Raw genomic sequence first — 60,948 nt, 5'->3', positions numbered from 1 at the left:
AGAAAATTCGTAGAAAAATGGAAAAAATTAAATAAGAATTAAAGCAGTACAAATTCCGTAAGAAAATTTCCTTCCAATTTCTTTCAAAAACTGTACCGAAACAATTTCATAAAAGAATGATAGGGAAATTTCCTACAAATATCCTATGAAATTTAATTCCTACCAAATTCCTACTACTTTCCTATATAAAAAAAATAACCTACTAAATTCCTACAAAGTAAATAAACCTAAACCTACTTTCTCCCCTTAAAACATTTCACGCCTCTTTATTATTTCACCCTCTGTCACCCAAACCTAGATCTAATAATCTTCGTCTCTTTATTTTTTTTTTCTTTGACTGAGTTCTTCTCCTTTCGTCTTTCTTCTTTCTTACTAGATTTTTAGGGCTTTGAAGCAAGAACAAGTGAAGCCCAAATCGAAAAAAATGGAGGTTGGTGTAGGAGAGACAAGGATATCTGAAGAAAACCGCTCTCGTGAGCTTAAGGACAGTCTTCATCCTCTAATCTTTAATATCGATTCATTTATTCAATTTCGATCTGATCTTAACTGAAACTTTGATCTCCTTGAATCAAAGATTTGGTTTCGTTGGTTGAAACTCCCTTCCCAGCGGCGGCGTAGCTTGGGTAGCGGTGAAGAAACTGAAGAATCTACGGCAAGGAAGTTAAGGAATCTTAAGAGAGGCGATACATTCTCCAGTCTCCCGTGAAGAGTGGTTTATTTCAGTTTAGGCCGGTTTGTAGACCTAACCGGACCAGTTGGGTTGATTTGGTTAGGTTTTATGTTTAAAAGAATAATAATTTGAAATAAATTGATTTTAGATTTATTTGTTTTGTAAATAAATTGATTTTATATGTATAATTCAGATTAATTATTAATGATTATTTTATTTTAATTTAATTTCGGAATTAATATTATTATTGAAAAAAAAAAGTTTGTATATTATTTATTATTTTGGTAGGAAATTAATAGGAATTTGACAAGAATATTTTAGTAGAAAAATGAAAGAAAATATATGGTAGGAAAATTGTAATATAAATTTGGTAGAAAAATAGTAAAAATGTTTTTTTTATAAACATTTTGATAGGAAAATAGTTAAAAAGTGTTTTTTCATTTTTCTACGAAATTCTTACAAAAACGTTTTTATAAAAAATTGATAAAAAATTTCCTACGAAATTTTTACCAAAATTGATTTACTTCGAGCTATTATCTCCAACATTTTTTTGTAGGAAAAAGGGAAGAAACACCTGTTTCCTTATATTTTCTTTCAAAATCTACGATAGAAAATTAAATGTTTTCTTGTAGTGAAATCTCAATCTACACGACTATATGATCTATACGAATACGACGGTGCCCAATAAAAGCGCAATGTTTACGTATATTATTAATAGGCGTGCCATCGATCTATCTATCTCCTTCTCTTAACGCATTTACGATTGAGAAAAATACTAATAATTCATCGTATGCGTACGTAGATCTAAAATTAAGATATACAAGCATCGGCATTTGACCCCCCCTCCCCCCCCTCAAAAAAAAAAAAGAAATATAGATATACATGCGCCATATAAAATGTAGCCATATTAAAGACAATCCATTAAATGAATTTAGTTGTTTGGTGATTGCAAAAGCTTATAAATATTCTCTTTCAACGTTTTGTTTGTTCTGTTCCTTGTTACTATTCGCTCTCCCACCAACACCAACAACAAAACCAAAAGAAATAAACAAAACAGTAGAATATATCTCTCTCTCTATAAAATTGTTGTAGCTACTTAAGAGAGAGAGAGAAAATAAAAGAATTATGGAACTGGAGGGCTCGAGTAGTGGCCGGAGGCAGCTGCCGTCAAAGGCGGAGATGAGCCGTGGAGCATATTTGGCGTGGGAAGACTTGACAGTGGTGATACCCAACTTCAGTGATGGTCCGACCCGAAGGTTGCTCCAAAGGCTAAACGGATACGCAGAACCGGGCCGGATCATGGCTATAATGGGTCCTTCCGGATCCGGAAAGTCCACTCTTCTTGACTCTCTCGCAGGTTCGTTCTTTCTTACGATTCAACTGCTGCATGCACAAGCATACGGCATACCACATATGACATATCTATCTTCTGTAAAAAAAAATTTGGTGTTAAGTACTGTTAACTACTAGTATTATATTTTAATGAAAAATACCCTAAAATAGCACTAAAACAAGTTTTATTGACAATTATAACACAAATTCCATAAATATTCAAAATAGCACTATTTAACATATTAAAATATTTAAAATTAATTTTTATATTTTTTTTAGGTTTAGGTTCTCAATTTCACATTTATAATATAGTTTTGAGATGTAAGGTTTAGTATTTTGAATTTAGAATTTAATTTTGAAATATAGTGCTATTTTTAGAATTTTATAGATGTTGTGCTAAATTTGGAACAAAAACTTATTTTAGTGTTATTTTTAAAAATTTCCCTATTTTAATTGATAATATTGTTTTTATTCTAAATATTAGTCGTAATCTGTGATATGTACTTTCGACGTCCGAAAACACCAAGATTCTACAATTTTGTGAATTCATATATTTCTATTAATTCATTATAGTATGTTTACCGAATTTATCACATCATAATAGATGATTGTAACCTGCTAATTAAAGTTATAACTTATAATAAGCCCTTAAATAAATAAAGAAATAAGCCTTTCTGTTTTTTTTTGTTTTTTGTTTTTTTTTCAGTCTTTCTAGTTGTTATGATCACCATATAATAAGCTCGAAAGCTGTTTATTGAATGTCGATAAACTTGTAACTGCGGTTGCATGCAAGGAACGGCGAAAAAGTACTGCATAAAGTTTAACTCATAAATGCAAAATTGATTACTGAAGCTGCCCTACCTTTCAGATACTTATCTCCATTTCCACATCCCAATACAAAAAGAAAGCATATTTATACTACTGTTCTGTTATTGTCTTCTCATATATAGAAATTAATTATCATCGATTAATTAATATAAATTAAAATTTCCCGAATTATCTATCCACAGGGAGACTTGCAAGAAACGTGGTCATGACCGGTAATCTTCTATTGAACGGCAAGAAAACTAGATTAGACTACGGTCTCGTTGTAAGTTTCCTCGTTAATCTTTCATCCCACAATTTCATAACATGCAGCTAATTTGTTAGTTCACTAGGAAGTGGGAAATGTCCCTGTGGCTTGTGATCGCGAAACGTTATCAATTTTTCATTTATGGCAACAATTAGACAGCTCCTAGCCACCTACCTAAGTACATATATAGTGGTGCAAAGGTCAAAGATGTATTACATTATTTATTTTCTTATAAATTTATGATAACATAGGCCCATTAAAAATGTATATATTTATTGCCCATAAATGTATAACTATAAAAACATTACCTTCAAATTAATATAAACCAAATTTCCTATGATATTTATAACAATGTTAGATTTATTTTCACTTGATTTAAATGCAACAACGAGGTGTATTATTGCTCTTGAAGTGTATGGATTTTGTGATTATGTATACAGGCATATGTGACACAAGAGGACACATTGTTGGGGACACTAACAGTTAGGGAGACAATAACATACTCGGCTCACTTGAGACTTCCAAGTGATATGTCTAAAGAGGAAGTGAGTGACATTGTGGAAGGCACAATCATGGAGCTTGGTCTTCAAGACTGTTCAGACAGAGCCATTGGAAATTGGCACGCGAGAGGAGTTAGTGGCGGTGAGAGGAAACGTGTCAGCATCGCTTTAGAGATCCTCACTCGTCCCCAGATCCTTTTTCTCGACGAACCGACGAGTGGTTTGGACAGCGCTTCCGCGTTTTTCGTGATCCAGACGCTTAGGAATATCGCACGCGATGGCAGAACCGTAATTTCCTCGGTGCATCAGCCTAGCAGCGAGGTTTTTGCGTTGTTTGATGATCTTTTCTTGCTCTCGAGTGGTGAGTCTGTCTACTTTGGTGAAGCCAAGTCTGCTGTTGAGGTAAACCGTAACCCTATACTCTTTTGCTTCCTTGCACTACAAGAATTATAAAGTTTCTTTTGTTTATTTTTTTTCTTGATTAAAACTCTGTTTTGCTTTTGCTTGTGCTTGGTTGAATGAAGTTCTTTGCAGAATCGGGTTTCCCGTGCCCGAAAAAGAGGAATCCTTCTGATCATTTTCTGCGATGTATAAACTCTGACTTTGATACAGTCACAGCTACACTCAAAGGATCTCAAAGAATCCAGGTGTGGGAGTAACCCTTATCAATGTCTTGTAAACAAAATCTTGATGCTTGTCAAGAACATAGCAAGTCGTTTGAATAAAGAATCAATCATTTGATCGAGATTTTTTCTAAGGTCGATGCTTATTATATTACAGGAAGCACCAGCTACATCAGATCCTCTAATGAATCTAGCAACATCTGTGATCAAAGCAAGGCTTGTTGAGAATTACAAGCGTTCAAAGTATGCAAAATCCGCAAAATCTAGGATTCGTGAACTATCTAACATCGTAAGTTTTCAATTCCATTTTTCAAGTTTAACTCACGGGCTGTCTTGGATTCCATAACGTGTTTTCTTACGCAGGAAGGGATCGAGATGGAAGTAAGGAGAGGAAGTGAAGCGACCTGGTGGAAACAGCTAAGGACATTAACAGCAAGATCATTCATAAACATGTGTCGTGATATCGGTTATTATTGGACAAGAATAATAAGCTACATAGTTGTTTCTATAAGCGTTGGAACCATCTTCTACGATGTTGGCTATAGCTACACATCAATCTTAGCCAGGGTTTCTTGTGGTGGATTCATCACTGGTTTCATGACCTTCATGTCCATTGGTGGCTTCCCTTCTTTCCTCGAAGAAATGAAGGTAACTAACTAATAAAAACCCTATTTAAATCTCACAAATCTTGATTCTGCTCGATCGATGAAAATGGGATCTTGCGTTGTGACTTGTTTCAGATTTTCTCTAAGGAGAGGTTGAGTGGATACTACGGCGTTTCAGTTTACATCCTCTCGAACTACATCTCTTCTTTCCCGTTCTTGGTTGCGATTTCGGTTATCACAGGAACTATTACATACAACTTGGTGAAGTTTCGTCCAGGGTTCTCGCATTATGCATTCTTCTGTCTCAACATCTTCTTCTCAGTTTCTGTAATAGAGAGTCTCATGATGGTTGTGGCTTCTCTTGTTCCAAACTTCTTGATGGGTCTTATCACTGGAGCTGGCCTCATTGTAAGAGCAGAGCAACCTCTGTTTTCGCTTCTATATATTCAAAATGCTTAGAAAGATTTTGAATCTGACTTCTCTTTTTATGTTTGGAATAGGGAATCATCATGATGACTTCTGGATTCTTCCGTCTTCTTCCTGATCTTCCCAAAGTCTTTTGGCGTTATCCAGTTTCTTACATAAGCTACGGTGCTTGGGCTATCCAGGTCAGTCAAGATAGTACGTAACCCTAATGAGCTTTTCATGATCCAAGAACAGGAAAACGTTTTTGGGGTATAGAAAATATTGAACTTTTGAATGTGTTTTAACGTAAGAAGAACGTTTGGGATTGTTTCAGGGAGGGTACAAGAACGATTTCCTAGGGCTAGAGTTCGAGCCTCTGTTCCCTGGTGATCCAAAAATGACGGGAGAAGAAGTGATAGAGAAGGTATTTGGAGTAAAGGTGACATATTCGAAATGGTGGGACTTAGCTGCGGTCGTAGCGATCCTTGTGTGTTACAGGCTTCTCTTCTTCGTGGTCCTAAAGCTGAAGGAGAGAGCAGGACCAGCTTTGAAGGCGATTCAGGCGAAAAGAACCATGAGGAATCTCGATAGGAGACCTTCTTTCAAGAGAATGCCTTCTTTGTCTCTTTCACTGTCGTCAATGTCTTCAAGGAGACACCAACCTCTCCGTTCACTTTCCTCTCAAGAAGGCCTCAACTCTCCTATCCACTACTAAAAGACATATATAATGTATAAGTTTTAATGTATTCTACATCCTTTGTATGATTAATCAGCTATGTCGATCGTTGGATAAAAAGATCAAACTAATAACCAAGTTTGGTTTACTAAACCTTACCGAAATGTTCCACTATTGAAACTTAAGGGTTTATCCGTTTATGTAACATAAGAAAGGTAGGGGTGCACAAGTAAAAGAAAAAAAAAAACAAATTTCTAGATTACGGTAATAGCAATTCAATATATATTTTTATATATGGTACCAATATCATGATAAGAAATTAAGAACTATAAACGAAAACCTTATTTCACCAACACGTTCTAATAACGGTCAGCCAACTTTTCGAATATCAAATAAGGCCACTCAAATTTTGAAGTAGTATTGTATATGGACTAAAAAAAGATTAGGTAAATTTAAAAGAAAATTATATAACACAATTAAGAAAACAACATTCCAAGATATATAGTTTACTAATAATTTGTGAAATCTTTAAGAAGTAAACTGATGCGTTTTTATTATATCACAGTCAACGTAAACATACCTACCTCTCTCGAAGACTTTGAATAGTTCTCTCTATTAAAATATTCCATCTAAAATAATTGGTTGGATCATTCTCATAGAATGCATTAAGAATTAAGAATTGAGAGCACTATTAAACATGTCTAAAAGTACTACTCAGAATTAGTTTCGAGATTAAGATTTTATATCCCTCCAAATATTTACATTGTATCTACAAAGATATGACTAATTAGGATGGACCCTCAAAAGAGAGCATAAGAACGTGCCAAAGATAAAAACAACCACTCTGCCATGTAACATAAAATCTTAATCGTTCTGGGGTCAAAGTAAACTACATATCATTTGTGGAGCATAATACATGTTTAATAATCAAATGTTAATCCGTGACTAAACTTATGAGAATATTTCACATATGCATGCCATTATCCAGTTAATTTGTTGATTTTGTTAATGTGAAAACTAATGTAGAGATTACCTATATACCAAATACCGTGTGTAAGTAAAAAAAATTGACTCAAAACTCCTAAGAAGAAGTCGTATGACCTTTTAATATTTGAAACAATACAAAAATAACAAAAAATTTCGTCAAGAGGTAGTTGAACAAAAGAAAAGAAAAAAAGTTTGTCAAAAGGTAATTTTGCTGACTTCTGTCTTAACACTTTATTTTCCGAAAATTAGGAATAGACAAAAATTTCTGAGTGTGACCAAATTAAAGTCGATAGTAAGTAGTCATTGAAGAACATTCGTCATTGAATAGGTATATAGTCTCCTGCAAAAAGTACGCAAGAAAAGGTATTCACATGCAATAAAAATAAAAATATGTATTATATATAGTAGTAAGTAAATTCGCTAAAGTGTAATTAAGTAAACTTTTCTCATTGATATTGGAAAAATGTTGCAATATCCATGCTGCTTTTGACAATTTCAAAATTTAATAGTAAGACTTTCACATTTAGTCGTTGAGAAAAAGAATATAAAGTCAATTAGGTTGAATATTTCCATGAAACAGAAAAAAATTGTCGTCATATTCCAAAAACGGAATTTGCTAATCACCGTCCATTCGTTTAGCAAAATTAGATCTGAAGCGTTCATCGGAGGTATGGTTTACAACTAAACCACGTGTTGTGATCTTGAGGCAATAGAAACGTGCACTTAGCTTTGCTACTAGTGGAACCAAATTACGAAATTAGAAACCCCACGACCGCACACCATGCGAGATTGAAGACCTAAACCTTAGTGTTCAAAAGTCCTCAAAAGCAGCCACGCGTTGTTTGGGGCTCCACTTATCATTCTATCTGTAATTGCTGAAGTAACTAATGATGTAACAACTGTAAGTTAAGTAGTACTTCTAGTAATCAACTAATCATCAAACAAGATGTGATTAGATATCTACACTCTTATTCTCTTTTTTTTTTTTCTATAAAAAGTGCCATGTATCGATGTCGAATATTCTTGAAAATTAAGTCAACTTATAAACTACAAACAAAAATAATAATAGATAGACTATAGACTTTTAGATTATAGACAGACTATATAGTTTAGATCATTGAAACAAAAACTATAGCCGTGTTAATTCTTTCTTGACAATGAGTTAACCAATTTATATCATATCGTTTGTATAAAACTTGGTTAGTAAAGGACCTTTAAATTTTAATTAATAGAAAAAGATCTTTGAAAACTATAGATTTGTGCGATGTCATTGGTGTAATGGTTGGTTTAAGAACAAGTTCAACGGTGATTTTTAACCGATTGTTAAGGAATGCTTATGATTAAAAATAAATCAAAACACATTAATAATGCTAAAATCGATTCTAAGTTAAGCATTTTTAGAATTGTTTAGGATCGTATATGTGTTGCTCTGTTATTGGTTGAGAAATTAACAAAAAAAAAAAGTTCGCACAAAGATTTTTTCTTTTTTCGTTTCTTTCGACCTCCTTCTCTGTGATTTTCCTCCGAAGTCTCAATCCGTCGAATTGAGAGAAGAGATGTGTCGGAAATCGGTTTCTAATCCGCCGTTATCACCATCCAAACGACGTCGGTGACAACTTCGGCCTGATTCCTCAACCGCAAACACCAATCGGGAAGTTAAAGAAATCGATGAGTTTGGTTCAAGGACACTCCAATCTTGTCCCCATGGTACGCATATCTCTGATTTGAAGTGTAGATCTTTACTATCTTATGAATTGAGAGTAGAAATTAGAAATTTAGGGTTTACTAATTTGGGAATTTACTAGTAAAAGGGTTCAAGATGTGAGTTTGTTTGATTAATATTGGGTCTTTGTCGATTGGGTCTTTCGATTGGGTGTTTGATTTTAGCAAGTTCAGGATGTGAGTTTCATCTCTTCCTCTACTTCTTCTTCGATTACTTTGTTTGAAATTGATTAAGACCCGGACAATGAAGTCGTTGTCTTTGCCAAAAGAACTGTTAAAGACTTGAAACTTCCCTCGGCATTTATCACTCTTATTGCCCAATCTATTCAGGTTTTTTCTAAACTAGATCAACACTTTACACCGGTTACTTAAGTTTCTCTCTTCTGCTATGTTTTTGTTGTTAAGCTCTTTCACTTGTCATAGAGATGGATGATAGATTGAGAATTTTGGGTTACCACTTAGTCTTATGTTAGTTCCAGATTCGACTTATTGTTTCTAAATCTTTAGGTTTAACTCAAGAAGAGGCCTGATTATAGCATTGTACCATGAGTTGTATTATCTTTAGGATTACATTGTGTGATGTTTTTGCTTCAGTTATGCTGTATTCTGTTTTTATTCAATCAAATCCTTTAACGCTCTATTAAGGTAAGCTGCTAATTTTCTTGTTGCAAGCAGTTTCCTTCGCAGCAATGCAAAAAAACGTGTGATGTAAGCATCCAAATCAAGTTGCTTATTCCTTGTAGGAGCTCAAGACCACTGCCTCTCGAAGACACAATTCTTCTCGAATTTTCATTACCAGGTTTTGCCTTTAACCGCATCTAAATATGCGTCGCAAGGTATATACAAAGTCTAACTGAACTCTGTACCCTTTCTTTTGCAAGCTCGGACAAAATGACTAATGAAGGACAATACTCCGAGTTTTGGAATCGTAATGAAGATGGAAGCAATTCCGATGAGGAAATTTCAGATTCAGATGGTAACTCACTTGCTTGATATATAAGCGCATGCATATCCAATCTTTTCGGTTAAACTTCTTGTAGCTTGTAAATGTCTAACTCACATGTTGATTCATCTACATCCAGATGCCAATGAGGCTGTCAAGAGCCTAGTAGGACCTAAACTATCAAAAAAATTGGGACTAGACGAGAAACTAGTTTTACTAGAGCAAGCTGAGCAAGTTGTAATCGTTTGTTTAGAAATCTCTCTGCTTACATTGGTTATTTTCCTGCTTTGTCAGTCTTGGAGCATACCATTTTACAGTGGTCAACAAACCAAACTGTACTTGACATATTACAATTTTCAAAATAATTTTTTAAAAAAATTTAAAAACCCAAAAATTAGGATCTACAATTGGAACATACCATTTTACAAGTTTTTTTAAAAATTTTTAAGTTTATTATTTCTAATTATTATAATTAAAAGCATATTTAAAATCTTTTTTTAACACTCTATCGTTGAACTTGCTCTTAAAAACTAAGATATTTAATAACTTACATTTAATTAATAGGTGTCGTTCAAACCTTGCGAACTTCTAATAGTATATTTTTGCAGATCATGTTAGCGTGTTGCCTTGTTGATCTATGTTTCCCCTCTAGATCAAGAAACTTAATACTATAAATTTTAAAACATTATCTACATTCGGCCAGTACTATTTTATTTGATCATGTGTAATGATTGATTTTTTTTTTTCAACAAACTACGAAATCAGCTCAAACGTGTAATGATTGGTTCATCACATTGAATTTTTCGAAAATTAAATACAACTATTTATATCCAAAACAAATATCTAGTTCTAATTGGTATTTTCATATTGCTACGGTACAAAGTACAAACTGTATCACACTTATTATAAATAATAATAAAGTGATGTAAAAATTAAACAAAAAAAAAAATACTTTCAACCATTTTGTATCACTGTTTTTTACACCGTTAAAAACATCATACTACTTTATGTCACTAATTTTGTGTTCCATTAATTAGATATTTATAGTTTAGTTGTGCTTTAAATAAATTAAAAAACATATGAATGCTTTAAAGTTTAAATCATTCGAGTGTCCGTTTTGGACATCAATAAGTATTTAAATCATAAATAAACATAAAAATACGATATATAGTATACACAATAATATATAAAACTACAAAGAAGGTTAAGTTACACGTCTATATCATATAATTTAGATACATAAAAACTACTCTACATCTCATTAGTTCAGAAAATGTCAAATTCAGAATTGGCTATTTCAAATAATTTTAAATGTTATAGAAACTTTTGGGAAACTTTTGAACTTTTTCTAATATATTTAATATTTTAGATAGTTTTTAGATAATTTAAAGATAGAAACTACGAAAATTCTGTATTCAATAAGTTTTTTTTTTGGGTAGAACACAAGGAGACAAGGTCTCCCTGTTATTTATTTAAACTGAATTAAACAAATTACAAACAGTGAAACAGACAGTTTTTGTGGCCGAAACCCCGCGAACATCATCTTCAAGAAGCGACTCCACAACAATCGGAGCGTTCTCTAACAAATGAAAACCTAAAGGCAAAGTAAAAGCATAGTTGGCTAATCCATCTGCAAGACAATTAGCTTTCCTATAAATATGAGAAATACGGACTATCCAGTCCCACTAAATATAGCCATGGCACAAGCGTACGAGGAAAGAAAAGGGATGAGTATCACAGATCCCTGACTTAAAAAAACCCACAACCAACTCCGAATCAACTTCAAGATCCAGCCTCGACACTCTCTTACCCCATGCAATGGGTAAGCCGTAGTAAACACCCCACAGTTCCGCTAACGGTGCTGAACAAGCCCCAATATTGAACGCAAACCCTCCACTCCAACGACCCAAAGAGTCTCGCAACACGCCTCCAGTCGCAGCTAAACCACGATGCCCGCGTGAGGCTCCATCCATATTCAGCTTAAGCCAGCCATCACCCGGTGCTTGCCACTAGATCAACCTCTCCACACGCTCCCTCAAGCCAAACTTCTCGTGGACCTTTTTATAGGCACAACTTACCTCAATAGCACAGTCCTTGAGGTACTTCACGCGATCTCGGCACTTACCTACCTCACCAAACACATAGCAACATCGCCACTTCCAACCCCACCAAACTCCCAAGCCGAAGATCGTAGACCAGACGTACTCCGTACAAATGACGGTTGATTGTAAGTTCCTGTACAGCCACTTTAGCAGTGTATACGTGAAGAACCGTCGTCTCTGACGAACCGGAACCAGTCTCCTCCATATTCCTGCAATCGACGGACAGTCTCGCAACACATGAATGATGGTCTCTTCTCCCCCTTTGCACAACTGACAAATACTCGTCTCCCCAAGATGTCTTCTAAACCGCTCTGCATTTGTCATAATCGCCTGATTCCCGACCAGCCAGAGGAAAACTCGCACTCTCTCCGGAACTGCAGCTCGCCAAATCAGAGCAAAAAAACCTGTCATATTCTTGACGAGACACTTCGTCTTTCGTCAACAACGTATATGCAGATTTAACCGTAAAAGAACCATCAGCCGTCCCACCCCATGACAGCCGATCCCTCGTTCCATTAACAGTATCAACGACTACCCCCAATACTTCAAGTTGAGTAATCTGCGGGAGATATGGCATTATCCTACTAAAATCCTAACCGATCCCTTCCCGCCAAAACTCCTTCACGCGGAGTTCTTTGTAGTTGCTTGGCAGGTCTGCAATCACCCGACTCATCAAGGGCTCTGTTGAGAGCCAACTGTCACTCCAGAAGCGTGTAACAGAACCATCTCCCAACACCCACCGACACCCTTGCAAAACAACTTCCTTTAAACCAACAATGGTACTCCGCCAAACCGCAGAACACAGTCTCTTCTTCTCTATCCAACAAGGATCCTGAATATGACCAACTCTATACTTGCTACGGAGGACCCCTGCCCATAAACTCGTACGGTCATTGATGACCCGCCAACCGAGTTTGGCAAGAAGTGCTCTATTCATCATCTTCGAAGAACGAATCCCAAGTCCCCCTCCACTCCGCGGCTTGCACACCCTGCCCCAAGCCACTAAATGGTCCTTCTTCTTCACTGCAGTACTTCCCCACAAGAACGACCGTGACACTCTGTCCAAACAATTTAACACTGACACCGGTAAACAGACCGTACTCATTACATGAACTGGCATGGAAGACAACACCGATCTCGTCAAGGTCACTCTGCCTGCAAAACTCATGCATTGAATTTTCCACCCTGATAACCGTGAGGACACATTCTCTAAGACCTCCCAAAACGTTTCTTTATTAATTCTTTTATGGAGAACCGACATTCCCAAATATTTGCTCAAATTTGTCGTCGCTTATATGCCACTCTCCGCACTAATCAGTGCCCCCAACTCGCGAGAGACATTGGTAGTAAAGAAAATCTTCAACTTTTCTAAACTCACTTTCTGCCTTGAGACAACACAAAACTTCTCCAAAACTCTCCGTATAACCCGAATTTGAGACACTGACGCCTCTGCCAACAAGATCAAATCATCCGCAAAGAAGACATGAGACAGCTTAGGAGCACCCTGAGATAGAGATATTGGCTTCCATTCCTTCCTCACAACAGAGTAGTCAATCATCTGACATAAATGCTCAAGACATAAAACGAACAGGTACGACGATAAGGGGTCTCCCTGACGCAACCCACGACTTGGTGTAAACGTCTCTGTTTTTTCGCCATTCCATAAGATAGTCATTGATGGATCCTTGACACACTGCATAATCTATCCTATCCAACATTCATCAAACCTCCCAGCTCGTAACATATCCTCTAGGAAATCCCAGCGGATTCTGTCATAAGCTTTTTCCAAGTCTAACTTCAAGAGCATCCACCCTTTCCTACCCTTCTTCCTCTTCATTGAGTGTATTGCTTCTTGTACCACCACAATGTTGTCAATGCTCAACCTACCCGGTATAAAACTGGTTTGAGCCAGACCAATCAATTTCCTAATCACTCGCTTCAGCCGTAAAACAAACATCTTTGTAATTATCTTAAATAAGACGTTACATAGACTGATAGGTCGAAATTGAGTAATGCGCTCCGGCCTGTTAACTTTTGGTATAAGCACCACAAGCGCATCATTTGTCTCCAAAGGCAACTCCCCAGACTGGAAAAACTCCAGAACAAAATGCACTACCGATGCTCCAACCAGTTCCCAACAATTCTGATAGAAAATTGGTTGGTACCCGTCCGGTCTGGTGCCTTAAATCCCCTCATACTCCTAACCGCTACCTCTACTTCTTCCTTAGTAAACGGTCTATTCAAGTCCAGTCTCTCAGCACTAGTAAGGGACGCAAGCCTCTCTACTGTAAGCTTGTCAACCGCACCCGGAACATCCTCCAATGAATATAAACGTTTGTAATACTGTACCGCAAGCTGTTCAAGTTCCTTTGCATCCGAGACCCACTGATCCGCAACATTTCGTAACATCTCAACACGATTATGTCTTCGTCGGATGATAGTAGAGGTGTGAAAATATTTGGTGTTACGATCCCCACAAACAATCCACTTCTCCCTCGACTTCTGGAACCAAAGAGTCTCCTCTTGTTCCAACACTTCATCAAACTGTTTCATTAACACACTCTCCCGTTCGAGTAAATCATCCACATGACTCAACTCCAAAGCGTTTTGTACTAATGTAATCTCCCCCATCCGTGCCTGCTTCCTCTGATTGGTATCTCCAAACACATCCCTATTCCACTTCTTTAACTTAGCCTAGAGAGCAGTTAAGGCTTCCGGAGTACTCAACCGTGAGTCCCAAGAAGCCGTGAGCAACTCGTTAAAGCTCGGATGCTTTAACCAGGCGGCCTCAAAGCGGAATGGTTGTCTTCGTGGGTCCCTTTCTAACTCCGGACACAACTGAATGTATAACGGAGCGTGGTCCGATGCCAACATAGGTAAATGCGTAACCCGCGCTTCTTGCCATTTCAGCCTCGCATGAGAACAACACAACACCCTATCCAACCACGTTGCCACATAGTTAGCTGTCACAATACCCCTTCTCCAGGTAAACTGGTTCCCACGAAAACCCATATCAATCAAAGATAAACTATGAATCTACTCACCAAACGCTAAAGAGTCTGACGACAACCTCCCATTACCACCAGAACGCTCATCAACACGCACAATAGTGTTGAAATCCCCACCAATAATCAACGGACCTTGCAAACCTTGGATAACCTCTTTTAATTTATCCCACAATCCACAACGTCTACTCACAGACGGAGCAGCGTAAACAACTATCACATTCAATACCCCAGTTCCATTCTTTAATCTTGCCACAATGAACTGCTCTGCAGAATCTAAAATCTCCATCTCCCCTATATCCGATCTCCAAAGCAACCAAATACCCCCACTTTGACCCACTGCATCCACTCGGAATGAGCCATCAAACCCTAGTCCCAGACATATTCGTCCAGCCCGATTACCACTTGCGTGTGTCTCAAACAATGCAAGCACATCCGTCTTATTCTTTTTCAACAAATACCTAATGGCTCTGTGAAAATTTGGTTTATTCACCCCCCGACAGTTCCAAAGAAGACAATTCATGGTAAAACGATGATAAAAATACCAAACTACCGGGGACAACCATTATGCCCTTTCCAACCCATTTGCGAGACTGACGTGGGCCACCTTAGACCGAACCTTCAACGTCGCTGCCATATTCTCCTAGGTCCGCCTATCCGCTTTTAACCCCTCGACAGACCCAGTAGGGACCTCCGACATACCTCCCAAAACACCAACAGTTCGTCCCATACTCGCCAGCTCCACCCGCAACCTTTTCCCATTCACATACACGACCTCTTCACCCGTAATTGGACCAAAAATCAAACCTCCCATGGGCATGGGCCTATTTGACTTCCCTTTCGGCCCATTCGCCTCAACAGATCTTCCACCACCGAGCCTTCTTGTTTTTGGCCCATTACGAGGCCCACCTTTCCCTTTTTCCAAAATTGTCAAGGAACCCCCAGCCATGCCTTGATGCACACTCAACCCTTTTCGTGCCCCTTTCTCCGCCTCTTTCCGAATAACTCCATTTTCCTTCTCCGCTCCATCAAATATGGTATCTTCCCTATTTTCTTGGGCTACCGAATCCTCGACTAATCCTCCAAATCTGTTCGCTATCTCCAATCCCTGATTTCCCGGGATCTCTCGTAGAACTCTCTCCGTCCTACCACCAATAGCACCCGCCGCGAACCTCCTATTGTTCACCGACGTAGGCTGTTTCCCCGGCCGGCGGACCAACATGAACCCATCATCCTGACTCATGAAGATTTCGGTGGCATTGCCAGTAGTAACTCGTGTTTGCTCAATAGGTGGAACCTTCATCCTGTCCTCTCTAACCCCAATCCGCAACAGGCATGTATGAACTAAATGACCGTACATCCCACAGGAAGAACAGATCTTCGTTAGCCCCTCATAAGCAACAAAGTATCGGTCGCCATTAACCAACAACGTGCCCTTCAAAGGTCGAGACAAGTTCACCTCCACACACACCCTGGCAAAGCGAGCCCTTTCAAAGCTTAGGGTTGTCAAATCTACCCTCAACGGCTTACCCAAACCACTTGCAATCCCCATTAAAATAGACCGGTGATAATACATCATAGGGAGGTTTGCCAATCGCACCCAAACTGGCGTCGTCACTATGTCATCCTTAAGTGGGTCGAAACTCGGCGACCAGTCTTGCACCAACAAGTAATTACCAAAAACCCTCCATGGACCCCCAGTCAGCGCTGCCATATATTCCTCTTCTAGCTCAAAATGAAACATATAAAACTGACGAGGGAGATCCATAACATACATCGCTCCCTTCGGTTTCTACATCTCCCGAACTTCCAACTGAGAACGGTAATAGGGATTTGTCTCCCCAAAACTTTCACAACCATACAGTTCTTCCACAAGCTCTTCATCACATCCAACACCTCCTCCCCAATCATGATCGCCGACTCCCCATCTTTACCATGTAGGAAATCCAACTTTAGATGCGACATAACAAACGCATCATCCAATACATTCTCCGGTCGCGGTTGTCCTCCACCCGTACTACCTTTCACCCTCTCCACCCAGGATCTCGAACCATCCAGCGGATCTCCTGGCGGTATCCCCTTCTCACCAACATCCACCATAGTAGCATCACCCGAACCCAAACTCACCCTCTCCGTAGCCCTATCACTCTCCATCACTTGTAGTAGTAGTATCTTATTGAAGTACTACTTAAGATGTTGGTTACGAAACTCAATAGGTTTTTATATCCACAACAAATATGTTCTTTTTATAAGTAAACATTTGAACAAATACACGTAAATGATAATTTATTTAAATTTGTCTATTTATTAAAATATATCTAAATTTAATCAATACTCAACATAGACTTCCATAATGAAAAAGCAAAAAGGGAATCTGATGTTTTTCCAACATAAACAAAAAAGTGATCAGTAGTATTGATTCAATACAATGAATATCTTCCATATATATTCTTATATAGTACAGTATGTAATAATATTATTATGTAATATATTAATGTGACTTACATAAAAAGAAAAGAAGACTTGATCTGGGAGTCAAAGATGCGATCCGGTGCGCTGCCTCGTTAACTTCAAAGCAATTTCACTGTTTTCTTTCACCAAAAAGCTTGGACGCGTACGGCTCCGATTTCCTCCTCTTCTTATTTATATATAAATTATAAATCTGCCGTCTTGGAGATGGGAGAATGAGATTATTACATAACACCACCACCAAAGCTTCTTCTTCTTCTTCTTCTTCTTCTTCGTGTGACCCACTTTGATCTCTCTCCCTCTCTCTCTCTATCGTCTTCGATAATCACAGGATTCAATGTCGTCGACCTACAAGCTCAATAACACTGTATGTACTTCAATCTCTCCCTCTCTCTCCTTTTCTGCTTTCTGATTCTGTTTTACTCATTTCATTACGAATTAGCTTCTTTTATGCGTCTTTCTTAAATCTCTCTGCTTCTTCTTCTTCAATTTGGTCAAATTTGTTGAGCTGGTGAAAAAAAAAGGTTTCTTTTTTTTGGATTTATGATCGTGCGCGGTGGTTGATTCGAAATTGAGAATGTGAGATACTCTTTGTTGAGTTGGTAGTGTGATGAAACTGTTCTAGACAGGATTCGATATTTCTTGTTCCTGTTTTATATTCTATAAAGCTTGTGTTTTTGAATCTAAAGGTTTTGACTTTATTTATTTTTTTGGCAGGATTCTTTTGGAAATGGAGATGCCAAGAGTTTGTGCCCGAACCCAGTGAATGGATTCAGTGATTCGATTTCTCTATCAGAGAAGGCTGTTCAGGAGCTACTTATTCAACAGTCTCCTATGCAGGCAACTGACGACCATCTCATTGAGTTTTCTGAGGCTTTGAGAAGTAAGTCTAAGCTTTGGATAATACTATGAAACATAAGCTGTATTTTTGCTTTTTTTTTCTTTTTCTTGTTGGGACTTAACTTTGAGGTTCTTGCATATTTGTTTTGTAGCTGTTGCAAAGGCACTAAGGGGAGCTGCTGAAGGAAAGGCGTTGGCTCAAGCCGAGGCTGCTGAATGGAAGCGTAGATACGAGCTAGAGAGGTCGAAGAATGTAGAGTTGCAGCATAAAGGTTCTCTACTAACTTAAAAAGGGTTGTTTTGATATGTCACCTCCATTCGGGTGACTTCACCAATTAGTTCTTATAGTTTTGATTTGAATGGTGCCATTGGTTTGATGTATTTTGAATAACTAGAATTGCTGGCTTGTTTTACAGAACTTTCAAATGGAGTGCTTGCCAATGAATCTAAAAGTCCAAGGATGGAGCACGTAGTAAAGTCTCCGCGGCTTCATGCGCAGGAAAACAGTTCTAATGGCATGGAGCGTATTTGTTCTCATGAAGTGCTCCAAGATGGTGGATTTAACAGCTATAATAACAAACTGAAGAGGAAGGTAATATTTTGTTAATTGTTGCGAGCCTTGCTTTTACCTTTGGCTATGCAAGTCAGTAAGCATAAGCAGGCAAAGCTTACTTATTATATCAATCCTAATGCATTCTTGAATCAGTGTCTACTGGATGCTCTCATTTACATATGCTCCTAAACATGTATCTGAAGTTCATGTACTTCGTAATGAATCTTGCATTAGCCGTTGTTGGACTTGCACATTCTAGTATCAAATGTAGATGAATATTGGTCCGTCAGAGTTGTTATGTATCTTCATTTTCTGTCTCCCAATTACTTTGACATTCAAAAACTGGCAACGATATTGCATGAAATGATTAGACTACAACAATAAGGAAGGAAGAAAACTCTATTCTATATTGAAATAATCTTTATAATTGGTTGCAGGCATCATTTAAACTTTCATGGGGATGTAAGGGGATGGCTAATGATCAACACAAAAAAGAAATTGTTTCGTTTGAGAGAGGGAATATCAGTACAGCAGAGCGCAGTAGTAAACAGGTAGGAACATTGTTTCACCTTACTAAGGTGACCTTAGTATTCCTTTTGCTTCCAATCTCTGAATTTACAACTAAACCCAACAGCTTATAATGTCAGATTTCACTGACATGGGAGTCTGATCCACAGACTGTGCTTATAATTACTAAACCCAATTCAACTTCTGTGCGAGTTCTCTCTGTGGATATGGTCAGGTCAGTATTGATAATTTTGCAGTTTCTTATATTTAACTCTCACTGCTAGAATGAATTTTCAATTCTCTTTGTATCGGTTACACTCTAAGATTATGCATGCTACCCATAGGATTAGTTTCTGTAACTCTCTCTCTCTGAATGTCTGCGTTGCTGCTTCACACTTTTTAGTTATTTTCTCCAGACTAGCCTATGTCTGCAGAAATAGTGTTTATGTGTACATTTGAAAGGTAGAGTCTTGGTTCGGATGAATTAACTAGATATTGATTTATCTCCACTTCAGATGGTTGAGAGCGCAAAAAGGACTAAATATTTATGTGGAACCACGAGTAAAAACAGAACTCTTATCAGAATCAAGTTCCTTCAACTTCGTACAAACTTGGGAAGATGGTAAGATACGATACATTGTTTTCACTTTTCAGATTGTTCTCCGCCATTGATGCCTATTAGAAAAATCTATGGAGCACAGACCAGCTTATACAACATTGAATGTTTAGGCCTTGTAATCACTTACATTTCCAATTGATGATTTGTTATACAGACAAGGAAATTTCACTTCTGCACACAAAGGTTGACCTTCTTATAACTCTTGGTGGGGATGGCACAGTACTATGGGTAAGTCAGTCTTGGTTCTATCCTACGCAAGGTTATAACACTTTTATTATACCACAAATACACAATTTAACGTGGATTGTTTTACATTGTTTCAGGCAGCATCAATGTTTAAAGGGCCAGTGCCTCCAATTGTTCCATTTTCCATGGGATCTCTTGGATTCATGACTCCTTTCCGTATCCTTCAACGTTTCATTATCTGTTTAGTTAAGCTGCATTAAACATTATTTGTTACAGAAACTTTTTCTTAACTCCAAACCAGACAGCGAACAATACCGAGAATGCCTTGAAGCGATTCTGAAAGGTCCAATCAGTATAACACTACGACACAGGTTGCAGTGTCACATCATCAGAGATAAAGCACGACATGAATATGAAACAGAGGAGACTATGCTTGTTCTCAATGAAGTCACCATCGACCGTGGAATATCTTCTTACCTCACAAACCTTGAATGTTACTGCGACAACTCATTTGTTACATGTGTGCAAGGCGATGGACTAATATTGTCTACAACATCTGGTAGCACTGCGTATTCACTTGCAGCTGGAGGTTCAATGGTCCATCCACAGGTAATAAATATTCCATAATGATCTTCATATCCGTAACAACAAGCTCTTTAATTCACCCGGTTGAGATTTTAGTAACAATGTAAAAAATGTTAAAAGCCCCAGATTCATGGGCCATTTCAAGAACTTGATAGATTGTACTATAGCTTTGGTCTAAGGTATCAAAAACAGATAGTGGATTATATTCTAACTTAATGTTTTGCAGGTTCCTGGAATCTTATTCACGCCTATCTGCCCGCATTCTCTATCATTCCGCCCACTGATATTACCGGAACACGTGACAGTGAGAGTGCAAGTGCCATTCAACAGCAGAAGCTCCGCTTGGGTCTCGTTTGATGGGAAAGACCGGAAACAGCTAGAAGCAGGGGATGCACTTGTGTGTAGCATGGCACCATGGCCCGTCTCAACTGCTTGCCAAGTTGAATCCACCAACGACTTCTTACGCAGCATCCACGATGGTCTTCACTGGAACCTAAGAAAGACTCAATCTGCTGACGGACCTCAGGACACTTAGAAACACACACCTCCAGCTCTTCTCTCTTTCATTCTTAACCATATATTGTCTCAACTCTCAACGTCTATCTATATATAGTATCTGTTTATCTGTATGCATATAGATAAAGGTGAAAAGGAAAGTGATGGGTTGTGTGAGAGAATGTGGTCTGTATCCATTGTTGTGTAAAGGAAATGTGTAATAATGTAGCTGCTAATGACCCATAATTCTGTTGATGTGATGATCTTTCAAAGTTGACGAATAAAAGATATATCTTCATAATTATGTGTCCAGTGGCCTCGTTTCCAAAATGCTCAAAGGCTGTCTCTTTATAACTGCTTAACGTGTAACTTTAACTACTTGCAACATAACTTCCTATTGTGCATATCCCAAACTTGATTCAATATAGAGATGTGACGTGGTAGAAGCGCACATCATTGCCTGCAACCAAATCATTCAAACAAATATCTTTCCATGTCCTAGCTTGTTTTTCTTTTGCAACATAAAGATTAGTAAACCTACTTCAGTAATAAGATGCATCATCATCATCATCCGCATCATTTACACTGTCATCAATTTCTTGATCAATGCCTGCTCTGGATTTTGCTCTTACTGTTCTGCCTGACCCTTTCGATGGTTTTGTCTTCTCTGCCTGCAGCTCCATGGCTTTCTCTGATGGTTTCCTTTTTCTCTTTCCTCGTGTATCACCCAATTCTTCTGCAAACAGAGAGCCATGCATTAGTAAAGTCAGCATCTATTATCTGTGGTATAACACATCATACATCCACAATACAAATCTACAAATCAGACCTCTATTCAGCAGAATTCATACTTTTTGCACTTATAATCTCACGTGTACAAGGATACATAAACTGTGTTTTTTCATATGATGCTGTTGAATACTTTCTTACCTCCTTGTGGACTTAATACATGGTCTGCCCCATGTCCATTCTGAACAGCCTCTTCAGAAGCAGGAGATGCAGATATCTGACCTTCAACTAACTTAATGCTTTCAACCAAATTGTCTTGCTGGTCATTTGTATCTGGGATCGGTTCAGCTGGAAGGTAGCGAAGTTCCTCCACTGACGTATCTGAATCGCTGAAAGCATCCTTTTCCACTGTCTCTATGTCAACTTCTTCATCTTCATTAACATCTAATACTTTCACCTACACGCAAACAACCATTCAGAGTTTCAGAAAAAAACATGTGACAAAAAGATAGTGATTAAAGTTACGTATTCCATTTCTCTCACCTTTTCTGTTTCAGGTATCAAATCAAATTCATCTTCGCGTTCCACATACTCTTCATTCTCCTCAAGCTCCTTGAAATCAGGAGCAAACGCACTCCAGTTCTCAGTGTAATCTTTTGCCCAAATATATACTAGACCAGCCAAGGAAACAGAGACGATTATGGGATGAACAGGATGCCAAGCTAGATCGATCAACGCTTCTTTTGGACCTTCTAATATTTTCACAAGATGCCCCGCTCGATCCCATATGTAGATCTTATGTTCCCCTTTGCACGCAGAACCCCCAACTACCCACTCACCATCACCACTGAAACAAGGTGCTTTCCAATGCATTTTTGTAACCGAGTCTTGAAATTCCCTGAAGAGTGTTAAGCATTTTGATCCAACAGTCTTCAGTTTCTCAACACCATCAATCCCATCAATGTTCTTTCCCAAATCCTCAAGGGATTTAAGCACGTTTTTTGCTGGGAGAAGATTTTCATAAATCCTAATAGTACGATCGTGAGAATTCGTGAGAAGATACTGCCCATTCCTGCTAAACACTATGTTCTTCACTGGTGCCGCACCAGACACAGGAACCAAAGCAAGAACACGAACACTCTTGTAATCAATGACAAGTATCTCTCCTTTGGAATTCCCAATATAAACAAGATCCCCACACTTGTTAAAGCACGCTGCAGCTGGAGAGAAAGGAGGATTCGATTCAGGACATTTACTGCGTTGCGGAGGAGCTAACACATCAGGCATCTCAGGGACAGCAACCGGAAGCAAAGTGGTGCAATCAATATCAAAGTCAACAATCATAGGAGCAGATGAGAGAGGGCAGGCAAGACAGAGAGAAGGAGAAGTCAAGCCAGGGTTTAAGCGAGCCTGCAACGGAGTCTGCTGAAGAATGGTACGAGCAATCTTCTCACCAGTTGAGACATCCCAAAGAGTTAATGACTTGTCTGCAGCTGAAACAAGCAAGCGGTGACCATACTTTGACCAGGAGACACTTGTGATAGCAGCAGAGCAGTCAATATCACGAATCTCCTTTGCAATGCCTCTAGTTTCGAAATCAAAGATTACACATCCCCCATCCGCACATCCGGCTAACAAATAAAACAAATGCAAGATATACCCATCAATGTGTGTACCCCCAAATTGATAGATAACGAACGAAACAAGAGGATATGAATTGGGAAGTAAATTTGGATTACCAGCGAGAAGAGAGCCGCGGTGATTAAAGGCAACACATTTAATGACGCCATGTTCCAAATATTCTTCAATCACCTCCGGGAAATCTCCTTGCAATGGATCTTACACACAGAGAGAGAGAGACCCAGAGAAAAAAAAAAGTAATTTAGATACTAGAGATGAAGAAGATTGGAAAAAAAGGAAGAATAGAGCTCACCTATGATCGGAGCGTTCATGTTGGGTCTCAGAGGAGGTGTGCAAATCGAGTTGAGTGGGTGAACACAGGCCCCTCGAAATTAGGGTTTCGTATACCTCGACGCGAGAGAGAAAAGAAAAGAAACTAAACGATTGAGAATCGAACTAACCTAAATAAAGTTGGTAAGAGATGTGAGAATTACAACGGAACTGGGAGGGAGATATTAGGTTTGTCTATTAATCTCTTTAATTCGATTCCTCCAAAGACAAATGTACTTTGAGATCGTCGTGACCTTCTAATGTGTTTAGAAACTAATTCCTTCAAAGAAGGAATGGGGAAGTAGATTGCAGTGTTAAGAGGTTAATCGAAGAAGAAGAAGAAGAAGAGCGAAGAACAAATAAACCGGCGTTAGGCCAAGGGTGTGGGGGTTTAATTAGTTTAACCAGCCAGTGTTTTAATTTCAAATAATTATCTCATTAAATTTAATCTCTATTTAATTACTTTAAAATCTCTTTCTTACCAATTACACGACAAAAAAAATATATATATATCTTACCAGTTAACACCCTCTTAGCGTAATTTGCACAAATATGTTTCTTACTTGCTTATATGTACTACTAGGTTAGATAAAAGGTTCATCTGTGTTTGCAACATAAATTTGGGTATAACATCAAATGTGCTTAGTAATATGCTCAATTACATGTTTACAACGTCATATACTCGTCTTAAGTCTTGTAATCTGGTCAATAAACTCAGATTCTAACTCTTTGAATATAACTAAATATATTTTTAAGAATCAATGCATAAGTAGGGAGATCCAAGATTGGTTTTGCCATTTCTCTAGTTCCCCTAAACAATCTCTTCTCTTTTTCTTTCTTTTATGTTGGGCAAGTTTGATTTGAAGATCTAAAACTAGATGGACGAACACATTGCAAAAGCGTTTATGAAAGATTTAAATGTAGTCTTCGATTTTGACCCAAAAAAAAAAAAAAAAAAATGTAGTCTTCGATTATATCAAGGATGGACCTACATGTGGACCTGCAAACCAAAAGTATCTCTAGTATACACTTTTTAAGTTTTTTTTAATGCGAGAACCAAACCTCTCTCATGGTTCTTCTTAAACAAAAGATAGAACATGACACGTGGCAACAACCCATTTGCACGAAAATCATATTTGGATAAGGAAATGGATATTATTTCTCCACCAATTCCACAAACTCAAATTACCCAACCTCTTAAACACATTCCCCATCACCACCTCACAAACCATTTCACCGAGAGCCAACCGAGAAAGAGAGAAAGAGAGATCAATCGCAGACTATCAAGCAATGGCATCCATGACCATGACCGCTACCTTCCTCCCTGCCGTCGCCAAGCTTCCCTCAGCCACCAGCGGACGAAAGCTCTCGGTAGTCAGAGCCTCCACAAGCGACAACACACCCAGCTTAGAAGTCAAGTCCCAGAAGGAACAGAGCAGCACCACAATGAGGAGGGACCTCATGTTCACAGCTGCAGCTGCTGCGGTTTGCTCTTTGGCTAAGGTAGCCATGGCGGAAGAGGAAGAGCCCAAGCGAGGGACAGAGGCGGCCAAGAAGAAATACGCCGAAGTTTGTGTCACAATGCCTACCGCCAAGATCTGCCATTACTGATTCAACAAATCCACCTTCATGTCTATCTCTCTCTCTCCCCCTTTCAATTTCGGTAAATTTTCTCAATTAAGATTTGGTCTGTAATCGTATATTGATCGATCTACTAAAAGTCCTTTGATCTTTCTACTAGAATCGTTACTTTCACCATTACCAAGACTTGACAAAAGCAATGCATTGTGAATACAATATAGTTTCACAACAAACTAGATTAAAAACCAAACCGTCCTAGGTTAAAAAAAAGACTTAGACCAATTCATACTACAGCAGCAGCAGAATGTTATTTAGCTTTTTTATTCTTAGACAAAGAAACTTGAAAACAGAATCGATACGTCTAATGCCTAATACCTTCTTTAATCACCTGCAAAGGCATAACATATCCTCTTCTCTCATCCACCCAACCTTCTCCAAATACTTTCCCACCTTCATTCTTAATAATGCATTTAACTCCATCCATCATTACTGAACCGCCTTCGTCAGCAGTCATCTGACTAACACTCAACACGTTTTTGTTGATCCCGGGAACAAAAAGCACATTCCTGATCCTCTTCTTCCCTCCCTTGGTCATAAACATGACATCTCCTTTCCCTTGTGTCATGATCACACTCCCGTCCACCAGTCCAACCCTAGCTCTGTACGATCGGTCCAAAGTCGTGAAAAACTTCTGATATGGAGTCATGTGATTCGTGGTAGCGGGGTGTACCAACCACATATTCACATCATATGTCAAACCAGCAACAGGTACCGCTAACATCAGATGCTCGGGCTTTTGGATCCTCTTTTGATTAATCTGAGCTTGTTGTTGTGTTGCCGCACTGCAAACTTGCCCTCTAAGATGAGGGGCTCCACTCACATTCACTACCTTAGGTTTGTAATAACAGTCTTCTTCGTTATGATTGTCCCTCTCGCACACGTCACATTCACTACCTTAGGTTTGTAAGAGATGATTGCATTATCTTGAGCGCTGTGTTGTCTTTGTTAACACGGTTTCTCCATAGTGCGAGATCTACGGACTTAATGGTAGCCGCTAAGGCTGGGATCTTCGTTGGATTTGGGGAGACTCCGGTTTGAACGACTTCCCAAACTTCATCCTCAACGAGTCTGGTTTTGGTGATTGGAGCCCATTGTTCGTAGTCAAAGTCGTCAGAGACACCGTCTTGAATATTCAACGCCGCCATAGCCGCAAGCAACAACTGTAGTCTAACCTTTTTCTCTCTTGGAGCAACCAAAGCGATTAAACTAATCCCTTAACCCTAACACTTTCTATTTTATTATATAGTGGTTTTTTATTCTTAACCGTAAACCCTAGAGTTCAATTTGCCAAATCACCAAAGTGACTAATTGAGTGTTGTGGCTCCGGTTTTGGTTTCATTCTTCGTATCGGTTTACATTCGCTTTGACATAAGAAAAATCATTGGAGGTGAACTTCACTCATTCACTCCCTCTTTATTAGTCAATCAAAATTTACCAAATAATATTATATATAAAAATAAATCAAAATTAGAATCAGAAAAAATAAATTAAAGAAACCAAATCTAAATACTTTTTTAAAATAAAATATATATCTGTTTGAGTTTTTTAAAAAATGATTAGGGTTTAGATTTGAGTTTACAAATAAATTTAGAATTTAAATTTTAAAATTAAAATAATTTATATGTCGATTTGAGTTTACAAAATAGCAGTTAGAGTTTAAATTTTGTAATTAAAAAAAATTATATGTCGGTTAGGATTTACAAAAGAGTGGTTAGAGTTTAGATTTATAATTTAAAGAAACTATAATTTTGTTCGGATTTATAAAAAATGGTTAGGATTTAGATTTTATAATTAAAAAATAAAAATAATGCTAAGGTTTATATGTATGAATTTAAAATTCATATTCAGTTTTTTTTTTATTAAACTACAATTTGTTAATTTATTTTAATTGCTTTATTTAGATAATATTAATTTTTTTTGACAACAAAAAGATTAGGTCATAAGAGCCAATAGGAAAGAAAATTGTTTACAAATAAAACATGATGCGGAGATGTACGCGCTTGGCGTGCTAAAGAATCTGCATCTACATTAGCATTTCTTGAAACTAAAGATAAAGAGAAAGAAGAAAACTCCTCCCTGTCCATCTCGATATCGTCGAGGTAAATCTTGAACGCCGGCCAGTCATGCGGAGAAGACACCATCTTCACCAAGTCTGAGCAATCTATGTAAAAGCCACGTCTCGATAGTCATGACCAATCATGCACCGCAAAGTCCAAACAAAAGCCTCTACTTCAGCATGCAATGGGGAAAGACTACGTTGGAAATTGGCTGCGCCCCTCGTCGTCGAAGCATCCTGAAAGGACGAACACACCCATCCAGCACCCGCAAAAGCATCATCCGCTTTCCACGATCCATCAACAAAACATCGATACCCTGAGAAAACAGTAGGCAAGTGTCCTACACGCCCCGGATCCGGAACAGTTGGAACGTTGAGGATTGAGGATAAATCCTCATCTACATCCTCAGCCTGAGCCTGCAGCCAAGGTGACGCCTCACTCACAGCTAACCTAACTACATCCTCTGGCTTGTCCATAACATTCTAAAAAAACGAGCATTTTTTGCCTACAAAATATACCACATTATCCAAGGAAAAGCCGTAGCTTGAGAACCCGGATTAGATGACCCCAAAAAAGGATCCATATTGGCATACAAAGAGTCCGTAGGAAAGGAAACTGGTCCAACCGGCACCTGAGCTAAAGCCCAAGCCTGTCTGGTTAGTGGACACAGGAAGATAGCATGATTTACTGTTTCTTCATCAGCCCCACATCTAGCACAAACTGAGTCCCATGTAATGCCACGTCTCTTCAGATTTGCCGAAACTGAAATACACCGGTTAATACCTGCCACATAAAGTGCTTAATTTTTGGTGGAAAAGAAACCTTCCAAACTCCCGCTAGGAGAGGATTAATATCCGGCCCATACCGAGTAACCTGAGAAAACCGCTGCTTCTCCAAGTGTTCCGTATCATACCCTGATTTAACTGTATACTTCCCGGATTTCGTAAAATGCCAGCCTAGTGAGTCCTCTATCTGAGAAACGCCCAAGGGTAAAGCCCCAATCAAAGCTGCATCTTCCGTAATAAAATGCTCTAGGAGCATATCCATGTGCCAAGAATTAGTTTGGCGATCAATGAGATGTGAAATTTTTAACGAAGGGTCCTGTAAAGGTCCCTTACTCAAAGCTGGTCTTGGAGATTGAGCTGGTATCCATGGGTCAGTCCATATAGAAATGGACTCGCATGTGCCAAATCGTTTAATAAGCCCTTTATAAACAAAAGATCTAGCAGAAACTATACTCCGCCACCCATAAGATGGAGAGTATGAACGTATCAGATCCATAGGATTTGAATTCATGTAATACCTGCCTTTAAAAACCCGTGCAAAAAGGGAATCGGGTGCCTCAATCAGCCGCCACAATTGTTTAGCCAACAAAGCGGTGTTAAAATCATCAACATTCCTAAAGCCCAAACCACCCAACTGCTTACTGCCACATAACTTCTCCCAGGCTAACCAATGCATACCCCCAAACTGCCCCGAACACCACCAAAAATTTGCCAAAGCACTAGTAAGTTTAGAAGTGACTTTTTTTGGCAACCGAAAACACAACATGACAAAAGTTGGCACCGCAGTGGCCACCGATTTTATCATCACCTCTTTTCCCCCTCTAGACAGTTGTTTGGCCGTCCAACCATTCGTTCGACTCTAAAGTCTATCCCGAACAAAAGAAAAAACCTTAATTTTGGACCCCCCAAGCTCTCAGGAATCCCGAGATAAGAGCCCATCCCGCCCAGATTTGATATGCCAAGTAACCCCTGCACCTCGCCTTTGATCCCTTCCTCGACCTTGTGTCCAAATTGAATTTAAGACTTATCAAAGTTAATTTGTTGACCTGAAACTGCCTCATATTTTTTTAATACGTCCAAAACAACCCTACATTGATCCTTATCGGCCTTGCAGAAAAAAAGATTATCATCCGCAAACAGCAAATGCGTGATGGGTGGACACTTATTTGCAACCTTAATCCCTGTTATCTGTTTATCTCGCTCAGCCTTCCGAATATTTGCAATAAGCACCTCGGTACAGAGGATAAACAAATAATGAGATAATGGGTTTCCCTGACGCAACCCTCGTTCCGTAACAATCAATCCATTAGGCTGACCATTAATCAGAACCTTATACTCAACCGAAGTTACACAGAACAAAACCCAAGAGATTCATTTGTTCGAAAAACCCATCTTTCGAAGCAAAGCATCAATAAAACCCCATTCGACCATATCATACACTTTGCTCATGTTCGTCTTAATTGTCATATACTTACCTTTACACGACGGATTAGTCCGAAGACCATGAAACATCTCCTGAGCAATCAAAATATTATCTGAGATCAGCTGACCTGGCACGAAGGCTCATTGAGTTTACGAGACAAGGCTTGGTAATACCAATTTGAGCTGTTGACATAAGATCTTAGAGATGATCTTGTACCCCACATTACACAGACTAATCGGACGTAGCTCTGCCATCCGGGTTGGCTTGGCCACATTGGGAATAAGACAGATATACGTGCGATTCAGACTCTTGTCAAAAACGCCCTCCTCAAAAAACCGATTAACCATAGATACCAGATCATCCTTGACAATCCTCCAGGCCTTCTGGAAAAACAAAACGGTCATACCATCCGGTCCCGGCGCCTTATCTGGATGCATCATAAACAAAACCTTTCTTACCTCCGCCTCCGTTGCCGGGTCGGTTAACCGCTCGTTTACCTCCTCCGTTATTACCGTATCGACCTCACTTAAAGATTCCTCAAAAAGAATTGGGTTGATCGAAGTAAACAAATCTTCAAAATACGATACAACAATATTACAAATATCTGCATCCTTCGTTGACCAATTATTATTCCTATCCAACAGACCAATAATTCGATTTCGAGCCCGGCGCTGCTTAGTTTGCGCATGAAAATACTTTGTGTTTCTATCCCCCACTCGCATCCATCGATTCTGACTTTTCTGATACCAATAAATCTCCTCATCTCTATAAGCCTCGCGCAAACGAGAGGTTAAATCCGATATCACTTTCGGTTCTACCGCATCATCTGCCTGAGCCACCTCCAACTGTCGTTTAAGCTCCTCAATTGTTTCCCGCCCATAAGGAACCTGTGCTTTCTGCCACTGAGAGATTGCCCGTCTGCAACTCCCAATCTTGGCCACTAAACGAGAAGATTCCTGATCTCGGGGACCATCCCAACCCATCGAAATAGCATCCATCAAACCCGCCTTACCAATCCACCTTCTATCAAACATAAAACACCGACGCCCTCTCGGTTGCTTAGCACCAATACTAACCACCAAAGGTCTGTGATCATAAGCGATCATTGGCAAATATTCTGTAACCGTATCTGGAAACAGATAATGCCAATTCTCAGTACCTAAAGTCCTATCCAACCTACACCGAATTGGTTTTTTATCCCGCCAACCTTTCCAAGACAGGCAATCACCGAGATACGGAAATTCCAGGAAACCGCAATCCTGAATCATTCCGTTGAAAGCACGAAACGAAGCAGCATGTCTAAGTTTACCCCCACGTTTTTCATGATTTTCTGTTAATTCATTAAAATCTCCAATAACAAGCCAAAGTGTTGATTTTGTTGATCTTATCCTCAATAATCGTTCCCATACCATATCACGTTTGTTGGGTACAGGATCACCATATACAAATGTTATGTTAAAAATCCTTCCATTATGAACAGCCTCAATATCAATTAATCTATTGGTGGCCAATAAAATTGAAATATTAAAATCATCTTTATTATAAAATAACGCAAACACAAAAGTTTTCATTATTTTTTCCAAAAAATCACATAAGTTTTATTTTCCAAAAATACCACAAACACAAAAAATTGTTTTTAAGAATGTAGAATTTATTTTGTTAGGTTTCGGTTGACAATTTCAAATTTAGGGTGGATAATTTTAAATCTACACTTTAATATTAATCTTAGAAATACCACGCTTTAAGTTAATGAGCTTATTTTTTATTCAAACCAAAAAAAGATGTAAACATTTCTGTAAAAAAATGAAATAAACATGTGTGGGCCTGGATTGGTGTTGTATGGACCGGATCCGGATATCTGACCTAAAAAATTAGATATCCGGATCCGTATCCGGCCAGATATATAGTTTCACAATCCAAATCCGGATTCGCCCAGACCGGATATCCGATTTTTGGATCTGATACCGGATTCGGATATGGATATCCAGCGGATCCGGATTTTAGTTCTAGGGCTACTAAATAGTACACAAAATAGCTTTATTTGTCATATTACAATAATTTAAATTATTTTTTAGAATTTTTTTTAGGTTTGAGCTCTTTATTTTACATTTAAAATATAGTTTTGAAGGGGCATATTTTAGTATTTAGAGCATCTCCAATAATACTCTATTTTTACCTCTATACTCTATTATAGAGTAATTTTTGCTCAAATGGTACTCTATTTTCACCTCTATAATAGAGATTGCTATTTTTTTATCTATTTATAGATGAACTATATTTTTTCCTCTATAAATAGAGGTGAACTATTTTATTTGCCAAGTAGTCCTCTTAATCTTTAACTTCTTTTATGTATGATCAAAATAAATAAAATAAGTATTTTTAAGAACTAATAATATAAATATTTATTCTAAAATATTGAGACTACCATTTGCAAAAGATAATTTTATGAAAGTGTTACAAAATTTAAAGTAAAATGGATTAGTTTGCAATTTTAAAAAATAAAAGGTATTAATTGTAAAATAAAAATAGAATCTAATAGGAATATTCTTTTATAGAGAAAAAATAAAGAAAACCATTGGAGCAAAACTCATCTCTATTATAGAAATCTTCTATTATAGAGGAAAAAATAGAGAAAACCATTGGAGATGGTCTTAGAGTGTATGATTTAAATTTGAAAATTTAATTAGATAGTATACCAAACCTAGATATTACACTAAACCCAAATGGTACATCCAACCGAGATTGTACACCAAAATAAAAGTATTTTACACATTACAATATTTTAAATTAATTTTTTGATATTCTTTTTTATGTTTGGGTTCTCTATTTTACATTTACGGTATAGTTTTGAAAGGTTAGGGTAGTTTTACATTTACATTTACAGTATAGTTTTGAAAGGTTAGTGTGTAGGATTTAATTTAGGGTATAGTTTTGAAGGGTTAGGGTACACCAAACTTGAATGGTAAACCAAACCCAAATAGTATACTAAACTCAGATGGTACACCAAACCTAGATAATATACTATACCCAGATGGTGAACAAGATTCAGATGGTACACCAGAATCATATGGTACAATAGACCCAGATGGTACACCAGAGTCATATAGTATATTAGACCCAGATGGTACACTAGATCCAGATGGTACACCAAACGTAGATGATATACTAGACTATGATGGTACAACAAACCCATATGGTACATTAGACTCATATTGTACACCAAGCCTAGATTGTACACTAAAACCAGATGGTACACTAACCCCATAGTGTAAACCAATACAATGGTATACCAAAATATGATTGTACACTAAACCTAGATTATACGTTTAACCCAAATGGTACACTAAACCTAAATGATACACCAAATCTAAATGGTACACCAAAATGACATTGTTTGACACATTACAATATTTTGAAATAATATTTTTTAGGTTTGGGTTCACTATTTTACACTTAATGTATAATTTTGATGGGCGTGTTTTAGTATTTGCGTTTATGGTTTAATTTTATAAATTAAACCCTGTTTTTAGAATTTTAGAGTGCTAAATTTAAAAATAAAAATTATTTGGTATGATTTGAGAGAATTTTCTTAATTTAAGTGGACCATGTAACAATAGTTTTTTTTATCTAATACCTCAAAAGAAAGTCCCCACACTTATATTTTTGTTATATTTTTTTCTCTCATTTCTTCTAAAACTGGATCCACAAATAAAACTTTCTCTTTATGACACACTAGGTGTTAGCTCACGCTACGCGTGAGTTTTTACATAATCGCTATTCTATTTCGAAAAAATAATATAAATTAACATGTTATTATTATTTTGTTTTTCAGTGTACATCAAAATTTAAAGACTACGTAGTATGAATTAAATAAAGTAAAGAAATCAATTTTTTTTTTGATGATAAAATATTTAGTGCAATTAAGTCATATTGTATCTTACATGTCATATGCCATTTATTTTTGTAGTTGTAGTCATATTTCAAAATCATTGTGATAGATATTCTTATAAAATTTATTTTGTGGTGTTAGTTATGCATATTTTTTATTTATATATGGTGATAGCTTAAAGAGATTTAAAATGTTTCAATTAAGAAAAAAATCAAAATAATAAACAGTATGCCTACAGTGTCTCATACATATATAAGTAAGTGAGTCTAACCATAGATTATTAGACTAATACATTTCCCATAAAAAAAAAAAAAAAACAGCAACTATTTTATTAGGTTATTATCTTAAAGTCTTTAATTGTGTCTGGACTTTGATTTATATGAAATGATAATGTTTCATATAGAAAAAATAATTAAACTATATATCATATATTACATGTATATCCTATTCAAATAAACTGAAATTTTTATTAAGTTAAGATATCATTGGTTAAATCAAGAAAAAATAATGATGTTGTGGAATTTATAAAATTATGTTAGATTTGAATTATGAGGCCATGAGGGTTATAGTGAGATATATGTCTTTTTTTAATAGATAATACAGAAATTGATGTATCAAACGTAACTATTTGAGATTTACAAAAGTGCATTTAAGTGCATACTAATACATTTTTAACATGTTTTATTATATTAAATTAAAATTATTGACAACACTACTATGATATTGGTATGGGAGTTATAAACAAACTTTTATACTTTCTAACTCCTAAAATTAAAATCCATTTAATTTAATAGTGAGTGTTGGTGGGTCCATAATTTGATTCAAAAGTATAATATGTTACACATTGATTGTTTACAAGGAATAAGAACATCTAATTCTCAAATAAACTTAACTTTTTTTGTTAAAACGAACATATGTGAATTTAAATTTAACTATAAAAATTTAAATAATAAATACGAATAGATTAGAAAGGCAAGAAATATAAAAGAAATATTTTCTTTTTATATAAATAAAATAAAAATTGAAAACAATTTTAAATATATATAATACATTCTAAATTAAAATATAGGATGAAACTCTTACAACACATATGAGATATAACAACATTTGATATTTGTGGGAGAGGAGAGAATGATTACTTATAAAATGATAATCTAAATTAGATAACGGAGATGAATCTTTAAAAATAAGAACAATGTGAAATATATATCATGTAGTCTATAAAATTAATATTTAGCATTAAAAATTTACAGTGATATTTCATTTGCTTTTTTGTAACCCATACAACAAAAATAAAAAAATCAAAAACAAAAAAAAAAGCGAAAAATGATTTGAGGTATTGTAGAAGAGAATGAGAGAAGTGGAAAAGAATGAGAGAATGTGAAAATGAGAAAGTAAAAGAATGTCAATATGAGAGAATGCTTGTTTGTATGATAAGAATTGATGGAAGTTACACCTAGAATTATGGAGTTACAATAATAATTTATTGTGTTTGGATAAAATTGAGTGGTGGAATATGATTAATGTATAATTTATTATATTTTCAGTTATAATTTTATTTTAATGTGTGAGTTAAATGTATTGTGTTAATTGGGTCTTAAATATTGTTTAAAGCAATTAAACAATTAGAAAGCCAAAAAAAACAAAAAATGAGAAAGTATTAAATGAAAATCAACCAATAAAGAGAGACCAAAACCTTACTTTTATGTATACGATGGTCATGGGTATATTGGGCTTTTATTTGTTTAGATATTAACAAATGGACATATGTATATTGGACTCTCTCTCTTTGCTTCTTCGGCCAATGAAGTTTGGGATTTGCTCAAAGGTAACAATGAACAAGCTAAGCTACGTAGGCTAGAGAAGCAATTCCAAGAACTAGCTATGGATGAATCAGAACCGATGAAGCTTTACGTAAATAGAGTTTTTGAAATCGTCGAACGATTCCGTACATCAGGAAAACCGAAATCGGATCATATGATAATGAGGAACCTCGCTGCCAAGTTCATATGATGTTGTTCTTCCTGTTCTGGATAACCACATGGATCTTCCTAATGTGTCTCTTCCAAATCTTCTTGTGGTTTTTGAAATGTTAGTGCCAGAGGAAACTATGCTTCCAATGTTGGAGGCTTTTCTCAAAGATGTTACATCAATGTCTAACAAGGGCTGTTGTGGCCTATGAAATATTGAATAGATATTAACAAAAAATAAACAAAACATATGTAAAATATGAAAACATAAATAAAATATTTTTATGTATGTGATTTTATAACACATAAAATAGACTCTCTGATATCATACCATCTAATTTTTATGAGCTTTCTACTGTATAAATCTTTTGCAGTCATTTTTTGGTATTGATTTTAGAATTTTTGGAGTTTTTGTTTGGTATTGACTTTGATTTTTTCTTAATTGGCATCACATGTTTTAAATCTTATAAAAACTTATATTTCATGCAAATGAAAATTTAGAAATGAGTTGGTCTCATACTTCCATGATTTGGATAACCTCAGGTGCCTGAAGCCACCTGGTTCTAGACTGCACAATGGAAGCACGAACCAAATCTTTGGTTGGTGGACAAGTAAGAAGCTAAATCATATACTCAAACTAATCAGAAGCTAAATCATTTTATCATAAACTAATCAGAAGCTAAACAATGGAAGCACCAAATAAATAGTTTATTTTTAAATAATTGTTTAATTATACTAATATTTTTATTGTATCAAGTAATATTAATTTTAAATAATATAATTAGCTTTTATGAGAAAGCTTTTATTTTAGAAAGCTAATATAATTCTATGAGAAACTCAAATTGAGTTGAAGTTTTATTTTTAATTCTATGAGAAACAATCTCCTGTATTAGGAGAACACATACCCCTCCTCCTACCTGTACCGTGACTGATGCCGTTCGTGATCTTCAAAATGTACGTAGATTCTTTTACCCTTTTCTCTTCATTCTTTTCAATTTTCTTGATTTGCTTATTTTAAACAATGTATGTAGTTGATTACGAGGTTGGAAATGGAGATCGCAGATGCAAATGAGCAAGTGAATGCTAGGGCTGTTCCTGTGGTCGTAGGTCGACTCCAAAGGGCGATTGAGCTAAAGAGAGCTAAGATAGTTGTCTACAAAAACGAGGTAGCTAATTACTTTCTTTGTCTAATTTTTTTTGGAGGCTGAGATAATGGTAAATTATTTCATTTTTTAGAAAAAAAATTACGGCAATGAAATTTTTCCTAAAATAACTTTTAATGCAAATTAGGCAGATGAACGATGGAACTTCATCAAATGTATTTGTAGACAACATGAACGTGGCTAGGGATGTAAGAAATGTAGGAAGGAACTAAAACTTATTATGAAAGGGTGTAAATGATTGAAGCTCTGTAATTCTTTGTCTTAGTCTGCTGTAGTATGAATTAGTCTAGTGTTCTTTTAACCTTTCATGTTTAAGAGAAAGTCTTTTAAAGTTTCTTTGTCTTATTCTGCTGTTGGATGATAATTGGATCAACTAAGTAAGACGATGAGCTTAATTAGCTTCTATGATTCTAGCTTCCTTTTTTTTTATGTCCGTATATTTTTGTTTCCATAATGTAGAGATTTATTGCCTAAGCTTAGTAATCAAAGTCACAAAATAGAAATATTCCATATACACAAAAATTTCCAATTTCTTTACCATACAAATAGAATGTGACTTTTAGGTGTGATTAGGGGTGTCAAACGGGCATGCCCGCGCCCAAACGGACCGCCCGTGATGGGCCCGTATTTTCAGTGAACCGCCGCGGACAAGTCCGCTGCGGGCGGCGGGCGACGTATCAGTGCCCATGCCCGCTCCGCCTATCTTTGTGGACTAATGGGCATGCCCGCGGGCGTCTTCTAACTATGGCACAACTCTGAGTCTCTGACTCGTTAGAGAAGATGACGACGCGAGTACTTACGGTTTGGCCTTTGCTGCTTGTGAACAAATTTATGTCTAACACACAGTCACACACACATCATCGAGTCATTGACTAATGTCGGTTATTAACCGGTTATGACATCGTCCACGGTTTTGTGATCGATGGTTCTTGTATTATTTATAGCATGATTTCTTATGACAAAACAAGTACGTGATTGTTTAATAAGAAACCGAAATGTGCACTTAGCTTTTAATTGTGATAATGGAGCTAACAATGCCATAACCAATACAGAAACGCAAACGCATAATGAATATGTTTAAACTGAAATTTAAATTAGATAAATAGTAAACTGAAACAATAAACCAAAGTATTAAACTGAAACATTAAACCAAAGTATTAAACTGAAATGGAAAGCTGAAAACAAAAATCTCAAGGTCAAGATGTCTCTTCAACCAAATCAAGCTTGACAATTGATTGGAAAGAAGGTAGTGTCTCATCTTCATCAAATTCTTCATCCTTCTCTACATATGGTAAAGTAATAGAAGAAGGTCAAGGTAATTATATATCACTTAAAAGTTACACAATCAATACCAAAATGTGAAAATTGTTTGCTTACCATTTTCATAGGCTTCAAAACCTTTTAACCAATTGCGGCAGCATATTAGTGCTTGAACATTCTTTGGGAGAAGACGGCTTCTGTACTTGTTCAAAACTCGAGCTCCAATACTAAAAGAAGATTCAGATGCTACTGTTGTGATTGGTATACTAAGGAGGTCGCAAGCCATTGACGCCAGTTCTCCATACCGCTGAGAGTTATCTTTCCAATATTTTAAAATATCCAAACTCTCATACTCTATCATGTCTATCGGCGGATCATCTAGATACATTTCCAAAGAAGACTTTCCACTAGTAACAACAGTTTGTTTGCGAAAGTTAATAAAATCCTGTAAATATATAAAACTAATCTTAGTATTCAAACAAAAAAAATTAACAAGACATGAACATTTTTAAAAAAATCTGCACATTTCTCAAACAACTTAAGACATAATTAAAACAAACCAAACTGCACCTAAACCACAAAAAAAGTGTACGTAAATAAAGTTTCAAACCGAAGAGAGTGAGATCATAACTAAAGTACGTAACCAAAGTTTCAAAAAGTGTACGTAACTAAAGTTTCATAGCCTACGTAAAAGATTTCATAGCCTAAGAGAGTGAGAATTTGAATACTTACATCATAGTTGCCAAAACTCCCTTTTTTTCCTTCATTCTCATCAGTTTGATGATTAGTTTCACGTGTCTCTGTAGAAGATGATGTGAAAATGGACTTATTCTCATAAGATTCAAAAAGAGTAGCAAGCTTACCACGCAAATGTTTAATCTTTATCTCAGCAGAACCCTTGTCGTTCTTTCCAAAACAATAATTGACCAGTGTTAGCTTCAACCTTGGATCAAACACTGTTGTCATTGCAAAGACATCACTAACCTCTTCCCAATACTTATCAAACCTTTCTCTCATTGGAACAATCATACTTCTGATGACTTCATCTTGATTCTGTGAATTCGATATCAACCAATTGTTAATCTTCCAAACTTGCATGAAATACAAGTTTGAAGTTGGATATGTTGAACCTGAGATCAGATTAGTGATTTCATCAAAAGGCTCCAAAAACTCACAAATCTGCTTCAATCGGTGCCATTCAGCTTCTGTAGGGTGAAACTTGTAGTTTCTCCCATCAATGACTTTGAGATTACCAAAGGCAGCTCGATACTTGAGAGCCCTATCAAGCATCTTGTATGTTGAGTTCCATCTAGTTTTCACATCCATAATCAAGCCCGCTTTCAACTGTAGACCAACTGCTTCAACACACTTTGCAAACAATACCTCACGTTTTCCAGAAGCTTGTACATATCTAATACTCTCTCTGATCTTTTCCAATGTATCACCTATATCTTTCAGGTCAATCTGAACAATGATGTTGAGAATATGTGCTGCGCATCGCACATGAAAATACTCTCCTCCACACAACAAATCATTCCGCAACATAAGCTGAGATTTCAGAATATCTTGTGATGTGTCATTGTTAGTAGCATTGTCTAACGTGATGGAAAACACTTTTTTCTCAATTCCCCAATCCTTCCACTTCTCTAGAATTTCCATTGCTATGTTCATACCTGAATGTGGAGGCGGAAAAGCATAGAAAGCAAGAATCTTGCTGTTTAATTTCCAGTTCCTGTCAACATAATGTGCTGTTAGACACATGTAGCCCTCATGAGTGATTGCAGTCCACAAATCAGAAGTGAAGCTAATCCTCCCTGGAAGGTGAGCTAATTCTCTCTTTAAATTCTCTGTCTCGTTCTCATAGAACTTGTAAACATCTGCTGCAGCTGTGTTCCGACTAATAAACTTCACATCTGCGTTCAAATACTTCCAAACTGATCTAACTCTCTCATATTCAACATAGGCAAATGGCAGATCATGCTGAATGATACACTTAGCTACCATTTCGCGAAAAACCATATGATCTATCTTCCTAGCTTGTAACTTTGCTTCAGAGTTGAGCATCACCTTACTAATATCAACTTTACTAAGCCGAACCTTACAAGTTTCCATATGACGATTGTAAGAATGTGTACCGTTCTTGTGTGAATTGTAGGCATAGTCCCTCTTGCAATAATTGCATTCGGCTCTGTCTTGAAGTTTTCCATTAATAGTCTTCTTAACCACTGTAAAATGCTCCCAGCAATCTGCATACTGCTTTCTCTTTGTCGGTTCTGTTGTTGTAGCTTTCCCTTTTCCTTTATCTCCTACGACATTGTCATGTAGATCATCATCATCATCATCGATATCAATTGCTGCCCTTTTACCAGATTTTTCTCCATCAAACTTATTCTGCTTTCTCTTCTTCGGTACTGATGATGTTGTCTTTCCTTTGTCCTTTTCAACATCATCTACATCAATATGAATTGCTGCTCTCTTACGACTTGTAGATGGCTCTGCTCCATCAAACATATTCTGTTCTTCTTCAGCGTTTGCAGTATCAATTACTCTTTGAGACTCTAAGTCTATTGATCTCAGATCATACGAATCACTTGAATCCTTTACAAAAAAAAAAAAACCAACTGAGATATCATATCACAAGAGTTTATAGGATTGGGGTTTTGACAATAGACAAAAAGGAACAATATAGCTTACCATCACGATAGACTTTGAGGACTGGAGTCGTGTGTCACAGCTCACAGGGTTTGGTGTGTCTCGATGAAGTCTCGATGAAGTCTCGATGAAGTCTCGATGAAGTCTCGATGAAGTCGTGTGTTTTGGCATAAACTATTTAGGGTTTTCAGCTTTTATACAAACTCTCGACGACTAAATCTTCTAATATCTAGTTAGTATTTACTAATTACTAAATATTTTTTTTTAATTATCTTTCAAAGCACCGATAGAAAAAACAATATAAGCCAGCTAACCAAAGCTCAATCAAAAGATATGTGAGCAAACCATCATCGGTAGCAAGGAATTAGTAGTCAATAAAACAGACCTGGAAAGGCTTTTCTTCCTCAGTCTCTTGTGAAATCTCCATCTTCTATTTGCTACAATGGTGCTGGTCTTAGATTGTCTACAATAAGTGACTGCAGACTGCAGACTGATCATATATAGTCTGCAGAAACAGAAAGTGTTAGATCCAAAGATTTCAGTTGCTATATATTTATGAAGAGTAGTAGTCTCAAAAAGCCAAAAACTGAAACTTTACTTTTTTGCTTTGTCAATGGTCTTTGATACCAGATCGAAGTCCATAGAGAAGAAAGCAAGTTGCAATGTATAGAATACCAAGTCCATCTTTTGCCCCACAGCGACAGTTTTCCCCCGTGAGTTTTAGTTGCTCCAAAGCTTTCTCCTATAGTATTAGTGTATTACACAACCAACAAACTTTTAATTGCCAAGGAAGTTTCTCTTTAAGTGCGTAACTAACTATTAACTTTGACATGCTCACATACCTTATCACTGATCCTGATGAAATACAGAGCCTTAGCAAGATGAGCTTCACCGTGAAGCCTTCACGTACTTCACTTTCACCCAAATTTTCTTATGCATCTGCAATCCTAAAACAAAAAAAAGAAGGAAAAGAATATGTAAGAGAAACTCAACAAGAGTCAGTAGTGAAATTGTTTGACTGATGATGACATGCTGGATCACAAGTGCTTGTTAGATTCTATCTATGCGGGCCAATGATAGTGCACAACATTAGATAATGGTTATCTCCATGTGAATTACTAAGACATCATGCTACAGTAAACAAACCCTCTACCACATCTTAAACTCGGTCACTCGAAATCTTTACATAAGCAGCCACACAGTACACACAGAGAGATTCCCATAAGGCAAAAAAGGATTTATGCAAAACACAATTCTGAAACGACACCCAGTTAATCCAAATGCTACACTTCTTTATCTATTACTCTAAAGTCTAAACCAAAAGTCCAATAATACGACCTTCAAGGAACTGCCGAGATTATATCCACATGCAAGTTGTAATATTTTGAATCGGCAGTGGAAATTCCACTGTGAATTTTAAATCAGAAACTAGTGGTATATTATGAATCAATAAAACTTACTTCTCATCGAGCTTTTTAAGCTCCTCTTCGTTATCGGGACTGTCAAGAACAGAAGAAGGAGAACATGATTACCCAATGTTCCATCGGTAGAGATGTCAAGAAGAAGATGAAATCATCTAAGATCTGACCATAAATAATCAGTTGTAAATCTTTACCGATAGAACATCCTTCATCTTCTTCTTCTCTGCTTCGTCTTCGTCTCCACTCTCCACAGATCGATGGACCATCGGGTAATCCGCAGAACCGCAATCCGCGACGGGCATGCCCGCTTGAATCCGCCGACCAAACGGGTCATGTCCACTATGCCCACAAAATTTTGGGCTTCAATGAATAAGCCCATGCCCGCTCCGCTTTGCCTCTTATTGGGCTATGCCCGCGGGCATCTGGCCCGTTTGACACCCCTAGGTGTGATTGTTTATATATGGCAGCAAATTAGTCATTTTTTGGTTCTTTGAAATATTGAATAAATATTAACAAAAAATAAGCAAAACATATATAAAATATGAACAAAACATAAATAAAATATTTTTACGTATGTGATTTTATAACACATAAAATAGACTCTCTGATATCATACCATCTAATTTTTATGAGCTTTCTACTGTATAAATCTTTTGCAGTCATTTTTAGTATGGATTTTGAAAATTTTGGAGTTTTTGTTTCGTATTGAGGTTGATTTTTTTCTTAATTGGCATCACATGTTTTAAATCTTATAAAAAATTATATTTCATGAAAATGAAAATTTTGAAATGAGTTGGTCACATACTTACATGATTTGGATAACTTCATGGGCCTGAAGCCACGTGGTCCTAGACTGCACAATGGAAGCACGAACCAAATCTTTGGTTGGTGGACAAGTAAGAAGCTAAATCATATTTTCAAACTAATCACAAGCTAAATCATTTTATCATAAACTAATAAGAAGCTAAACAATGGAAGCACCAAATAAATAGTTTATTTTAAAATAATTTGTTTAATTATACTAATATTTTATTGTATCAAGTAATATTAATTTTAAATAATATAAATATATAATTTAATATTATGCATAATGGAACTTGTTAGAAAGCTAATTTTATTTTATAAATTGTAAAAAAAAATTAAAATTAAAAAATAACAAAAAATAAATAAATTATTTATTTAAGCTTTTAAGTTTCTGTGGATTTAGTTTATTTGAATAAAATATAACAACTAAGATAATGACATGTGTCTATATGAGAGGATATCATGGATTTTACAAGTTTTCTCATATGAGAATCCTCGAGAATTTTTCAGAATCGATTCTCCCATTTTTTCATTAAAGTAATATTATTATTTTCTGTTTCATTTGTTTTAATTATGAAAAATTCTATGAGAAACTCAAACTGAGTTGGAGTTTTTGTAATGGTTTTTGCTTATAATAAACAATTCTTAACCGTAAACCGTGGAGTTCAAATGCAAACTCACCAAATTGAGTTGTGGTCGGTTTTGGTTTATCTTGGTTCGGTTTAACGGAATTGGAGAAATGTGTATATAAAACCTAAGTGAATCGGGTCACACTTCATACACTTGCTAAGTTGGTTGATCAAACGAAGCTTTCGAATCAGTTAGTTATTATTGTTGTTACGGAAATCAAATTTGGTTGTGCCTTGTTCAATTTTAAGTGGGTTGGTTCAGCTAAGTGATTAAGAAGTATTAATCCCTACACCACATTGCAAGCTTCTATCCCGCCGAAATTATCTATGATGACTATTCTGAATGATAATTAATAAAGCAGTCGTTGAGTTGATCCATCACATCTTAGAACTTGGTTTACTTGGAAAATTTAACACAGCGCTGAACATATAAATGGTGTATCTGGAACAACATACATTGGATCCAAATTATTTGAGTATTTGCAGTTTTGCATCTTGCAATGATGAAAAAAGTAATATTTTAATAGACTAACAAATCCATTTCATTGATATGCATGAATAAATTTATGTCACAATGCTTACTAATGTATTGTCTATCTCCTTTCCAGTTCAGTAAATTTTCTCAAGTTAGATCCTGTAATCATATATTTGATCAATTTACTAAAACCCCTTAAGCTATTCTACTAGAATTCGTCTCCTTTTCACCATTAACAAAAGCACTGCATTGTGTGAATAAAAACATAGTTTTTGACTACTAGATTAGTAACAAACCAAGCCGTAGTTAAAAGTCCAGACTAAATTCATACTACAACAGCAAAATATGAATCAGCTTTTCTTCGATGAACAAACTGAAAATGGAACAAACGCACAAAAAACACATAGAATACTAGATTTGTCTACACTAAACGGAGTTAAGTCTACTACAGAATCCATTCATAGTGGCAAAGCAGCTCAATTTTTTTTATTGTTTGTCAACGGCAAAGCAGCTCCTTAACCTTAAGAAGTAAGATTACCTTCAATCACCTGATAACGCTGAAAAAATCCTCCATCTCCCTTGAAGGTTTCCCCAAACACTTTCCCAGTCCTCCGACCCTTAAGAGCGGTTTTGTCTCCATCTATTATCATAATGTAGCCTAACTGTCCCAGCTGACAAACACTCAACACGTTTTTGTCGAGATCCGGAACGAAAAGCACATTCTTGATCGTCTTACTCTTCCTCTTCCCTTGTTTGGTCATGACCTTGACGTCTCCTCTACCTTGTGCCATGATAATTGATCCGTCGCCCAATACTACCCGACCCCTGTGTGTTCTGTCAAGAGTGGTGAAAAACTTCAAATTCGGAGTCATGTGATTCGTGGTACCGTTGGATAACAGCCACATATCCTCATCAAATGTCACAGTACCAACAGTGAGTGACAACATTTTATACAGAGGTACTTCATTATTCCTGCTGCTTTGATTTTGACATCTTCTCTTTTCTGATTCACATCTGTTAAAAAAATCAGCAAGACTCTTAACAGTCACCTTCTTCAGATTGACGTTTTCTTCTAACAGCGTAGCTATATCTTCATGCGACTCTGTTAGCGAGCCTAACACCTTGGTGATAACCTGGTAATCAGATTTCACAATTTTCAAACGGCGCAACTCTTCGGCGATTTTCACTACCCTATCTAAATAGGAAACGATCGGTTCTGATTCATCCATAGTAACTTGTTCGAATTGCTTCTCTAACCTACGTAGCTTAGCTTGTTCATTGTAAGCTTCTTCGAGCAAATCCCAAACTTCCTTGGCCGAAGAAGCCGAGAGAGTCTTCCTGAAAGCCGAATCCGTGAGAGTAGACTGCAAAATCTGGAGCGCTTTCATGTCTTTCAACGCGAGATCTCTCCATTCCAAAAGTTCTTCGGGTTGGATCGTCGCTGCTAACTCTGGGTTCTTCGATGGATCAGGCGGGACTCCTCCGTTCTCGACGACATCCCAGAGTCCTTTCTCCGTCAGTGTGGTTTTCGTGATTCGTGCCCAAATTCCGTAGTTCAGGTCATCGGAAACATCGTCTTGTTGTTTATTCGTCGCCGCCATAGCCGTAACTATCAAAATCTCGGGAATGGGAAAAATGTCATTTGATTTTCGAAATTGGGGGAAGATGATGATTTGGGAAATTAGGGATTTGATTTTCTAAATTGCGGGGTTTGTTTTAGTTTTTGCCAAATGACGTCGTTTTTCACTAACAGAGGATGTTTAACGACACATAAACGTCTGTTACCAGCTCTGTTAAACGATTGACCGTCATATGATCTTTTGACTCAGTTAACAAAAACATGATTGCAAAAACTGAAGCGCTTATTTTATGTCTTTCACCGCGAGATCTCTCCAATTTTGAAAGTTCTTCGACTTGAATCATCGCTGCTACCTCTGGAACCTTCGATGGATCAGGCGGGACTCCATTTTCGACGACATCCCAAAGTCCTTTCTCCGTTAGTTTGTGTAGTCTTCGCGATTGGAGCCCAGATTTCGTAGTTCAGGTCATCGGAGACAACGTCGTCGTGTATCTTCGCCGCCGCCATAGCCTTAACTGTCGTCAGCTGGGGTTACTTTAAAACTTTTTTCCTCTGTATAAACTATTGGAGAAAAGGGGGAATTGCGAATAAACAAACTATTCTCACAGCAGTGTGAGCTGCCAGTGACAGTTTCTATTTATAATTTGTATAGTCCACATTAAACCAAATTTTATAAGCCCTAATTACATTTTGAAGTCACCAAATGGTTCTACTCTTGGTTCGGTTTAACGCAATTGGAAATATATAACTGATTGCATTTCATTCTGTATTCGGTCAGTTCATGATGCTTGTTAATTTCATAAGATTAAATAAACTTTTGAATTTGGTTGATACATATAGTTTTCGAATCGGTTCTGGTTCGATGAGATTTTTGTAATGGAATATATCTCCTTCAATTAATTAAGTGGGTTGATCCGGTTTAAGTGATTTAACCCTATACGACTAGACCAAATTCAAACTTCACTCCAACGATAGATTTGGACCTGTGTAATTTAGAATGCAATGGGTTACGAATTATGATTGTTCTTGTTCCACACGCCACAAGCCACACGCCACACGCCACACGACTTCTCAGACATTGATTAAAGCCTATATATATATAAAGCCTTCAACATTGAATTTAAACGCCTCTCGATTTGAGTAACTGTGCTTTTTTTTCTTTTGTGCACCAAATCTATTTGAGTAAATGTACTCTGTTAAAAAAAATGAAAAATGTGATTCAAATAATATAAAAAAGTGATAACAAGTTCATTTCATTGTCCAACAATAGTGAATATGACCAAGTTTGTGTCACAATGTATATGGCCAAAATCTATCTTTCCATGCCGGTCTCCTTTCTCTTTTGTATTTTGATCAATTTTCTAACAAGTAACACCCCTTCTATTATTCAACTAGACAACTTGACAATAGCACTGCATACTCATGACAAAATATATAGTTTTTGAACACTAGATTAAAACCAAGCCGTCTTAGGTTATACGACCACAGACTAATTCATACTGCATGCAGTAGCAGAGTATGTATAAGCTCGTCAATTGAAAACGGAATAAAACCAAACTAAAAAGACCGCATAGAAGACTGATATGTCCACCTTACGGGTGAATTCTACCACCAGGTGTAGTCATAATGAAAACCAGCTAACTAAGAGGTGAGACTACCTTCAATCACCTGCAAACGCAAAGCCAATGCTTTCTCATCACACGTGTTTGTACCGGGGGATTACACAGTTTAAACAAATAAGATTTAGTGGAAAAGAGCGAGTAAGTTCTTTATTAATCGGGGAAAACGTGAGATCGTCACTTAAACAAGTCGAATTAGACCTTGTTAGTTCACAGACGAACTAGTAAGCTTAAAATGACGAGCTGAAAACAAGACGAATTATACGAAAGATAATAGCAGTTTTCGATGCGAAGTATTGCTCTGTGGGTATTGTCCGCGGGTCAGGATGTTGATCCCAATAAATGCTTTCTCCTTTTATAGGAGACTGTTGACCTAGGGATATCTAGGGTTTCCGTCGTGAATTCCCGAGATTGCCCCTTTGCGGGAATTAGTGGACTTGCTCCTTTCTTGTCGGGCCGAGATCACAGTTAATAAATCTCATTGGGCCGAGTGGCATATTGGGCGTAGCCCATATCCAACAACACGTCCACATACTTTCCCCAAATTCTTCCCCAATCCGATCACGGATAATGCATTCGCCTCCTCCTCCCTCTGTGAATGCATAGGCTCTAGATATCATCTGACCAAGACTTAACACATTTCTGTTGAGCCCAGGTACGAAAATCACATTCTTGATAGTCTTTTTCTTCCCTCCCTTCATCTTGATCTTTACATCTCCTCTTCCTTCTACCAAACTAACTGTTCCATCGGCCAATCCAACCTTAGCTTTGTGTGTCCTATCTATAGTGGTGAAATACTTCTCATATGGAGTCATGTGATTCATGTGAGGAGTCATCAAGATCAATGTCATGTGATTGAATGTATGTGGTAGCTTTAGTGGGATGCTAAAGATGTCCTGATGCAATTTTCGACAGAGCTAAGGAATCAGCTATAGAAAGACCTGAGCAGTCACCAAGATTGATGTCTGAACAAACAGTTTCAGCTGAGCTTCAAGAAAAACAAAAGCGACAAGACGAGCCATATGAAGTGTTCATGTACATTGTAACTATCTGGAAGAACGGTTTCACTGTGGATGATAGTCCGTTAAAGAGTTTGGATGACCCTGAAAATGCAGCCTTTCTTGAGGTAACTAATTCAATACATTTATGCCATTTCAGTCTTTCTATGTACTTCTTGATTGACTTGGATAACATAATGTTCGATGATGCCAGAGGATAACAAGGTTGGAGTCCCCACGTCTACTCGATCCAGTTCGTGTTCAAGTCGAACTCATCAGGCAAGCAGAAGAAGAAGAATTCAATGTAAATTAATCTCCTCCCCACTCTCTCTCTCTCTCTCTCTCTCTCTCTCTCTAATGTTTTGATTGAAATGAGGTAGCGGAGTGAAAGCTCTTGTTCTTGTATCTTATATCAAACAGGAACAAGATACAGCTCTTGCAGGATCACAAGCTTTAGCCGGCTCATTATCACCATCCGAGGCGTCTGGGTCTCCTCCTACACCACTACCTGACTTTGACCAAACCATTGAGAAAGCTCGCATCGCCAACTCTATCCTCATCCAAAATCTCTTACTTTTTTTTCCAAAGTAACAAAGGAAATGACTTTTATTACATTTGGTAACTAAAAGAGGGGTATTGTGTTTCAAAAGATTTTAGAAATTTCTTATTATTCTCTCTTAGAGAAAGTGAAGAGGTTTATTCGATTTCGATCACCTGAACTGTTTCTATTTATATAGTTTCACATTAAGCCTAACTGTTTGTAATTACCATACGATAGATCCCGCAGAGTATCTAGCTATTGTTTTCGATATGTATGAAATCTTTACACTATATATTCCCATACCAAGGTTAAAAAACATGTAATTATTCAAACAAAAACTAAAATGATAGAAGAAACATGGAATTATTCAAACAAAAACTAAAATGATAGAAGAAACATGGAATTATTCAAACAAAAACTAGAACGATAGAAGAAACATGGAATTATTCAAACAAAAACTAGAATGATAGAACAAAGATAGAATGTTGATATAATTGACGACGGCTCAAACGACGACTCGGCGGTAGTGGACCAACAACAACCATTCAAACCTGTAAAAAATCAAATATATAAAAGTAAGGTTTTGGTCTCTCCTTATTGGTTGATTTTCATTTAATACTTTCTAAATTTTTTATTTTTATAATTTGTTTTCTAATTGTTTAATTGCTTTAAACAATATTTAAGACTCAATTAACACAAAACATTTAACTTACATATTAAAATAAAATTATTACTGAAAATAAAATAAATTATGCATTAATCATATTCCACTACTCAATTTTATTCAAACATAATAAATTATAATTATTATAATTCTAAATATAACTTCCATCAATTCTTACCATATAGATAAGTATTATCTCATTATCACAAAATGACATTCTTTTACTTTCTCATTTTCACATTCTCTCATTCTCTTCCACAATACCTCAATTCATTTTTTTTTCAATTTCTTATTTTTGTTGTATGGGTTACAAAAAAAACAAATGAAATATCATTGTAAAATTTTAATGCTAAATTTTAATTTTAGAGACTACATGATATATATTTTACATTGTTCTTATTTTTAAAGATTCATCTCCATTATCTAATTTGGATTATCATCTTATAATTAAGTAATCATTCTCTCCTCTCCCACCAATATCAAATTTTGTTATATCTCATATGTGTTGTAAGAGTTTGATTCTATATTTTAATTTAGAAAGTATTATATATTTAACATTATTTCAATTTTTATTTTATTTATATAAAAATAAAATATTTCTTTTATATTTCTTACCTTTCTAATCTATTCATATTTATTTTTTAAATTTCTATAGTTAAATTTAAATTCACATATGTTGGTTTGACAAAAAAATCAAGTTTATATGAGAATTAAATGTTCTTATTCCTTTTAAACGATTAATGTGTAACATATTATACTTTGAATCAAATTATGAACCCACAAACACTCACTTTTAATTAAATGGGTTTTAATTTTAGGAGTTGGAAAAACATAAAAATTTGTTTGTAACTCCCATAATAATATCATAGTTGTGTATTCAATGAATTTAATTTAATATAATAAAACATGTTAAAAATGTATTAATATGCATATTTTAATTAAACAACACATTAAATTATATACATTAATGCATATTTCAAATTCATTATATAATTCTAAATTGTAACTGAAATTACATAAATTGTGAATTGACTTTTTATCCTCCATTCATAAATGTAACTTCTATCACTTTTTATCCTATTAATAACCATTCTCACATCCTCCTCCACCATATTCTAAATCCTAAATATTTTCTTTGTTATTTTATAATGTTCTTGCATAGGTTAAAAACCCAAATAAGAGTTTGATTATATTTTTTGTTTACTATATATTTTACATTGTTCTGAATTTTATTGTTTCTTTGTTTTATGTACTTCTTCTTTTCCTCTTTGTTTTCTTATATTATTTTGATTTAAATACATATGTATTCTAATATGTATAATAAAAAATCGAAAATGGGATGTTTAATATTGACTAACTAAGACTTTGTCCAGTTTATTAAGTGTGAGGAAAGAAGAAAAGAAGAAAACTAGTCAAAGACTTAAATCTAGTCAAATACTATCATTAAAAGATTTATCTTTGTTTTATAAAAAAAAAAGATCAGACTTTTTCAAACATCATAAGTCTATAAATCTGCAAAGACATACACAAATATAATTAAGATGTATTTTCCAATAATACTCATATAAGTATACTTAGATTGATACAAAATAATGAAACTTGCATTAAGCTTTCTGTTTTTCATATTTGTTTCGTGTTTTGTGTCGAATGACGCTAAATGTCATAAAAACATGATTGTTCTTAAAAACAACCTTTCTCAAAGTCATAGTATTCTAAAAGTTCATTGCAAGTCCAGAGACGACGATCTAGGTGCTCATTTTGTGAACTTTCAAGGTCCTACATACAATTTTAGTTTCTACGATGGTATTTTCGCGACGACGTTATTCACTTGTGATTTGTGGAAGGGAGTTCATATGGAATATCATAGAAGTTTTTTAGCATATATAGGAGATCCTATTTATAGGTGTGACACAGTGTATACATGGGATGCACAAGATGATGGTATTTACTTTTCAAAAGATGGTGCGACGGAAAAACTGTATTATTATTGGATTAAACACTAATATTCAAAAGCTGTATTAGACTAATATTCAAAAGCTGTATTCTCATTTCATCTTATAAAACAATCGTGTTGCTTTTTTGTGTGTTAGCATTGACAACAAAAAATTTATCTATGTTTTCTTTCTAATTTTGGGTTTATGATCGATATTAATACACATACTTGTACATACAAAAATATCTCAAAACGTGTCAATTTGGTTGAGTTATACTCAAAAACGAAATATAGCATCTTAAACCACTAAATTTTGTAACAAGACTGTAAAACAGAATGAGAAGAAATATGGGACAGAATGATTAGCTTGTAGTATAGGATTTTGGTGATAATATAAAGAAGAAAAAAATGATAAAATGAGAAATGTTGTAATCAACATTTTTTAAAATGGTCCCTTCGGGGACATCCGATAAAAAATGAGAAATGTTGTAATCAATAGTTAAATCAAACAAATAGTTACATAATCAAATTTTGAGCAGCATTAATAAGAAGAAAATCAAGGAACATGAAAGGGATCTCAAGATGGCCACTGGGAAGTTTTGATAAACAAATTTGAAATTATTTTATCTCATCGACCACAATATACAGTTTGCGTCAAACATGTGGTTACTAGAAACACTAAATATAAAATACTGATTTTTTTTCCAACAAACATGAGCTATAGAAACACTAAATATAAAATACTGATTTTTTTTCCAACAAACATGAGCTATAGTGAGGTTTTTCTTTTTGTTATGATTCATTAATAAAAACCATATACAAGAAAATTATTGTTACCTTTGATGTCTATATACTTTTGATAAATAAAAAAGCCTTTTGGCGTTTGTTATAAACTAAAAGAAATATGGGACAGAATGATTAGCTTGTAGTATAGGTTTTGGTGATAATATAAAGAAGAAAAAAATGATAAAATGAGAAATGTTGTAATCAATAGTTAAGTTCTAGATTTAAATGTTCCTTAAGTTCTACTTATTCTCTAAGTCCTGTATTACTTACCAAAAACAGTCGCAGCAAACAATAACTAAGATTGTCCAAACTTGAAAACTGGATCAACCTAGCCAAATCAGCATAATAGACTCTGATTACTAGTAAGTCTAGCAATTGTTCACATCCAAAAAGAAAACAGTCGCAACATACTAAAAACCGAATGAACTGAACCAAGTCGGCATAGTAGACCTTATTCTAGCAACTAGAGGTTACCTTCAACCACCTCCAAACGCAGAAAAAAAGCCTCTCTCTTCCCACATGGATTCATCAAATAGTCTCCCAGCCTGATCCTCTACCGTGCATTTGTGAGCGGCCATTACAATCCCAAAGCTTGCATGTGTCATATGACCAACACTCAACACGTTTTTGTCGATCTTGGGAACAAAAAGCACATTCTTGATCATCTTCTTCTTCTTCCCTTCCTTGGTCATGATCCTGACATCTCCAATTCCTTCAAACATGATAGAATCCCCTGTGATGAATTTGATCCGAGCTCTGTAACATTATATAAATATTGTACTTACACATTGATTTAGTTTGGCTATCCATGTATGAATAGTTAAATCCAGCCTTATATGAGGTTTTTTGATCATAGCAATCTGATTATCACTCATGATACTCTGTTTTCTTTCGCTAGAAAGGTTTTCCGATCTCTCATGATTTGGAAATGTCTCTTTGGTATTTATGATTTGCTAGCGTACTTAAGGTTTTGATTTGATATGTGATACCACATAATATACATCTTCATATAATAAGATACATGCTCAATTTCCTTACGGTGATAGGTAAATTTTGCTTTTTTGCTTTTGGATTAGTTTTTTTCGGTAAATATTTTTTTAACTTTTTTTTTAACTTAGACATGAATCAAAATCTACGTTCGTTAATTTGACACATGTCGCGATCATGTTAAGGAGTAATCTGGACACGTTTTCCGATCTCTCATGATTTGGAATTGTCTCTTTGGTGTTCATGGTTTGCTAGCGTACTTAAAGTTTTGATTTGATATGGGATACCACTTAATATACATCTTCATATAATAAGATATATGCTCAATTTCCTTACGGTGATAAGTAAATTTTGCTTTTTTGCTTTTAGATTAGTTTTTTTCGGTAAATAATTTTTTTTAACTGAAACATGAATCAAAATCTAAGATCGTTAATTTGACACGTCACGATCATGTTTATATAATAAGATAATAGTGACGTTAAACAGAATCGTAAAGACCTAAATTAATAAATTACATTTTTTTAACCAACAAATTAGCAAGCAATGGCTCGGTTTAGGTTCTACTCTTGGTTCGGTTTAAATGCCATTTGGTTCAGTAAACTATTCGGCTCAATTTAGATGCGTGTTCAAAATCATAAATCATTACCAAATGATTATAAATAAAATACACTCTTGAGTCTTGAATTTGGTTGATGCGGAGTTTTCATATATAGGTTTTGGTTCGGGATATTATTATTGGCATAAGCTAATTTGTTAGGGAATTCAAATTTGGTTATATCTCGTTTAATTTACGTGGGTTGATCCGGTTAAGTGATTTTATCCGACAGATATACACCACCACACGCAAACCTCTCTCCAGCGATGGTTTGGACTTGTGATTAATTCAAACTAAGCACTCCAAGATGATCAATTTTATAATATTCTAAAATTGAGTATTTGCACTTAATAAAAATGAAGAATCGGATACTGTATTTGAAAAATATATATAAAAATGTGATATGAGAACAAATATGCCAATGCTGATTCAACACCCATCGTTCCATGTCTGTATCTCCATTCTGTTTTGGTAAATGTTCTCAAGTTTGGTCAGTTTTCTAACTAGTAAAAACCCTTTGTTTATTATCTACAAGAATTCGTCTTACCATTAACAAAAAAAAAAAAAACTTGACAAAAGCATTCCATAGTGAATAACAAAAATAGTTTTTGAAACACTAGATTAATACCAAGCCGTCCTAGGTTAAAACACCACAAGAGCAATTCATAGTGCAGTAGCAGAATATGAACAAACTGAAAACATATTAAAACCAAACTAGAAAACCACATAAAGACATATGCGTCCGACCACCTCACGAGTTAAAAGTCTTCCACGATATTACGAGGTGAGATTACCTTCAACCACCTTCAAACGCATAACAAATCCATTGTCATCCGACGACAACACAGTATCCGCAAATTCAAGACCAGTCCGATCGCAGATAATCCATTCGTCTTCACGTACCTGTGAGAATGAGTAGCGTCTTGATACCATCTTCTCAATACTTAACACGTTTCTGTTGAGCCCTGGAACAAAAATCACATTCTTGATCGCCTTCTTCTTCCCTCCCTTCATCCTGATCTGTACACTTCCTTTCCCTTCTACCTTAAGAAGTGTTCCGTCAACCAATCCCACCTCAGCTTTGTGTGTCCTGTCTAGAGTGGTGAAATACTTCTCATGTGGAGTCATGTGACTTGTGGCACCCACGTACGCCACCCAAATATCCTCCTCATATGTTTTTTCAGAGAAACTCACCGGCGTTGACAGTCGATACTCAGCTTCAACGTAGGATCCTTCTTCTTCCTCGTATCTCTTAACCAATAATCTGTTGCAGTCTTCTTCGTTGTGATCTATCTTAAAGCACACGCCACACCACTTCTCAGACTCTGGTCTAAGCCTCAGATTCTTCAGGATTACAAGGAGAATCTCCTCGTTCACTGAATCAAACTTGTATCCATTAACATAGAAATACCGAACAAGACTCGCAGCAGACACGTGATGCACGTTCATGATCTCCTCCAACATCGAATGCACACCATCGCACGACTCTGGGAGCGAGGCGAACACCTTCTTGCAAATCTCGTAATCGGATTTCTCAATTCTCAAAACACGCAACTGATCAGTGATTCCCAAAACCCTATCTAAGAAGGAATCAAACGATTCTTTCTCACCCTTTTTAGCTTCTTCGAATTGCTTCTCTAGTCTACGTATCGTCGCTTGTTCGTTACCTTTTCGAAGCAGATCCCAAACGTCTTTGGCCGAAGAAGCAGAGAGAGTCTTTCTGAAAATCGATTCCGTGAGAGAAGATTGCAAGATCTGAAGCGCTTTTGTGTCTTTGACAACGAGATCTCTCCATTGTGAAAGCTCTTCGGGTTTGATCTTCGCCGCTGACTCTAGAATCTTCGATGGATCAGGTGGGACTCCGTTCTCGACAACATCCCAGAGTCCTTGATCGATTAGTGTAGCTTTCGTGGTTGGATCCCAGATTTCGTAGTCGAAGTCATCGGAAACAGCGTCTTGTTGTTGTGGTTTCGCCGCCGCCATGGCCGTAACCGTCAGAGAGATTCTTTAGAAACTTCTTTTTATTCTCTCTCGGAGAAAGTGAAGAGGTTGTTTATTCGATTTCGATCACCTGAACTGTTTCTATTTATATATAGTTTCACATTAAGCCTAACCGTAAACCCTAAGTTACAATTATATTGTAATCACCATATGATCGGTTTAGACTCGGTTTTACTTCTATTATTTGGTCCGGTTTATTGCAATTGGTTATCAATTAAATAGTATTGGATCATAAATTCATAATCAATATGGTGATTGAGTAATCTCCATTGATTCATAGTCAAAATCAGAGTTGGATTCGTATCTTTTTATGGACAACTGCTTAAGTTAAGCTATTTCAAATTTCTCATAATCCATCATTGAGAAAACTTAAGCTAGCTAACATAAGCACTGAATATATAAAACCATGTTCACATCCGGACAACTGCATTACATATTAGCTTTTTTTCTTAGGGAACAACTAAACAAAATGAAAACCAAATAAACGGAACCAAATACATCCATCTGTCCAACCTTATTTGGTAAAATAGTCTACTGTTCTTTTTTTTTTAAACTTGATATTATGTAAACGTTCTCTTCTTGCTTTGAACTTGACCTCCTTGATGAAGCACATTCCGATCTGGATATTATGTAAACAGGATATATTCGATTTCGATCACCTCAACTGTTTCCATTTATATAGTACTTTCACATTAAGCCTAACCGTAATTAACCCTAAGTTACAATTTGTAATTACCATACATACGATCATCAGTTTAGGGGTTTAACCATTTTGATTTTGGTAGACTCGGTTTTGGTAACATCCGGGACAAGTAATCCAAAGTCCAAACTATATATTCCCATACCAAGGTTAAAAAACAAGGATGGTCCAATTCCGCTAGGGAAATAAACCCATACTGCAATACCCCATCCATGTATGCAAATATTAAGCTTTCTTAGGGAACAAATAAACAAAATGAAAACCAAATCCATCGATCTTTCTACCTTATTATTTAGTAAAATAGTCTACTGTTCATGCCTCTAAAGTTAAAAAGAAACTTGATAAATTATGTAAATGTTCTCTTCTTGCTTTGAACCACCACATACAAACGCAGGCAGTTGCCTCTATTTTCCCGCATGGGTTCACCAAAAAACTTCCCAGTCGTCTGATTCAATATATTGCATCTTTTCTCCTCATCAAAAGCAACTCCAAATCCGCTCTTCTCAAGTTGAGAAACACTCAGAGAGTTTTCCTTGATCCCTGGAACGTAAAGCGCATTCTTGATCGTCATCTTGATCCCATGTTTAGTCATGATGCTCACATCTCCCATTCCTTGAGCATTGAGAGTACCTCCAAAAATACTGAAATGAACCTTGGCTCGGTATGTTCTGTCCAAAGTGGTGAAATACTTGTGATATGGAGTCATATGGTTAGTGGCACTGGAGTATAACATCCACATATCTTTATCAAATGTCACGGGATCAATGTTGATTGATAAAATGTGGTGCTCTGGTAAGTCCTTGTCTAGATTGGCTTGTACGTTAGCTTTGCTTAGCAAATCCCAGAGAACTTTGGCTGAAGTGGTCTCAAGTGTCTTTCTGAAAACCGAATCCGGGAGAGAATTTTGCAGTAACTGTAGCGCTTTAGCGTCTTTTGCCACAAAATCTCTATATGTTGAAAGGTCTTGGGGTTGAATCTTCGTCGCTACCTCTGGAACCTTGGATAGATCCGGCGGGATTCCGTAGTTTCTGAGGGTTCGCCGCCGCCATAGCCGGGGTATACTCCTTGGGGTTTCTTCAAACTTTTACTTGTCTTGTACTCTTCTCTCGGAGAGAAAAATGAACACATTAATTGGACAAAATTTACGTATCAGTTTGGATATAATTGGCCATTGGGTTGAGCTATTATTCTAAGGGGAATCCAATTTGGTCAAGTCTGATTCAATTTGACTGGGTTATTCCCGGTTAAAGTTTATTATTTGACTAACTAAAACTTTGGCCAGTTTATTAAGTGCGAGGAAAAAACGATAAGAAGAAAACTAGTCAAATACTAAATCTAGTCAAATACTATCATTAAAAGATTATCTTGTTTTATAACAAAAGATCAGTCTTTTTCAAATATGAGAAGTCTATAAATCTGCAAAGAAATACACATATATAATTAAGAAGTATTTTGCAATAATACTCATATAAGTACACTTAGATTGATACAAAATATTGAAACTTGCATTAAGCTTTCTGTTTTTCATAGTAGGTGTTAGCCCACGCTAAGTGTGAGTTCTTACATAATCGCTATTCTACTTGAAAAAAAATAATATAAATTAACATATTATTATTATTATTATTATTATTATTTTGTGTATATCAAAATTTAAAGACTATATAGTATAAATTTATATAAAGTAAAGAAATCAATATATTTAATGCAATTAAGTCATAGTGTATCTCACATGCCATATGCCATATATTTTTGAAGTTATAATCATATTTCAAAATCATTGTGATATATATTCTCTTAAAATTTATTTTGTGGTGTTAGTTATACATATTTTTTATTTATTTATGGTGATAGCTTAAAGAGATTTAAAATGTTTCAATTAAAAAAATCAAAATAATAAACATTAGGTTTGCATTGTCTCATACATATATAACTTAGTGAGTCTAACAAAACATATGGAGAGAAATTAGAAAGGGTTCAATAGAAATTTTAGGAGAAGGAGAAGGATATATTTAAAGAGAGGAAGGAAGAGCAAAAAAACTTGAATTTGGGATTTAATTACATACATACAGACATATGGTAGCACAAATTTGAAAAACTACCACATCTTTTGGTTGGTGGACAAAACAATCAAATTAGAAAAACTACAAAGCAACTAATTTCAATAATCTATAAGCTAATTTCATTAATATTTAACCACCGGGGATATGATGTAAGAACCTAAATCATATTCTCCCTAATAAGCCTAAAAGAATTCACAAACTAATTAGAGAGAATTCACAAACTAATAAGAGAGAAGTTCAAATTCTGCAAAAATCCAGAAACCTAATAAGAGCTAAATCATATTCTCCCTAATTAGCCTAAAAGAATTCACAAACTTATTAGAGAGAATTCACAAAACTAATAAGAGAGAAGTTCAAGTTCTTCACAAATCCAGAAACCTAATAAGAGATCAATCATATCCTCCCTAATTAGCCTAAAAGAATTCACAAACTAATAAAAGAGAAGTTCAAGTTCTTCACAAATCCAGAAACCTATAAGAGCTAATCATATTCTCCCTAATTAGCCTAAAAGAATTCACAAACTAATCAGAGAGGATTCACCTGTCAAGCACAAAAAAAATAAATCATTTAGTCTAATTTCTAACTAACCAAAATTTTTGAGGGGACCGGAATGAAAAAAATACAGAATATAATCAATACATATGTATATGTGCAATGGTGGCATTGACAGTAAATAATTGATTTTTTAGATAAAAAAAGAAAACATGAAAAAACTCGATACATATTGAAAATGGATTCTAGCTAGTGGCTATTTTGCTAATTATAAATAGTGAATATATTACTTTCACAATTATATTTTTAAAATGTACTAAAAAAATTCATTTTATCTCTCAAAGTATTCACCTTGATCATCATAAGATATCATATATATACGTTTCATTTCTTTAGGTTATAAACATATATATATGTTTATTTAAAAACTGAAAAATAAACTTAATTTAACTCAGTTTAAATTATTAAATTGGAAATTATTAGAAATTTATGTAAATGTGAACAGATAGATTCTCTTTGTTTTTTAAAATATATATGTTAAATTATTTATGTATTTAATTGAAAAATCGAAATGGGATGTTTAATATTGAATAACTAAGACTTTGTCCAGTTTATTAAGTGTGAAGAAAGAAGAAAAGAAGAAAACTAGTGAAAGACTTAAATCTAGTCAAATACTATCATTAAAAGATTATCTTTGTTTTATAAAAAAAAAGAAAGATCAGACTTTTTCAAACATCATAAGTCTATAAATCTGCAAAGACATACACAAATATAATTAAGAAGTATTTTGAATAATACTCATATAAGTACACTTAGATTGATACAAAATAATGAAACTTGCATTAAGCTTTCTGTTTTTCATATTTGTTTCGTGTTTTGTGTCGAATGAAGCTAAATGTCATAAAAACATGGTCGTTCTTCAAAACAACCTTTCTCAAAGTCATAGTATTCTAAAAGTTAATTGCAAGTCCAGAGACGACGATCTAGGTGATCATTTTGTGAATTTTCAAGGTCCTTCATTTTCGCGACGACGTTATTCACTTGTGATTTGTGGAAAGGAGTTCATATGGAATATCATAGGAGTTTTTTAGCATATATAGGAGATCCCATTTATAGGTGTGACACGGTGTATCTACTTCTCAAAAGATGATGCGACGGAAAAACTGTATTATTATTGGATTAAACACTAATATTCAAAAGCTGTATTCTCATCTATACTAGTATTTTTGCATCAGTTTTTTTTAAAATATTTTTTGGAAAGATTTTACATTGAATGCTATTTAATTCTTATATTCATAGCCAAACAAGTTTAGTTAACTTTCGCTACTATCCTTACAACCAAACACAATAAAGATATTTAAATATTCATATATATATATATAATATTCTATAATTAATATAGATATTTAGAATATTTATTCCAAATTAAAAAAAAATATTCTCCTATCATCTCTTTTTGATTTTAAAATTTAAATGTAGTGAATCATCATATAATATATAAAGTTAATAAAAGGTGTATTTTTCTTGCATATATTGTGATTTAAATTGTTAAAAACAAACATATATTATTCAATTAATATAAAAGTGTGTGTTCAATATATATATATAGTAAATTTACTGTATATAGTAAATTATAAAATTTTAAGAAGTTTATAATTTATAACTGATATATCTAAACTTAATAAAAAGTTTAAAATTATAAATATATAAACATATTAAATTTTCAAAATTACACAAACGAGTTATATTACATGACGGGTTATATGACATTACAGGATTGAATTGATAATACTAAAAAATAAACTATCAATAACATGATATTTCAATGCGGGTTAAATCCTCATTTTAATGTTTTAACAACACTAATATAAAATATATCGAATCAGACTGATTTAATTAAGATTGTAGTAAACAAAAATTATTGTGCAGTATACCAAGGTTTATATATTAAATCACTAAAACTAACAAAAGCGTATATTTACAAAATTAGTTTTAAAATAGTACATTAACAAAAAAAAAAATTAAAACTTACCCCGCGGTACATCATAATCTAGTTTCATTTTATAAAACAATCGTGTTGCCTTTTTGTGTGTTAGCGTTGACAACAAAATAATTTTTATCTATGTTTTCTTTCTAATTTTGGGTTTATGATCGATATTAATACACATACTTGAACATACAAAAATATCTCAAAACGTGACAATTTGGTTGTGTTATACTCAAAAACGAAATATAGCATCTTAAACCAC

General features: G+C 35.6%; 10 protein-coding genes and 1 pseudogene across 11 annotated transcripts; 4 read left to right on the top strand and 7 right to left on the bottom strand.

Annotated features, from left to right (window-relative positions):
• The first annotated feature begins 1,593 nt into the window (after positions 1–1,593).
• Positions 1,594–6,036, top strand: LOC104765995 (ABC transporter G family member 15-like). Its single transcript, XM_010489792.3, has 9 exons — positions 1,594–2,027; positions 3,013–3,092; positions 3,515–3,976; positions 4,099–4,221; positions 4,355–4,486; positions 4,561–4,845; positions 4,938–5,210; positions 5,303–5,410; positions 5,542–6,036. Exons 1-9 carry the CDS (start codon positions 1,796–1,798, stop codon positions 5,920–5,922), a joined length of 2,076 nt encoding a protein of 691 aa, XP_010488094.1. The 5' UTR covers positions 1,594–1,795; the 3' UTR covers positions 5,923–6,036.
• Positions 6,037–14,673: 8,637 nt separating this feature from the next.
• LOC147920390 (uncharacterized) lies at positions 14,674–16,419 on the bottom strand. Its single transcript, XM_087501054.1, has 2 exons — positions 15,323–16,419; positions 14,674–15,112 (listed from the first exon to the last, which is right to left on the bottom strand). Exons 1-2 carry the CDS (start codon positions 16,417–16,419, stop codon positions 14,674–14,676), a joined length of 1,536 nt encoding a protein of 511 aa, XP_087357180.1.
• Positions 16,420–17,018: 599 nt separating this feature from the next.
• On the top strand, positions 17,019–21,197 carry LOC104765994 (NAD(H) kinase 1). 2 transcript variants are annotated; one of them, XM_087502380.1, is made up of 11 exons: positions 17,019–17,478; positions 17,829–17,994; positions 18,104–18,223; positions 18,368–18,543; positions 18,942–19,055; positions 19,182–19,246; positions 19,527–19,633; positions 19,785–19,858; positions 19,954–20,032; positions 20,118–20,425; positions 20,628–21,197. In XM_087502380.1, the coding sequence occupies exons 1-11, from the start codon at positions 17,449–17,451 to the stop codon at positions 20,934–20,936; spliced, it is 1,548 nt and encodes a 515-aa protein (XP_087358506.1). In that variant the 5' UTR covers positions 17,019–17,448; the 3' UTR covers positions 20,937–21,197. The 2 variants fall into 2 exon arrangements, with proteins under 2 accessions (XP_087358506.1, XP_010488093.1); XM_010489791.3 differs by having other exon boundaries at positions 17,100–17,478; positions 19,152–19,246.
• Positions 21,198–21,293: 96 nt separating this feature from the next.
• Positions 21,294–23,941, bottom strand: LOC104765993 (protein RBL). The gene is made up of 6 exons (XM_087502379.1): positions 23,740–23,941; positions 23,559–23,653; positions 23,365–23,463; positions 22,169–23,256; positions 21,827–22,082; positions 21,294–21,632 (listed from the first exon to the last, which is right to left on the bottom strand). Exons 2-6 carry the CDS (start codon positions 23,575–23,577, stop codon positions 21,439–21,441), a joined length of 1,656 nt encoding a protein of 551 aa, XP_087358505.1. The 5' UTR covers positions 23,578–23,653; positions 23,740–23,941; the 3' UTR covers positions 21,294–21,438.
• An 864-nt stretch (positions 23,942–24,805) lies between these two features.
• On the bottom strand, positions 24,806–26,361 carry LOC147920389 (uncharacterized). Its single transcript, XM_087501052.1, has 2 exons — positions 26,169–26,361; positions 24,806–26,110 (listed from the first exon to the last, which is right to left on the bottom strand). The coding sequence occupies exons 1-2, from the start codon at positions 26,359–26,361 to the stop codon at positions 25,518–25,520; spliced, it is 786 nt and encodes a 261-aa protein (XP_087357178.1). The 3' UTR covers positions 24,806–25,517.
• Positions 24,866–25,315, top strand: LOC104765992 (photosystem II 5 kDa protein, chloroplastic). Its single transcript, XM_087502378.1, has one exon. The coding sequence runs from the start codon at positions 24,866–24,868 to the stop codon at positions 25,184–25,186; it is 321 nt and encodes a 106-aa protein (XP_087358504.1). The 3' UTR covers positions 25,187–25,315.
• Positions 26,362–27,377: 1,016 nt separating the features above from the next.
• LOC147920388 (uncharacterized) lies at positions 27,378–30,893 on the bottom strand. Its single transcript, XM_087501051.1, has 5 exons — positions 29,635–30,893; positions 29,534–29,573; positions 29,133–29,369; positions 28,096–28,743; positions 27,378–27,755 (listed from the first exon to the last, which is right to left on the bottom strand). The coding sequence occupies exons 1-5, from the start codon at positions 30,891–30,893 to the stop codon at positions 27,378–27,380; spliced, it is 2,562 nt and encodes an 853-aa protein (XP_087357177.1).
• A 6,806-nt stretch (positions 30,894–37,699) lies between these two features.
• LOC147920387 (zinc finger BED domain-containing protein RICESLEEPER 2-like) lies at positions 37,700–40,586 on the bottom strand. The gene is made up of 4 exons (XM_087501050.1): positions 40,458–40,586; positions 38,496–40,361; positions 37,881–38,208; positions 37,700–37,785 (listed from the first exon to the last, which is right to left on the bottom strand). Exons 1-4 carry the CDS (start codon positions 40,584–40,586, stop codon positions 37,700–37,702), a joined length of 2,409 nt encoding a protein of 802 aa, XP_087357176.1.
• A 3,381-nt stretch (positions 40,587–43,967) lies between these two features.
• LOC104767691 (uncharacterized) lies at positions 43,968–46,016 on the bottom strand. The gene has a single exon (XM_010491681.3). The coding sequence runs from the start codon at positions 45,343–45,345 to the stop codon at positions 44,266–44,268; it is 1,080 nt and encodes a 359-aa protein (XP_010489983.2). The 5' UTR covers positions 45,346–46,016; the 3' UTR covers positions 43,968–44,265.
• Positions 46,017–47,903: 1,887 nt separating this feature from the next.
• On the top strand, positions 47,904–48,531 carry LOC104767690 (plant UBX domain-containing protein 6 pseudogene; annotated as a pseudogene).
• Positions 48,532–54,035: 5,504 nt separating this feature from the next.
• LOC104765989 (uncharacterized) lies at positions 54,036–55,507 on the bottom strand. The gene has a single exon (XM_010489785.3). The coding sequence runs from the start codon at positions 55,427–55,429 to the stop codon at positions 54,224–54,226; it is 1,206 nt and encodes a 401-aa protein (XP_010488087.2). The 5' UTR covers positions 55,430–55,507; the 3' UTR covers positions 54,036–54,223.
• Between the last annotated feature and the right edge of the window lie 5,441 nt (positions 55,508–60,948).

This window comes from Camelina sativa, chromosome 19 (genome assembly GCF_030686135.1).
Source record: "Camelina sativa cultivar CO46 ecotype springtype chromosome 19, ASM3068613v1".
NCBI lineage: Eukaryota > Viridiplantae > Streptophyta > Magnoliopsida > Brassicales > Brassicaceae > Camelina > Camelina sativa.
This window is presented reverse-complemented; position numbering and strand designations above follow the sequence as displayed.

Excerpts from the sequence above, each read along its gene's own strand:
- LOC104765995 (XM_010489792.3), top strand. The coding sequence starts at position 1,796 with ATGGAACTGGAGGGCTCGAGTAGTGGCCGGAGGCAGCTGCCGTCAAAG. Across the intron at positions 2,028-3,012 it reads TCTTCTTGACTCTCTCGCAG|GGAGACTTGCAAGAAACGTG; the intron begins GTTCGTTCTTTC and ends ATCTATCCACAG. Across the intron at positions 4,846-4,937 it reads CTTTCCTCGAAGAAATGAAG|ATTTTCTCTAAGGAGAGGTT; the intron begins GTAACTAACTAA and ends GACTTGTTTCAG.
- LOC147920390 (XM_087501054.1), bottom strand. The coding sequence starts at position 16,419 with ATGTATGTTATGGATCTCCCTCGTCAGTTTTATATGTTTCATTTTGAG. Across the intron at positions 15,113-15,322 it reads ATGTCGGAGGTCCCTACTGG|AGCCATTAGGTATTTGTTGA; the intron begins GTCTGTCGAGGG and ends AAATTTTCACAG.
- LOC104765994 (XM_010489791.3), top strand. The coding sequence starts at position 17,449 with ATGTCGTCGACCTACAAGCTCAATAACACT. Across the intron at positions 18,224-18,367 it reads TGTAGAGTTGCAGCATAAAG|AACTTTCAAATGGAGTGCTT; the intron begins GTTCTCTACTAA and ends CTTGTTTTACAG. Across the intron at positions 18,544-18,941 it reads ATAACAAACTGAAGAGGAAG|GCATCATTTAAACTTTCATG; the intron begins GTAATATTTTGT and ends AATTGGTTGCAG.
- LOC104765993 (XM_087502379.1), bottom strand. Across the intron at positions 22,083-22,168 it reads TGATACCTGAAACAGAAAAG|GTGAAAGTATTAGATGTTAA; the intron begins GTGAGAGAAATG and ends GTTTGCGTGTAG. Across the intron at positions 21,633-21,826 it reads TGTATTAAGTCCACAAGGAG|AAGAATTGGGTGATACACGA; the intron begins GTAAGAAAGTAT and ends CTCTGTTTGCAG.
- LOC104765992 (XM_087502378.1), top strand. The coding sequence starts at position 24,866 with ATGGCATCCATGACCATGACCGCTACCTTCCTCCCTGCCGTCGCCAAG.
- LOC147920389 (XM_087501052.1), bottom strand. The coding sequence starts at position 26,361 with ATGGCGGCGTTGAATATTCAAGACGGTGTCTCTGACGACTTTGACTAC. Across the intron at positions 26,111-26,168 it reads TCTCGCACTATGGAGAAACC|GTAGTGAATGTGACGTGTGC; the intron begins GTGTTAACAAAG and ends TACAAACCTAAG.
- LOC147920388 (XM_087501051.1), bottom strand. The coding sequence starts at position 30,893 with ATGGTATGGGAACGATTATTGAGGATAAGATCAACAAAATCAACACTT. Across the intron at positions 29,370-29,533 it reads GACTAATCCGTCGTGTAAAG|CCTAATGGATTGATTGTTAC; the intron begins GTAAGTATATGA and ends ATTAATGGTCAG. Across the intron at positions 27,756-28,095 it reads TCCTAGCGGGAGTTTGGAAG|AATGTTATGGACAAGCCAGA; the intron begins GTTTCTTTTCCA and ends TCGTTTTTTTAG.
- LOC147920387 (XM_087501050.1), bottom strand. The coding sequence starts at position 40,586 with ATGCCAAAACACACGACTTCATCGAGACTTCATCGAGACTTCATCGAG. Across the intron at positions 40,362-40,457 it reads CCTCAAAGTCTATCGTGATG|GATTCAAGTGATTCGTATGA; the intron begins GTAAGCTATATT and ends TTTTTTGTAAAG. Across the intron at positions 37,786-37,880 it reads TTTTGAAGCCTATGAAAATG|AGAAGGATGAAGAATTTGAT; the intron begins GTAAGCAAACAA and ends TACCATATGTAG.
- LOC104767691 (XM_010491681.3), bottom strand. The coding sequence starts at position 45,345 with ATGGCGGCGACGAATAAACAACAAGACGATGTTTCCGATGACCTGAAC.
- LOC104765989 (XM_010489785.3), bottom strand. The coding sequence starts at position 55,429 with ATGGCGGCGGCGAAACCACAACAACAAGACGCTGTTTCCGATGACTTC.